Genomic DNA, 72,089 nt, shown 5'->3' with positions numbered 1-72,089 from the left:
CCAAGAAATGGAGTAAAATGATTGGCAATCGAAGCACAGGTTAAAATCATAAACGAGTAACATACCATTTATTCTTGAAATAATTTTCCCCAAAAGGGCAATACACAATTTCAACTCATGAATATATAAGAGCACAAAACACATTGGAAATACTTACAAGGCATAGCATTATTTAAAACAATCACATTTGGGCATGACTTGAGTACATAAGCTTTTAGGAAAATCTATTTTCGAAGTCAATTTGGAATAGTTGAATCAAGGCTCATTTCATAACCTTTCTCACATCACTTCATTTCCTTGGAACCATTGTCTATAAGTATAACTTTCATTATTGGCACAATGGCCACGCTTTACATATCCAACCCACTTTTTTCACTTTTAAGCATCCTTATTGATTATCAACAACAAGGCACTTCAAATCAAGACTTTAGGTACACCTATGAGCAATATGAGTTTTAGACGCATGGAGTATTCTTTCCAAGTTAAGCATAATAGACTTTCATTTGAAACACGACTCAAAGGCATAACATTTTAATACAAATATCATTCTTGAACACATTCCCAAAGGATAACATAATGTGATAGGAACATTCGAAACATATTTTGAATACATAATTATCGACACTTTGCTTACTCGGGACAATCGAATTTATTGGGAACAACTCGGAACATGGAAATAAGGAACTTGAGCCAACCATACTTGAAACTTACTGGAACATCATAGAATTCAATTCTAAGAGAATAGTTTAGCCAACATACCTTGCTTGAGCTTTCTTTAAGTTACTACAATGTCCCAACACTTCTAGCAATAACAATCTATAGGAAGATAGCGAAAATCGGATAATAATTAGAAGGATTCTCATGGTGTAAAACTCTTAGAAATTTGGTCAAACACCTAGTATGCAAAACAGACTATAAAACTCTACAATGATAATCCCTTCCTCCCTCAACCAATTTCAACAACAAAATAACCAAAATAGTTCATTAACCCCACATACTACAACCTATTGCCACATGCGTGGCCTATTTCCAACCCCACAATATACTTGAACTCATAACCTCTTGCATGAAAGCTTAGGAGTAGGACTTGCCCGGATAGATGATAATCTAGTGATTGGCTTCCATGATTCTTGAAGATTGGTGCAAGAATGTGTGATTAGAATGCTAGAATTTCTCCTTCTCTCTCTAAAATACTCTTACCTCTCTCTAAAATCATTAGACATTCGCTTCAAAATGAGTCCCTAAGGTTATTTACCAAAATGGGGTCGGGTTATAAATATAGGAAAATGGACCCTCCGAACTCAGGTCTGCGGTTGCAGAATGGACCGCATAACAGATATACGGCCCACAAAATGGACCGCAAAAATGATGCCAAGAACTGGGCTAGTCTGGACCGGTTTGCGACAAATCTACAGTCCGCAGACCACTTATGCGGCCACAGAGTCATTCTCCAAAATGCTTCATGCCAAATCTACGATGGAAATGCGGACCGCAAAACAACTATGCGATCACATAATGGACCACAAAACAACCTTCAAAATTCAATAAATTCTCTGCTCAACTCCGCGATGATTATGCGGCCCGCATAATAGTTCTGCGGTCACGAAACTGACCGCAGAATCGCCTTCTTCAGCCAAAATTTTCCATCAACTCCTTGGTGCATTCTTCAACCCAAAAAAGTTTGTACCATTCTACAATCCTCAAACACGTAAGCCTACCTTGGCACCACAAAATCTCAAGTTCCTTGACGAAATGTATGGGGCCTTACAGTATGATGGGTCAAAAATTTCTCGAGATGGTTAAAATGGGAGACTTCTTGGAAAAATACAGTTGATGGCCACGTTGCAAACTGCTAGCAAAGGCATAAAATCTGGTTCCATAGGCAGTGGGAAGAAGAAGAATGAGGAAGTAATGCCAATCGTCCCCTACTATCAGTCAAGTCCTTTTCGCCGAACCAACTCTTACCCCACAAACACCCATCCCGCACACATATTCCAAAGTATATAACACTTAACCATACTACAATGCTGAACCCCACTACAACCCGGCCCGAGCTAATGTACATCCAAACCCACAACGACCATATGCCCCAGATCAAACCACCACCCACCAAAATAGACTTGCCTATGCACACAGGCCACGCCCAAACTTTGAAGAAAGAAGTCCCAAAAACTTCACTCCAATCGCTGAACCTTTAGCACAGTCGCTTTAAAGGTTGAGGAGTGTCAGACTAATATATCTAGTAGAAGGAAGAATTCCCGACCAACCCTCCAAATATGCTGACGTAACCAAGCATGGTGCCTACCATTCAGGTATTCCTGGTCATGACACTGAGGATTTCTACAGATTGAAGAATGAGATCGAGCTGCTAATCAAGAATAGGGCTATCCAATGTACCCCAGCTCCACCAAATGTAAACCGTAACCCAATGCCAAGACATAGAAATTAAGGAGCAAGAATGATTGCATTGGACGAGGATTATGACTTGAAGGGGACCATCGTCACTATTCGGAATGCCGAAGCTAAAATAGTGTTGCCTCAAGTGACTTTGTTGATCACTATGCAGCTGAAACCTCCTGTGATGGTTCAGACATACCAACAATGGTCCACCACCACCATCAAAGATGAGGGGAGTCAAGAATACAAAACTTTTCCATGGACTTACCAGTCAAAGGGAAAGAGCAAAATGAGAGACACCGCAACTACTCATAGAATGACTAGATCAGAAAGTTGTTACGCTCCAGAAGAGGTGAACCGAAGTAATCTGAGTAGGGAACATAACCAAATAAGAAACATAAAAGATGCTGAGGCAGCAAAGATTTGGAGGAAAATTCCAATTAAAGAATATTTTGTAGAAGAACAGTTGAGGAAGAACCCTGCTCACATATCAATTATGGAATTATTGATGAGCTCCGATAGTCATAGGGATGCTCCGATGAGTGTGCTAACCGGAGTAAATGTGCCAGTTAATACTACTAGTGAGGCATTAGCGACAACTATTGGGAAGATAGTCGAAGCAAACAAGATTTCTTCACATCACAGTCATGTATGGGGACCAAGTCGTGTCTTGAGTGCTTATCGATGGAGGATCCAGAGTAAACATTTGCCCATTCTCTACTCTGCGAGAAGTGGTTATTCATTTAATTGAAGTGAAAGAAAGCCATATAAGAGTGAGGGCATTCGATGGGTCGCAGAAGGATGTCATCAGAGAAATCTACTTAGCCTTACAAATTGGACCACTTGAGTTCCCGGTATTGTTTCATGTGATGGATATTTCGTCTTCATAAAACATGTTACTGGGAAGGCCCTGGATACATATGGCAGTGGTAGTTCCTTCCACTCTCCATCAGTGTATGAAATTCTAGTAGGATTGCCAAGAGATTGTGATACATGTGGAGTGAAGCCGGTCAGCTTACCTTGAGCATGATGTTCCTTTCATAAAAGTATTATACAGGATTGCCTTTCATGCGGTCAAAATCATGCAAGCAACATAAATGGAGGAGGTCGAGCAAAACCCCATTATGAAATCACCATACAGGTCAAAGATGGCAATGCAAGAGATGCTGAAGTATGGGGACCGACCAGGGACTGGGCTGGGAGCCCGATTAGATGGGATAACAGAGCAAGTTGAATCGAAAGGGCAAAAAGGTACTACCGGTTTGGGGTATCAACCTACAACTAGAAGATACTATAATGGTAACCCTAGGAAGAAGGTTTTTGTACCTGACCGCGTTCCAGGCCCGGGTCAGAGCTCAATACCAAAAAATGATTTCATTGACGGGATGGGAAGATTGTTCATGGCGATCGAGGAATGTTGCGGCGAAGCTGATATCAAGACACCAACCATTCGGGATGCCGAACCAAGAGAGACCTTGCAGAATTGCACCGCCATTCTATCTCTGGTTCGCCGGGAGTCTTGGTAGTGTGGAATTGTAGTAAGTTTGAAAAATGCATGGTCAATTAAGACCTGAACCATGCTTGTGCTTTTTTGAAACAAATTCCTCCTTGAACGCTGAGACGTTCCTTTTAATGAATAAAAGAATTATTTTCCTAAAATCTTTGCAAATCCATCTTTGTCCTTGTTTATACTCAGTTTTCCTTTTGAGTAATCAAATCGATAAAAACCCGCTTTCCGTCATTATGACATTTAACAAAACCCTTGCGCAAAATGATCCAGACTACGAAGGGTACGACGAGAGCATAATGCTTGAGAACCTCCTGCAAGGGATCGAGAAGCTAGAGAGCCAGAAGAAGCCCAACCTCAAAGAAATAGAAGTAATTAACTTGGGAAGTAAGAATATGTGAAAGAAACCTCAATCAGCATCCATGTGAAGGAAAAACAAAAGGGAGAATTGGTAGAGCTCCTATGAAAATACATCAATGTATTCATTTGGTCATATGATGACATGCCCGGACTAAGTACCGACGTCGTCTTGCATCAATTTCCCACTGATCCCGTCAGGCCACTAGTCAAGCAGAAACATAGAAAATTCGAGCCAGATTTGAGTCTACGGGTAAAATAAGAAGTCACAAAGAAGATAGAAGTGGAGGTGGTGAGAGTCACCAATTATCCTAGATAGATGGAAAACATCAAACTAGTACCGAAGAAGGATGGGAAGATAGTATATATGTGCACTATCGAGATCTTAACAAAGCAAGTTCCAAGGACGATTTTTCCTTGCCAAATATCCATATCTTTATCGACAATTGCGTGAAACATGAGTTGCAATCATTCGTGGATTGTTTTGCCGTATACAACCAGATTCTGATGCACGAAAAAGACACAGAGAAAATAGTGTTCACCATGCCATGGGATTTTATTGCTATAGGGTCATGCCATTTGGTCTCAAGAACGCCGGTGCTACCTACATGAGGTTCATGACGACCCTCTTTCAGGATATGATCCACAAGAAAATTGAGGTATGTGTGGATAATGTCATCATCAAGTATCGAAAGAGTGCAGATTATTTGAGTGACTTAAAGAAGGTTTTTTAATGATTGCGCAGATACATTTTGAAGTTGAATGCTGTGAAGTGTGCATTCAGAGTCCCCATAGGAAAACTATTATGTTTCATCATCAGCAGAAAAGGGATAGAGCTGGATCCCTTAAAGATCAAGGCTATTCAAGATTTTCCTCCACCCAAAAGCATGAAGGACGTGATGAGCTTCCTTGGTGGACTAAACTACATCAGTAGGTTCATAGCGTAGTCAATAGTAATTTGTGAGCCGATTTTCAAATTATTAAAGAAAGATGCTGCTGCAAAGTGGACAGAAGAATGTTAGAAAGCTTTTGACAAGCTCAAAGAGTATTTGTTGAATCCACCACTGTTAGTTCCTCCCAAACTCAGGAAATCACTACTACTATTGTCCATCTTGGATAATGCATTCATATGCGTGTTGGGACAACACGATAAGATTGGAAAAGGGAGCAAGCTATCTACAACCTAAGCAAAAAATTTACACCATACAAATCCAGATACACCTTGTTAAAGAGGACCTGCTGTGACCTAACCTAGATTGCTAAGAAATTAAGACACTACCTCTCAGCATATACCACACATCTGATATCTTACTCGACCTGCTCAAGTACATCTTCTAGAAGCCAATGCCTGCAGGAAAGTTGGCCAAATGGAAGTTTCTTCTTAGTGAATTCGATATTGTGTACTTGACGCAGAAATCTATCAAAGGACAAGCATTGGCCAATTATTTCACAGAGAACCCAGTGGACAGGGATGACGAGCCTCTCACCACATATTTCTCATATGAAGAAGTGTTGTTCACAGTGGAGGATATTTCAGAGTCATACCCAGGGTGGAGAATGTTTTTCGATGGCGCAGAAAATTTCAAAGGTTTGGGGATTGGGACAGTCCTAATTTTTTAGTCGGCATAACATTACCCGGCTTCAGCCAAGATAAGATTCCCTTGCACAAATAAAATGGAGGAATATAAAGCATGTAGCCTTGGAATTAGGATTCTGATTTGCATATACACCAAGTTTAGGGCGAATGGACCACCAAGAATGTCAAGATCCTTCCATACTTGCATTGTGTTAGAAGTTCACCAAGATCGAGTTCAAGCATGTTTCTAGAATCCACAATGATTTTGCCGACACTCTTGCAACTTTGTCATCTATGATCCAGTGTCCAGACAAGAATCACATCGACATCATCGAGATAGAGGTTCGAGATCAACATGCATACTGCTTCTATGTAGATGAAGAGCCAGATGGTAATCCTTGGTATAACGATATCAAAAGTTCCTCGAAGAAAGATAATACCCAGAAAATGCCACCAATGGTCAGAAGCGAGCACTAAGAAGACTAGCAAATCACTTTTTCCTTAACGGGGAAGTCCTGTACAGGAGGACCCCAGACTTGGTTTTGTTAAGGTGTGTAGATGCTGCTGAAGCAACAAGATTATTGGAAGAGATACATGCAGGGATATGTGGGCCTCACATGAACAATTTCACTTTAGCCAATAAGATTTTAAGAGCTGGATACTTTTGGATGACCATAGAAAGTGATAGTATCCACTACGTGCAGAAGTGTCACCAATGTTAGATTCCAGGGATTTCATCTGAGTTCCACCTAGTGAGTTGAACATAATTGGTTCTCCTTGGTCGTTTGCCGCTTGAGGCATGGATATGATTGGACCTACATAGAATAGAGAATGGGCAAATGTTTACTCCAGATCCACCATCGACAAGTACCTGAGATACGACGTTTTCTCCATACTTGACATTGATGTGTAGAGCCTTGTTGTGATCCATCCCCTCCACAAGAAGTTCATCCCTCCGAAAGGAAATCTTGTTTGCCTCCTCCATCTTCCCAATAGTTGCTGCTAGCGCCTCACTGGTAGTATTTCCTGGCATGCTCACTCCACTTAGCACCTTTACTAGAGCTTCCCTATGACTGTCTGAACTCATCAATAAGTCCATAATTGATATATGGGTATGGGTCTTCCTCAACTGTTCTTTTATGGAGTATTCTTTAATCGGCATCTTCCTCCAGAATTCTGCTGCCTCCGCATCGGTTATGTTTCTCCTCTGATTATGCTCTCTATTCGAATTTCCTTTATTCACCTCTTTTGGAGTGTAGCATCTTCTTGACCTGGTCATCCCATGAGCGGCTGCGGTATCCGTCATCTTGCCCTTTCCCTTCGACTGTTAAGCCTACAGAACTATTTTATATTCTCGAATCCCCTTATCTCTAACGGCTATGAGGGGTCGTTGTTGGTATTCTGAACCATCACAGGGGGTTTTAGCTACACAGTGATCAATGGAGTTGCCTGAGGGGGTGTCCTTGCAGCTTCAGCATTCCCAATAGTGACGATAGTCACTTTCAAGTCATAATCCTCGTCTAATGTAATCATGTTGGCTCCTTGGTTTCTGTGGTTTGGTAGTGGGTTGGGTTTACATTTGGTTAGGCTGGGGTGCATTGGATAGCTCTACTCTTAATCAGCATTTTGATCTTATTTTTCAACCTATAACAATCCTTGGTGTCATGTCTAGGAACACCTGAATGATAGGCACAGTGCTTGCTTGCGTCAAAATACTTGGTGGGTTGATGGGGGACTCTTCCTTCCACCAAGCATATCAGTTCGGCTCTTCTCAACCTCTCAAATAATTGGTCTAAAGGCTCAACAATTGGGGTGAAGTTTTTGGGGTTCCATTCTTCAAAGTTTGGGTGTGGCCTAGGTTCATATGCATGTATGTTTTGGTGGGTAGTGGTCTGAACAGGACCTTATAATCGTGGTGGGTTTGGATGTGCATTGGCTCAGGGCGGGTTATAATGGGGTTGAGTATGGTAGTATTCTTGGGCATTATATACTGGGGTATAAGTTAGTTGTTGTCGAGGATTAGTGTTTCTAGGGGTAAGGTTTATTTCGACGAGGAGGACCCGATTGATAGTAGGGGACAATCTCCGTCACTTCTTATTTATTCTTCTTCCCACTGCTGATGGAACAGGATTGTATAGCCTTGCTAGCAGCTTGTAGCGCGGCCATTGACTGTATCTTTCCTAATTTAATATCTTCTTCCAGGAAATCCCTTATTTTTACTATCTTAGGGAACTTTTGACCCATCATCCCCATCATCTTCTTAAAGTAGATTCCTTCTTGAGCATAGATTAAATACTTAGTCAGCTTGTTATCGGTCAACGGGGGTTGTGCCCTAGCAGCTTTTGATATCCAACGACGAGCGTATTCTTGAAATGATTCAGAGGGCTTCTTTTGTAGATTCACCTAAGCGAGTCTGCCTGGGGTGATCTCTGTTATAAACCTGAAGCAATTCATGAAATCTTCGGCCATGTCCTGTCATTCCCTCTAGTTCCTGGGGTCCTCTCTGGTGTACCAAGTAAGCGCTTCCTTAGTCAAGCTCCTTACGAATAACATCATCCTTAACTTCTCATTTCTTCTTACCCTGACCAACTTGTCACAATACACCCTCAAGTTAGCGTGGGGATCACCTATTCTATCATAGATGTCAAACTTTGGAGGCTTGTACCCTACGGGCATGTCAACATCAAGGTGTATGCTAAGGTCCTCATAATCCAATCTCTCGATCCCTCGAGAAACTAGGAGGTTCTTCATCTGCTTTCTAAGTACTCATAATTGTCCAAACAGTGACTCGTCTTCCTTGCAATTTGGTTCTATCTCAATTTTGGCATATTGGTCTATCTCATAAGGCACTCTGACCATGGCAGGCGCGATAAAGGTAGGTTTAGAAGCGACGTATACGGGTGGAACATACCTCTCATGTGTGGCGGTGTGTGCCATTGATATATACTATATGTGGTTGTTGGTGAAAGTGACATTGTCACGAGGAGGGTTGTCGACCAAATTGGTTGTGGTTGGTGGATTTGGTGGTGCTTGGACATACCTTGGAATGTAGGGTGTGTGTATAGGAGGGTTTGGTGGATTTGCGGGGGTTACTGGAGGTTTGACTTGAGTGATAGTAAGGTTTATGGTGATAATAGTTGGGGCATTAGTTGTTTGTCGTATTGATGAAGGGAAATGGTCGGGGATTGAGTCTGGTGAGGGGAAGCGGGGTAGTTGTGGAAGCGTTGTCATGGTCAGGTATGCCAACTCCCGAATTTGGTGTACCTATTCTCTTAACGACTCCATCTCCTATTCCATTCGGGCAACATGTTCGTCATTCCGAGTATCGTCCTTTCCCCCCGATCCCCCTAGATTGTCGGCTACTACATATAATATCCCGGCCGATCGTTTTGTATATTGTAGCCCTATTTCCCTATTTATTCCTTCTTCTATGTTCACTTGTGGTTATCTGACTTGTCGTAGTGGTTGGTTTGGTTTCGGGGATATTTCGGTGTAAATTTGGATAATTAGTCCCAAGGTTGAAAGCATAAGTTGGAAGAGTTGACTGGAGTTTGACTTATGTGTAAACGACTCCAGAATGAAGTTTTGAAAGCTTCAATATCTTCGTAAGGTGATTGTGAACTTAGGCTTATGTCCGGATGTTGTTTTGGAGGCACGTAGGATGATTTGATAATATTTGGCGAAAGTTGAAAAATTGAAGGTATGAAAGGTTAAGAGGTTTGATCAAGAGATGAATTTGTCGATATCGGGTTCGGATTTTGGTTTCGGAAATTGGAGTAGGTCGGTTGTGTCATTTATGATTGTGTGCACAATTTGAGATCATTTGGAATTGGTTTTATGTGATTCGGCATTAGTTTTAGAAGTTGGAAATTTATTATTTTATTAGGCTTAAATCGATGTGTGATTCGTAGTTTTGATGTTGTTTCATGTGATTGGAGGCTTCGAGTAGGTTCGTATTTTATTTTAGGACTTGTTGGTATGTTTGTCTGGGGTTCCGAGGGCCTCGGGGGTGTATCATATGGTTGTCGTATCATTTATGGACTTGGCGTGGTTGCTGAAGCTTTTGGCTTTTGGTGCTTTCGCGCCTGCGGTGGCTGTGGCAACAGATGCGGAGCCGCAGGTGCGGCGAGTTGTGTGCAGATGCAATGAGAGGTGGAGGCTGGTGAAGATCGCAGTTGCGGAGGTAGATCGCATCTACAAGTCCGCAGATGAGATAAGGGGTCGCAGAAACGGGGAATGGTTGGCTGAGCTTGCACCGCAGATGCGGAAGGCTTCTGCAGGTACGGACCCGAAGAAGCGGGGATTGGACCGCATAAGCAGTTGGTCGGGAATTAAGTGAAAAGTGCATATGCGTATTTTTGACCGCAGAAGTGGAATCACTTGCAGGATATTAAAAATCAAAGGGTTTCATTATTTTCTCAGTTTTGGAATTGTGGAACTCGGTATAAGGCGATATGTGAAGTATTTCTCATCCCAATTGAAGAGGTAAGTGATGTTTTTTTGATTTTGGCATTAGATATTAATTACTCATTAATTATTACGCCTAAATTTCATGAATCTAAGATAGAATTTGGGGATTTTTGGACTATGTTATTGGAGAGTGAAACTTGAGGAATTGAGGGTTGATTTGTATTTGGAATTGGATGATTTTGGTATGGTTGGACTCGTAATTGAAGGGGTATTCGAAATTTGTGAATTTTGTCAGGTTCCGGGATGCGGTCCTGGGGTTGACTTTTTGTTTTGAGTTAAAGATTTTGGTTTTGTGTTTTGGAATCATCTCCTATGGCTTTATTGATGATATTGCGTTATTTTGGCTTGATTCGAGCCGTCCTGAGATCGATACGCGCGTGAAGGCCTTGTTAGAGGAGTGATTTGGCTTCTTGAGGTAAGTATATTACCTAAACTTGGTTGAGACACTAGTTGCCTGAATTATTTGTGATAGCTACGTGCTAGGGCAAGCATATGTGTGGGGTTTGAGCCCATGTGCAAGCACCGGGGTACTTATCCATGTTAGGGGTTGTGCTTATGCTATGATATGCCTAGAATTGACTGTTAAGTTTTAAGCTATGATATTTATCATATTTGTAACAATGTTGTGAACTATTTGAGCCATGTTTGAGGTTACATAGAGGCTAATTCCCTTAATAAATGTCATAATTTATATTTCTATGATGAAATTGCTGATTTGAGCCATGATATCACACTTTGCACATGCCTACACTTTAGCATGTTATTTATGCCAGTCCAGGAGCATGAGATCTGTTATTCATTCGTCATATACATATATACTTGTATACTTGTATATTTGCTTCTGTGTGATATGATTTGGACTGGATGACTGTGACCATGCCGGGCGGATTGTATTGTTATGCCCATGACCACACCGGGCAGATTGTGTTGTTATGCATGTGACCACGAATTGAGTTATTATGCTAATCCAAATTCAATTGAATCTCCCACTACCTCCCTCGCTTAGCCACCGCTGATGCTGTGATAAATGTTCATGAAGGAAAAATAATTCTCTGGGTTGATAATGTTGAAGCAGTCTTTAATGTGTATAAGACAATTCAGCTGCCAAGTCACTATGAGGATCTGTCTATGATATCTTTAATAAAAAAAATGAAGAAAAAAATGATATGGGTGCATATCTGGATGACTCTCTAGAAAAAGCACTTATGTTATTTGATAGCATTGACTTGGATGATGAGGTGATGGAGATGGTGGATCATCTGGATGCATGTGCTTAAATCAAAGGATTGATTGATTTTGAGCCTCTAGATATACCAACTGGGCCACCCCCAAGCCATCTATCGAAGAAGCTCCCAAATCGGAACTCAAGCCCTTACTGTCTCACCTTCATAATGCTTATTTGGGTGCTGATGAAACTTTACCTATTGTATCTTCTAAGTTATCTATTTTGTAGGAAGAAAAGATACTTCGCGTGCTTAAAGAGCACAAGCGGACGATTGGATGGACCATGACTGACATTCATGGTATTAGCCCAACGTGTTGTATGCATAAAATTCTCATGGAGGATGGGCACAAATCGAGTGTGGAATACCAACATCGATTGAATCCAGTTATGAAGTAAGTGGTAAGAAAGGAAGTCATAAAGTGGCTCGATGGGTGTATTACCTTTCCCATCTTTGACAGTAAGTGGGTAAGTCCAGTCCAGTGTGTACCTAAAAAGGGTGGAATGGGGATGATGGTGATCATAAATGATAATAATGAATTAATTCCAACTAGGACTGTCACATGTTGGAGCATTTGCATAGACTACCTGAAATTGAATAATGCCACTAAAAAGGATCACTTCCCCCTCCCCTTCATTGATCATATGCTAGATAGGTTGGCCGTACAAGATTATTATTGTTTTCTTTATGAATATTCCGGCTATAACTAGATATAAATTGTACCAGAGGACCAAGAAAAGACCACCTTCACTTGTCCTTATGGCACCTATGCTTTTATTTTCCAAAGGTGCATGATGGCAATCTTTACTGATATGGTAGAAACATTTGTTGGAGTATATATGGATGATTTTTTGGTCTTCGGACATCTTTTTTTGAATGCTTAACAAATTTGAGTAGAGTGCTTGCCAGATGTGAAGAGAGAAACTTAGTGTTGAACTGGGAGAAGTGCTATTTTGCGGTACGCGAAGGAATTGTACTCGGGCAGAAGGTGTCCAAAGATGGTTTAGAGGTGGATAAAGGAAAAGTGGATACAATCGAAAAACTGCCACCTCCAATCTCTGTCAAAGGAGTCAGAAGCTTTCTGGGGTATACATGTTTCTATCGTAGATTCATTAACGATTTCTCTAAGATTTCAACTCCCTTGTGCAGGTTGCTTGAGAAAGATATGCCTTTCAAGTTTGATGAACATTGCTTGAAGGCATAAGAGGAGCTGAAAAAGAGATTTGTGACTGCATCATTTATTATCGCCCCAGACTGTGGAGAGCCTTTTGAGTTGATGTGTGAAGCCAGTGACACGACAATTGGGCTGTATTGGGCCAGAGCAAAAATTAAATGTTCCACTCAATTTACTACACTAGCAAAACTCTAAAGCCAACTTAGATAAATTACACAGTTACAGAAAAAGAGTTGCTAGCGGTAGTATGCGCGTTTGACAAATTTAGGACCTACTTGGTGGGAACTAAAGTCATTGTCTACACAGACCATGCAACCATCACATATTTGTTTGAGAAAAAGGATGCTAAGCCTAGACTAATTCGTTGGGTTCTTCTTTTGCAGAAATTTGATGTGGAAATCAATGATCGAAAAGGGATAGAAAATCAGGTAGCGTACCATTTGTCGCGCTTGGAGACTCGCGCACATATTGAGGAAGGGGGCAAAATTCTGGAAAGTTTTCCTGATGGGGAATTACTAGCCATCACAACTGAAATGGCCCCATGGTATGCTGACTATATGAACTTCATTGTAAGTGGGGTGACTTCGTCAGAGTTATCACCAGATGGTAAGAGAAAATTCATGCATAATGTTAGATATTATCTATGGGATGAGCCATTTTTGTTTAAGCAGTGTGCAGATCAGCTGGTGCGTCAATGTATTCCTGAGGAGGAGATGGAAGCAATTTTACATGATTGCCATGCACCACCGTATGGGGGGCACCATGGTGGAGACAAAATGGCTGCAATGGTGTTGTAGTCAGGATTCTATTGGCCTAAGCTATTCAAGGATACACATGCTTTTGTGAAAAATGTGATAGGTGCCAAAGGACAGGTACAGTTTTGAGAAGGAATGAGATGCCATTGAAGGGCATACTTGAGTTTAAAATCTTCGATGTTTGGGGAATAGACTTCATGGGGCCGTTTCCAGCATCAAATGGCCATCGGTACCTCTTGGTTGCAGTTGACTATGTGTCAAAGTGGGTTGAGGCTATGGCTTTGCATAGGAATGATTCTAAGGTAGTGGTGAACTTTGTGAATAAGAATAATTTCACGAGATTTGGAACTCCGCGTGCTTTGATCAGTGATAGAGGTACTCACTTTTGCAACAAACTGTTAGGCAACATCTTGGCTATGTATGGGGTGAGACAGAAGGTCGCAACTACTTATCAACCGCCAACCGGCGGTTAAGTTAAGGTTTCGAATAGGGAAGTGAAGCAAATTTTGGAGAAGACGGTGAGCACAAGTAGGAAGGATTGGGCCAGCAAGCTAGATGACGCTCTATGGGCATATCACACTACACAGAGAACTCCAACTGGTGCTTTGCCGTACAGGTTTGTCTATGGGAAGGCTTGTCACTTGCCCGTTGAGCTTGAGCACAAAGCATATTGGGCAATCAAGAAGCTCAACTTCGATATGGATCTATCTGGGGAAAAATGGATATTGCAACTAAATGAGCACGAAGAGTTTTGACTGCACGCATATGAAAATGTGTAGTTGTATAAAGAGAAAATAAAAAGATGGCATGAAAAAAATATTTTGCATCATGAGTTAGAACCAGGTCAAGCCTTTCTCTTGTTCAATTCAAGGTTGAAGCTCTTTCCTGGGAAGCTCAAGTCTAGATGGTGGGGTCCATTTGAAGTAGTACGGGCTACAAAGCATGGGGCTGTTGAGCTACGTGATCCTGATTATAACGCCCTGACCTTGTTGAGCTACAAAGCAAGCCTGATCGATTCCTTCTACCCGACCTTATCCATAAATAAAGTGAATATGTATTCAATTAACTAGACAATGAGAATATTACATGAACAACACCAAATTCATTACGATTAGTGACTTCATACGAAATTCCCAAAATACCTTACACATTCGTAGTTTCAAAAGTGGAAATATGTGTTACAAGTACAATATTGATAGTTTAACTTACCCAAATCAACATACAACCCACACTATGTCTACAGAGCCTCTAGTTTATAGGAGTGATATGATAGTGCCGGCGACAAGGCCCCGGCTATACCTCAAATCACTATACAGAATGAACAAGAGACACAAGACCCCGATATGAAGTGGGGCTCACCTTGTCAACTAAGAAGAGTGTGTGTTGCTATAACTAATTGATGTCGCCTGTTGTGGAACCACCTATATCCATTAAAGTGCAGCATCTCCTACACAAGGGACGTTAGTACATATGGAATAGTATTAGTACGTAGAGCAAACAAAATAATGTAAAAAAGGTATGGTAATACAAAAAGTGGTAAATGAGATACATCAAGAAGCTATGAAACAAACCAAATGATTGTATGCAAGTGAGCCACACAAGCCATGATATGGGATATAACCAGCATAATATAAATGTACACTATGTACCAACCAATGATAATAAAAATGGAACCTATTATTCATGTTGGCTATGCGTTTCACTAGATCGTCCACAACCCTTTCTTGCTATGCACCTATATGATTAATAGACCGTCCATAGGGTTCATCCATACTATACACCTATGTGTTTCATTGACCGTCCATAGAGTTCATCCATATTGTACACATATGCGTTTCATAGACCGTCCATAGGGCTCATAACACATTATTATGCACATGACAATATGTAAGCTCAAATCTACATGAGTAACATTACATTTAAGGTCGTAAGTTTTAGGGTCATTGGAATACTTCATGTTCATTCTCATCATGTAGAAAGAAAACTTATTACATTAACACATGTATGGTGAATCAATGAGTAGATTTCAATGGCGCATGGACCCAATTCCTTTTCTTTAAGGTTCATCATCATTTAACATAGAAAATCTCTCTTTCATCTCGTTATGTACTCATTTGTTATCATAAGGTCATTAGCTAAGTTCATGATTCTTGGGGAGTTAACATCAAGGTCGTTTGCATTTATTATTTTAGAAGCATACATACTATGATTGAAATAATTGGAATGCCTTAATTTCAACGTCATGATTATTTGTAAACTTGAATCTCTACAACATTTCCATGGGTCATCACCACGCCTTAAAGGTATTTAAAACATTAGGAATCATTGCTACAACCGCACGAGTAATAAGAGCTTAAGAGAGTCAGAATTTATCTAAAAAGGAGGAGCATAGGGATTGTACTTGAAGCATGAGTTAGACTCATAAGCATTTAATAAGTCAATCGTACTTGAAATATTTTCCAGTGATGAATACAAAGAAGACAATTGAATCATGACTTGAGTATGTAGACATTATATATGTCATCCCTTTGAGGCAATTTAACATATTGAGAATAGGATCTTGAACAAACCATGCTTGGGGGTTCATGAGGGATTCATGGAATCTAATTCTACGGAAGAAGTTTAGCCAACATACCTTGCTTGAGCTTTCCTTATATTACTACAACGTCCCATACTCCTAGCAACCTCAATCATGTAAGTAAAAGGTCTTGTGAGTTTCCCTCTTGAATTCCCAAGGTTTGAGCAAGAATTGGAGAGTATAATTTAATAGAGCTTCTCTCTCTCTCTCTCTCTCTAAATTGATACCCTCACTCTAAAACATCAAGTTATATCTTGTAAAATGACCCCCTAAGGCCTTATATCAAAAAAGGATCGGATAAGGAAATTTTCAAAACTAACCCCTCGGAGTCAATTATATGGTGCAATTCCGTGGTAGCAGAATAGATATGTGGCTAGCAGAATGGCCACAAAATGGTATGTCAATTCTGCGATGCAATTTTGCAGTAGCAAAATGGTTATGCGACATCAGAATGGCCACAAAATGGTTTTCCAATTTTGGGCTGGGTCTGGTCAATTCCGCGATGCAATTTTGCGGTAGCGGAATGGTTATGCGGCCAGCAGAATGGCCACTAAATGGTTTTCAAATTTTAGTTGCTTCTTATTCATCCTATGGTGATTCCAGTCAGTGGAACAGATCCGCTATAGCATAATGGACCACAGAATTGTCGTTTTGTGCAAATTCTTCTACCAACTTTATGATGCAATGCATAATCCAAAAATCCGTGTTGTGGCACATTAGCTTACCTTGGAACCATAAAAACTTAAATTCTTGGCGAACTTTTAAGGGGCCTTATATCCTCCCACGCTTAGGATCATTCATCCTCGAATGAGGTTCAAAGTCTACCATCGACATCCATTGTGACTCAACTCTTAATTCACAGTCCCAAGTCTCATATTTGACTAACTCCCCGAATTGTCCAGAAATTTTAATAGAATTTCCCTGTAATTAGGCCTATCCACCTGTAAGAGAATCCCATAAATCAATCCTAACAACATATAGATAACATCATATTGCACCATGGACATGAAAACAACACCAACCATAACATCGTAGGCATTATATTACCAAATTGAGGCATTTGCATGAACTGTACAAGTTCGAATATAACTCATAGAAAGTAAACTCCTAAAATTATTTTAAAACACAACAATTCCGCGATGATGTTGACTTTTTCCATAGTTTAGTGAATGGGTTATGGCGCCTATTAACTCTGCTACACCAACTTTGGACCATCCAATAAGGGATCTACATCTCCTACCATACGAGGCACCACACAGCGTCACAACAACCCAATACATGATAAGCATGGCCTTCATTGGCCCTATACTCATCAAAACACATTTATATAGCCACTCCTTGACCCACTCATGATTCGACATACTAGAGCACATCATTATGGGAACTATACAACTTTTCTTGCCCTTCCTAAACATCTACTTTGAAGAGGCAATACAAAACATGATCTTCAAATTTCTAGCATCACCCTTCAGCCTCATGTAACATTCGTGAAACATCCTGATCACGTTTGTCCACACTTGGATATTGAAAATAAAAAGAAACTTGAGTTTCCTTATATGTGAAAGCTTATGTACATACGCCTATAGAGTGACTAAGGTCATACACCTTCACCCACACCTTTCTCTTATATGTATAACCCTTTAAACATCCTTCCTAATCACTTAAATCACATTATAACCTTGGGTTAACACCTGTGATTCCCCCTCCCATTTCCCATTTCCATCTCACTTCATAATTCCCGTATGAGTTAAAGTTATCGTGCTTGGAGGTCAAAACATGTAAAGAAGTAACATCCCATGGTCAAACATACAAGGCATGAATCTCTATGGTCATACTCATTCAAACACATTATGGAGCAAGGTGGAAAGGGTTGAGGGACTTACTTGCTATTCTTTAGTTGTTGGGGCAGTGCCTTAGCTACTGATCCTTGACTTTGCACCCGAAACATTCATCAGTGTCATGTTGGCACATCCACAAATGACGCCTCCTACACTTAGGACATGTGGGCTTCTATTGTAGCTGATAGTCCCCTCTTGACTGGACCTGCTGATTAGATCCCACGTTGCCTTGGTCTGGCATATTATGGCCCCACTGCTACTGATTGGGCCCTGATTTGGCCCTGATGACAGTGCTTGAACAGTCTAGGCTCGGTGGTTAGGACTCATTGTAAGGTCCAAATGGTCAAATAGAACTGTACCCGCGTAGGTCACCACGTCCACAATATGAGCTTTTATGCAATATTATACATTACACACACAAATGAAGGAAAGTTTTTACCTTGCTAACAAACAATCTTTGCTTCTTAAAAGTATCGAGCCCAAGGGCTATTTCTACCCGAGAACTATCGAGCCCAAGGGCCACCCCTGTCCAAGCCCAAAAGGCTAAGCCCACTCGGGGACTACCGTCCTTGATAGGTTCGGACAGCTCGGGCTATCAAAACCTGGATGCACAAAACCTATTAGGCAGTGCCCAAACCTAAAAGGCTACGGCCATCCTAAAAACGGTTTGGAGACGTTCGAAGCCCGTAATCAAAACATAAGACCTTCAACAAAATTCCAAACCTGTTCAAAGGTTACCCTCAGCAAAGATATAGTCTAAAAACATTTAAACGAGCATCTTAGAGAAAGCTGTCAGTCACTCCGAGCCCCCATAAGTTTCAAGAAAATCTTATATCAAGGACGAGTCTTGTTCGGGCCTCCAAAAAAATATCTTATTACTACGTTTGATTCCGTGCTAAGGCATTTGAAATCTTTGCAATTAGGATGCTAAAAATAATAGACTTCAAAATTGCCAAAAGGGAAAAACTTTATATACATTCCGGAATGTCTTTACAAAGGCTAATGAAAACGGCCTCAAAAAAATTAATGTACAAGATACAAAAACAAAGACGAAAAATCCTAAGGCATCTACGCCTGATCTTCACCAGGACCCGACTCGTCACCAGAGTTGTCGGGGCCTTCTTCATCTTCTGGTTCTCAGGAGCCCTTGAAGCCTTCTTCATTGTCGGGCTCAGCTAGCTTATTGGCCTCGACCTCAAGTCTTTTCGCCTCCTCGAGCTCGGCTAACGGGTTGAAGCCTCGGGGATGGATCTCCTCAAGGGTCTCCATTCAGGATAGCCACCTCACGTACTCAGCAGTAGTCTTCAGGCGAGCCTTGGCTGCTTCAACATCAGCCCTATACTGGGCCACCATCTCTTCAGCATCAGTCAAGGTTGCTTCCGACTTGGACCTTGCCATTTTGAGCTCCTTACCAAGGGCATCCCGTTCGGCAGTGGCCAAACCCAGTTGAGGTTGAAGGTCCTCATTTTATCGAGCCCAAGCATCGGCTTTCTCTTTCGCCACTTAGAGTTGAACCTCCACCGATACCAGCTGTGCCTAGGCAGTCTCCTTGTCCGAAGCCAGCCAATCCATTTTGCTCTTCCAAATATCGGCCATGGCTTGGACCCGCGAGGTTTGGTCGTTAGTTGCCATGGCTAAGTGTTCATTGCTAACTTCGAAAATCTTTAATTTTTCCACCAAGTCACCATGCTCCTTCTAAGCTGTATTTATCTCAGCCTGGAGGTTCTTGATGACCTCTTCGTGTTGCTTGCAGAGAAGCTTAGACATGTCTCTTTTCTCGGTAATCTCCTTGACCTCAACATCGAGTTGGTTAACCTCAGTCCGGTACCGAAGAAAGCTTTCGTAGTGGAGTACCGAGGCCTGCAAAAGGGTAAAAGACAAAAGATATGAGAAATATTTAACACTAAGTCAAAGGTCGAAAGAGCGTAATGATGCCTTGCCTGATTCAGTGCCTGTTGCACCTCGTTGAACAGGCACGACACTTCCACCTCATTCATTTTCGCCAGGTCTACTTCGGTCACTAGGCATCGTAGGTGGCTCGCTATTCCCATATGAGCAGATAGAACCCGGGCATCCTCCAAGACACTGATGATTAATGACCTCTTACGGCATGGGTTTGCGCTCGGGACAGGGAACTAGTTGACTATCTTTGGGCTAGAGTTTAGCCCTCGGACTTCTGAAGACGGATCCTTTCTCGACACTTCCACGTCACCCAGCCCGGAAAAGACTTCCATGACAGATGAGTCCATGCCGTCAAAAAAGGAACGAAGGGGATCATCCATGCCATGAGCCCCTTCGTTATATTTCTACTTCGTCGCTTGGGCTTCTTCGAGCATGGACTCGATGTAAGAGAGCGTCCCCGAGATTTCAATCATGCCTGGTACTTTCTTTCAGTGCAGAACCGGCATCCTAGGAATTTTCACCCTTGGGATCCACATAGGCTTTTTGAGTTTGAGGGGAGTCGGTCTCTCGAGTCTCCCCCTAGGATGCCCCCTAATCCTTAGGATAGGTGGTCGTCCTGTGAGTGACGAAGACAGATGCATCCTCCGGCTCATCCCTAAGCTGAAGGAGGGAGTCGGAGTCAGGCACACGGGAACTGGAGTCCCTCCTGGGGTTGCAGAGCACTCTCTTCTTCAGTTTCTTCTCCTCAGAGCTCGGGGAGCCCGAGGGTTTTCTTTTTCTCTTCGTCTTTCCATCTGTTGCAGCAACAGAGGGATCAACGGGTGGGGAAACATCTTCTTCTCCTTCCAAAGGCCTAAGTTTGGTGGTCTTAGGCAAACCTACATTGATAAAGATAAGGGGTTAGTATAATATAAGATGGATACAAAATGATGACTATTCGGAGAAGGAACTTACCATCAGAACGGGCATCTCATCGGCTCTTTGAGAGTTCGCGCCATGTGTGCTCAAAGTAGGACATCTGAGTAAAGATGCCCTCGATCCACTCCTTTAATCAGGGGATCGCATTTGGAACTCGGGCAACAACTACACAGTCACAAACACGAATGAGAAGATGGAAATAAAGGAAGAAGAAATTTTGATGTTAAAAGAAGGAGTTACACTTACGATACGCATTCAACTTCTCATGGAGTAGTAGGTATTCTAAGGGGATCAAATCCTCGGTCTTCACTCGGACAAAGCGTCCATGCCAGCCCCGGTCTTGGTCCTTATCAATAATAGAGAAGGGGGCTTTGCTGGCCCAGCGTGTAAGCTTGATCAGTCCCCCTCAGAACATCTGGGGACTGTATAATCGGAGCAGGTGGTCGATCGTGAACTGATGAGATTCGGTCTTGTGCACGAAGTAATAGAGGAGGGACACGGTCCTCCACATTGATGGATGGATTTGCCTGAGGCACACTTTGTAACTCTTGCAAAAATCCAGGATGATCGGGTCTATCAGGCCCAGCGTGAAGGGATAAGTGTAAACACTTAAGTACCCCATCACATGGGTAGTAACGATGTCATCGGGTCCGGGGACTACTACATCCTTGCCTTCCCAATCGCAGTCCTTACGAACTATGGGAAGATCGTCCTCGGTCACAGAACACATATATCTCTAGACCCCTTCGCCCCAATCCTGTTTGCGCAAAAGCTTCTCGACCTTGAAGTCGTCAGCAATTGAGCAGCACCCAGGGATAGATGCCGACAAAGAAGGCTCGGGGGCTGGTTTATTAACAGCCGCAATAGGAGAAGCCATTTCGAGGGCCACCACCTCAGGGGCAACCTCTTCAGTACCAGCGGCCGGATGAGAAGACGAAGTGGCAACTTGATGAGGAACGGTTTTCGACGAAACTTATTTTCTTCAATTTGTTTGGCTTCTAAGCCTTCCAACCCTCTTGGTACTTGTTATTCAAGATCTTAAATATTTGTAACCTCAAAGGTAACATAATTAACTCATTGTATGTACCTCATTTTTGAGATTACATCAATTGACTTACGACGTACTCTTACGTACGAAAACATGGGGTGTAACATCATTCTCCCATTTTGAATATTCGTCCTCGAATGTTGACTGATGCGACTATCAATCTCATAACCTATAGCTTTTATGAATACTTTAATATTGTCCTTGCCATCTAGGCAACTATTCTGCGAATACATCCAAATGCCAGGGCATTCCCCCCTTTAGGACACATTCTCATTGTATAGGGGTAAAACCAAGCTCGCTGCATGACTCATCTATAAAGTATGTAGTGAGCGGCTCAAAGTCCTTGTCTACTGGGTTCTCTGCAAGATGGTCTGCTAATGCTTGTCCATTGATAGCCTTTTGTGTTACGTATACAATATCGAATTTGCTGAGAAGAATTTTCCATTTGTCCAACTTTGCAGTAAGCATCGGGTCGAGCCGAGGTACCAGATATGTTATGTATGCCGACATATAGTGCCTCAACATTTGGGCGATACAAGTCACAGCGCAACAGGTCCGCTCTATCAATGTGTGTTTTGCCTCGTACGGTATAAACTTCTTTCTCAAGTAATAGACAGCATCTTTCCTCCATGTCTCATCATGCTGTCCCAACACGCACCCAAATTCATTGTCTAGAACTGAGAGGTATAGTAACAGCGTTTTCCCGGGATCATGAGGAACTAACTGTGGTGGATTTGACAAATACTCCTTGATCTTGTTGAAAGCTTTCTGACATTCTTCTGTCCATTTTATGGCAGCATCCTTTTTCAACAGCTTGAAAATAGGCTCGCAGATTACCGTAGACTAGGCTATGAATCTGATGATATAGTTTAATCTGCCAAGGAAACTCATCACGTCCATCTTGCTCATAGGTGGCGATAGGTCTTGAATGGCTTTGACATTTGATGGATCCAATTCTATCCCTTTCCTACTGACGATGAGACCCAATAACTTTCCGGCATCAACTCCGAATGCACATTTCGCAGGATTCAACTTCAAAATGTACCTCCACAAACGTTCGAAGAACTTCTTCAAGTCATTCAAATGCTCTGAACGCTTTCGAGATTTGATGATGATGTCGTCCACATATACATCAATTTTCTTGTTGATCATATCGTGAAAGAGGGTCGCCATGGCCCTCATATAAGTGGCACCAGCGTTCTTGAGGCTGAGTGGCATGACCCTATAATAGTAAACTCCCCATGGCATATCTTCTCAACGTCTTCCTCATGCTTCAGGATCCAATGGTACCCAACGAAACTAGCCATGAATTACTGCAGCTCATGCTTCGCGCAATTGTCGATAAGGATGTGAATGTTCGGTAGAGGGAAATCATCCTTCGAACTAGCTTTGTTGAGATCTCAATAGTACACACATATCCTGGTCTTCCCATCCTTCTTTGGCACCTGTACGATGTTTTACAACCATGTAGGATAATTGGTGACTCTCGCCACATTTGCCTCTATCTGCTTGGTGACCTCTTCTTCTATCATCAAACTCAAATCTAACTTGAACATTCTGGGTTTTTGTTTAACTGGAGGCCTGGCAGGATCGGTGGGAAATCGATGCGAGACATTTTCGATACTCTACCTAGGCGTGTTATCATATGACCATGTGAACACGTCGATGTATTGTCGGAGGAGCTCTACCAACTCTTCTTTCTGTTCTGCTTCTAAATGGATGCTGATCTGAGTTTCTTTCATGTCTTCTTCGCTTCTCAAGTTGATTACTTCTCTTTCTTCAAGATTAGGCTTTTTCTAGCTCTCTAACTGCTCGATCTCTTATGGGAGGTTATCAGGCATCATGCTCTCATCGTACTCCTCGTAATTTGGATCATTTCGCTCGAAGGTTTTATTACATGTCATAACCGCGGAACGCGTGATTTTATTCATTTCATTATTGAAAAGAAAAACTAAGTATAAATAAAGATGTAAATAGATTTATATTGATTTTAAGAAAAGCAATACTTTTATTTCATCAAAAGAGGAAACTAAGCATTAAAGGAGGCAAATGAAAAAAAAAGCACAGGCATGGTTCATGCCTCAATTGACCGCGCATTTTTCAAAGGTTTTACAATTCCACACTACCAAGACTCCCAGAGATGGACTGGCGGTCCAATGCAATGCCTCTCCTGGTTTGGCATCCCGAATGGTCGGTGTCTTGATATCAGATTCGTTGTGGCATTCCTCGATCATGGCTACGAACAATCTTTCTATTCCATCTATGATGTCGTCCTCTAGTGTTTACCATTGACCTGGACCCGGAACATACTCCAGCACAAAAGCCTTCTTCCCAAAGTTACCAGTGTAAGTCTTTCCAGTTAGAAGTTGATACCCTAAACCAGAGTATCCTTCTTCCCTTTGAATAATCGGCTCTCTTATCCCATCTGATCGGGCTCCCAGCCCGGTCCCTTGTCGGTACTCGTACTTCATTATCTCTCTCATGGACATCTTTGATCTGTATGGTGACTGCATACCCAGAGTCTACTCAATATTCTCTATCTCCATGGTCTTCATGATTTCGAATGCATGAAAGGCAACCCCATCCAACCTCTCTATGAATGAAACTGCATGTTCTAGATAAGTTGACTGACTCCATTCACCGTGAATTATGATCTCTTGGCCGTCCCACTCGAACTTCATATATTGTTGGAGTGTGGACGAAACTGCCCTTGCTATATGTATCCAGGGTCTTCCCAGTAATAGGTTATATGAAGATGAAATACTCATTACTTGAAACAGGATAGGGCTATATAAATCTCTCCAATGATGTCTTTCTGAGACCCATCAAAATCTTCACTCTCACATGGCTTTCCTTCACTCTTCTCAAATGAATACCCAACTCCCTTAGAGTAGTGAGTGAGCAGATATTCACTCCGGATCCTCCGTCACAAAGCACTCAAGACACCGCTTTATCCCCGTACTTGACTGTAATGTGCATGGCTCTATTATGATCCGCACCTTCTACAGGAAGTTCATCTCTTCGGAAGGAAATCATGTTTGCCTCGACCATCATTCCTATTGTTGCTGCCAGTGCCTCGCCGGTGGTGTTGCTCGACACACTTACTCCACTAAACACCTTCATCAAAGCATCTTTATGACTGTCAGAACTCATCAACAGATCCATGATCAATATGTGTACAGGGGTTTTCTTAAACTGTTCCTCCATAGACTATTCCTTAACTGGCATCTTCTTCCAAAATTCTATTGCCTCGGCGTCCGTTATGTTTCTCCTTTGAATATATTCCCTACTTGGATTTCCTTAGTTTATCTCCTCTGGAGCATAACACCTTCCTGAACTGGTCATTCTGTGGGCAGCCGTAGAGTCTATTATTTTTCCCTTTCCTTTCTACTGATACGTCCATGGAACTATCTTGTACTTATGACTCTCTTCATACCTGATGGCAGCGATGGACTGTTGTTGATATGTATGGACCATCACCAGCGGTTTCAACTGTACATTAATTAATGGAGCTCTTCGGGGCCTCACATTCCCAATTATGATGATAGTCCATTTCAGCTCAAAATCTTCATCCAAAGCGATCATATTAACTCTTTGATTCCTATGGTTCGGCAGCAGCTACGATTCACATTTGGCGGAGTTGGGGTACTTTAGGTGGCTCCACCCTTGATCAACGACTCAATCCCATTCTTCATCCTGAAGCAGTCCTCAGTATCATTCCCGGGTACACCTGAATAGTAAAAACACCATTTTGTTGCATCAAAGTATTTGGAAGGGTGGTCGAGAATTCTCACTTCTACTTGATATATCAAATTAGCTCTTTCTCAGCCTTTCGAACAACTGGGCAAAGGGTTCAGCAAACGGGATGTAGTTTCTGGGATTTCTTCCTTCAATATTTGGGCACGATCGGGGTACATAGGTGGGTCAATTTTGATGGGTGGTGGTTTGGACGAGGGCATATAGTCGTGGTAGGTTTGGATTTATGTGGGCGCAGGGTGGGTTGTATTAAGGGTGGGAGTTATAGTATGATTGTGTGTTGTATACTGGAGCGTAGGTAGGTTGGTGTGAAGGATGGGTGTCCATAGGGTAAGAGTTGTTTCTGTGGGGTGGACTAGACTGGTAGTAGGGAATGATTGATGATACTTCTTCCTTCTTCTTCTTTCCACTTCTTATCGAACTGGACTAAATTGCTTTAATGGTAGCCTGTAAATTGCTTTAATGGCAGCCTCCGACCTCCAACAAGGGGCATACTCTTGAAATGACTCTGATAGTTTCTTCTACAAATTCACTAGGGAAAACCTATCTGGATTGATCTCGGTATTAATCCAGAAATGGTTCGTGAAGTCTTATACTATGTCTTGCCATTCTCTCCAGTTTATGGGGTCCTGGCGGGTGTACCAAGTGAGTGCCTCTCCTATCAGGCTCCTGATAAATAACTTTATCCTCAACTTTTCATTCCTTCCTATTCCGAAAAACATGTCGCAGTAAGCCCTCGGATGTGCATGATGATCACTCGTTCCATCAAAGATGTCGAATTTGGAAGCTTATATCCTACAGGCATGTCCACATCAGGGTTTATACACAAATCTTCATAATCTAGGCTCTTGCTCCCTCGAGCAACCTGAAGATTCTTCATTTGCTTTCTCAAAGCTCGCAACTGTTCTGATACTGATTCTTCCTCTTTGTACTTTGCTTCCCTCTCCATCTCAGCAAACTGATCGATCTCATATGGCACTCTGAACGTGATGGGTGCTATGAAGGTAGGTTCTAAAGTGGCAGATACATGTGGAACATACCGCTTATGTATAGTAGTGTGTGCCATGAGTATGCACTGGGTTTGATTGTTAGCAAAGGTGACGTTGTCACGGGGAGGGGTATGAACTGAGTTAGCTACAACTGGTGGGTTTTGAGGTGTTTGAACATAATTTGGGATATAAGGGATATGTATAGGAGGATTTGGTGGATTTTCGGGGGTTACTTGTGGTATAACCTAGGTTGTGGGGTTTGTAGTGACTTTGGTTCGGGTATTGTTTGCTTGAAAGGTGGTTGAAGGAAAGTGATCAGGGATTGAGTCTAGTGAAGGAAAGCAGGGTGGTTGTGGCAACGTCGTCACGGCCAAATGCACCACTTCCCGAATATGTTGTACCTCTTCTTTTACCAAAGCATTTTCAGCAGGGTCATCAATTGCAGACATTTTTCCTTTTGATCACAGGTTGTATGCTGGTTCAGCCAGTTTTTCGAGTCAACACAAACCAATCTCCGTTTTCGGGGGAATAATAATAAAGTAATGCGAAAAAGAAAAGAAAAGAAGAGCAAAGTTAATTTCAGAATTTGCACAAATATAAGCACATAGAGATATTAGTTCATGTATTCAAATAAGTATGTTTTCCTACTATGCGAGGGACCTCTCTTTGCCGGAGGCAGGCCTATGTCGTGAATATTTGATGAACAATCAGATTTTGACACGTTTAGATTCGAAACAAACTTTTGGTTTTTCATTAATAGTATTTGGATTACAACAGGCGAGAGCAATGATTACATCATTGTTTTCCAACATCCACAAGATTACATGGGCTCACATACTTTCCCTTAGGGTAATAAAAGGGTACAAGATAAAAGGTGCAAGATAGGAGGGGGTAAATCAACCAGCCACTAGTAGCCATCCCCAGAATCATCTCCCATGTCCTCTTCTTCTGGTTCCTCTTCACGGTCTTCCTCAAACTCTTTTTCTTCTTCATCGTTGTTCTATTCAGGCTCTTTTCAGGATCCCCTTCTAGTTCTATTTCTGATTCAATTTGTATATACTCGACCAGTCAATCATCATCCTCCGGAGGTGGCAACATATGGTCAACCGACCCTGGGACCACTTGTCGGTGCATAACGATAGTAACATGATAATGAGGCAAAATCTCGTGATATATTTGTAAGGCTACTGCTACATCTTCTAGCCAGGCTGCTCATTCCTTTCTTGGTCGGGCCAGCTCATCCTTTTCATTGATCCACACAAAGTATTCTAGGGTACCCCATGAATTTTGACCCATCAGCATCATGATTAAGTCACTCCACTCGTCTTGAAGTTTCCTCACCCTTGGGATCGGGATTCGCCCATTGTACTCATATTCATACAGAGCCGTTCTCAACAAGAGGGGTACATCCTAGATCAGTCCAGACTGCCTGAGAACTCGTAGAGGTGCATTCGACTGAATGCCTTAGAGTCCTATCAGCTCTATGAAATACTTCCCTGGGGTTCTCAGAATTGCCCTACCTCTCAACCAAGAAAGCTTCCAGTTTACCCACTCAAATTTATCAACATGTCTCTCCATTCTTCATGCTTGTGCGGTGAGACCCAGCCTCATTCTCTCTTTGTGACTTCTAATCATATTTCTAACACCCATAAAATAGTCGACAGTGGCCTCTCTTTGAAAGAAGTGTTCTGTGGCCCATATTTGGAGTAACACGTTGCAACCTTTGAAGAAATCGTACCCTTAGAAAGATGCAGACAGTGCTCTGAGTGTTTTTGCCAATATCATAGGCACCAAGTTGACTTGGAGATTGCCCCAAAATGTTGCCAAGACCACGAGTAGGAAGTTGATGTTGATTCTCCCTCTCCTCTATGGGAAAACCAGTAATCCTAATAATGCCAAAGAGAATGTTAAAGGACAGAGACATTTCCATGTCGCTTTATCACATTTGAACTCATCCATATGCCACTCGTAACTCTCTCGGCGTCCAGATCTGTCAAACAATTGGTCCAAGCTCACCCATCCGTCTTCAATGATCCTTACATTTTGGCTACCTGTTTTACCCAAAGCGTCGAGGAACCTGTGACAAGGCATGTGATGGTAGGATATAATCTCGTATTTTAGTCGCTTATTGCACTCTAATTTACTGCACTTTAATTGAGTTTGAGCTTTAATTCTACACTAATTATGTATTTTATGCTTTTTAGGAGGATTTCGAGCTATGTAGACATTATGGAATGAATTTGAGCTATTTGGAGCTCTGAGGTCTGAGTAGAAGCCCAAGGGATTAAGCCGGAATCGCGTTTGGGGGTCGATCACCACGTCTGGATGTCAAAATCGAAGCAAAAAGTCAGACTCTAAGAAAAGTGTGCAACTGCGGCGCGTGGCGCGCCATGCTTGTACAAATCTTGTCGTCTGTCAGAAATCAACTCTCTGAAAATCCCCACTAATGCCCCGTATGGCGTGTCTCCCCATGCGATGCACCTGTGCAATTTTTACATAGTATTTTCCTATTTTGCGAAGGAGAAGGTATTTTTATCTTGGCCCGACCCTACTTGTATAAATACATGGAAAATGTTATTTTTGCGACTTTTGACACATCTAAGACTGAAGGAGGCGAGAGAGAAGGTGGAGAAGGAAAAGCACAAGGAATTCATCATTCAATCCTCACTCAAGACACAAGTTTGGATTGTTTTATGTTTTTCTATACTTTAACTATATTTGTTATGAATTACTCCATATCTATGGAGTAGTTCTCTTTAGGGATTGATGGATTTGGTGTATTGATATCTATTTATGGATATTAACTCTAGTTTTTATGTATTGAATCATTTTAGGTATTTTAATTGTTGCATCTATATTCACATGTTCATGTAATCGAGAGAGCCATAACTTGTGATATCTTTGAATTATCTTTTTGGTTGAATTCATTAATTCTTCTTGGTAATTGAAAGAGGCTAGTTGAATTGTTGATTAGACCTAGTTAGGAGGATAATCAAGAGAGGTTCTCCTAAAGACCAATCCATTACGAAATCGTACATATCTTCACCGAGCTTAAATTGGTTCATATTGTGAGGTTGAGACTTAATCCAGAGAGGAGTTTCTACTAAACGTTTGAACTAATAATTGAGTGAATTCAAGAGACTCACTTGAATATTAGAAGTGACTTAACTAGAGTAAAATCCCAGACATTTATCTTGCACTTATCCAATCGATTCCTATTTTCTCCCATTGATATCTTCCTTGCTTACTTGTGTTCGATTGTCATTAGTCAATTAGCTCTAGTTCTTATTAGTAATTTTAGCTTTAATCACATAATTCTAAACTGTTGATTATCTTGGATAGCAATCTAGCTACAAACTACGATAATATTGTTTAACTCCAATCCCTGTGGATACGATATTATATTATACTATATTCCACTAACGAGCATATTTAAGTGTGTGTTTTGCGCTTCTCAGCATGGTAACTAGCAGTATGGCTTTCTCCCAGCAAACGTCAGCTCTATAAAGCTAGTGACCTCTTCCAGTGTTTGAACTAATTCACAGTCGATGAACATGAAAACCACTTTGGCTAGATCCTAGAAATCCATCAGTAGTCTGGTAAGATCCTTGTTGGCTCGGATCTTCAGTAAAGCAGTCAATGCTCCTAAGTACGTCTTGATCTCATCTCTATGGTCTCGGCAAATGTTCCTCCACCATTGTTTCGTCTTATGCGATGCTCTCATGACCATATTAACTTTGGGGATGTTGTGGTTGATTTCCATTCTGGAGAGGTGAAAAAAGGGTTTGGTAAGTGTTTGCTCTGGATCTTTAGCGTCTCATCAGGATTGGTTCATCGTTCCACAAAAGTCATGTTGTTGGGTGCATAACCCGTTGACATTAGGGTGGCTTTCCTAATTGTGTGTCGACCAACGAATGGAAAGTGATTTTCCTTGTATGGATCCTATTTGAATGGGAATCCAGTAGAGTCGCCATGTTGTTGCACCCTTTTTTGCATGAGTCAAAACAAGATTCAACTAGTAGATTCCTTGTTGTTGATGAAAGAGAGTCGCCACTAAATATTTAAAGGTATACTAGGGTACCTATCTAGTTAATAGATCATTATCCTATTAGTCTACTAATTGGTGAGATTTGGGTAAGGGTTCTTGTTCTTCTACGGGGAAGGTGTTAGGCACCCCCTAGAATCTACCTAAGGTAGCTCCAAAGGACTTAGACTAGGTTTAGAGAATTAAATATCTATATTCTACATTAGTTAGTGGTTAAAAGTGTGTAGCTTACTCTATGTCATGTATAAAACTTATCATTTTGGAAGAAAGATAGTATATGCACTTTGAAAAGAGAGTATAGGTTTCATCTGTAAAAGCCCTTTAATATGTCTACATAATTGAAAGAATTTTGGAAGTGTATTTATAGTGTTTATGTTTGTAAATTTTGTAAATATGGTTGGGTTTAAAATACTTTACCTTTGAAATAAAATGGCCATTTGTGTAACTTTAGTAAAGTAAGGTCTATTAAAGAAGTAGACTTTAGGTATACCTTGAAGATTGATTTCGAATCTTATATCAAGTTTAGAAGAAAGATCTTTTGAAATATTCGTTGATTGCAACTGTGTTTCATTTTGGTTTGTATAAAACTGCCCTTGAAATCATTTTCTCGATTTTGGCTTTTAAAGAAAGAGAGTTGTCAACTTTGAATTTGTTTTAAAACCTCGAAAAGAAACTTCATAAAAAGGTTAGCATGAGTGAAGATGAAATTGTACAATAAAAATAATTAACTTAAGTACATTGAAATTATTTAACTAATGTAGGAACACTAATTCTTTTAATTAGCTATGGTTTTTAGCTTGCCTAGGTTCCTAAAAAGATCAAATAAAGAAGGACAGTTGTACGACCCTATCGGTTGTTTTGTGTAATTGCACCCCGTTATCCCTTTTTATGCTTCACACATGAGTGTTTACGATTTTATGACTTGCGGGGTCGGTTAGTTTCGTTCCGGGAAGCTTTCGAGTTGATGTGGACCCTCGATTCTTCACTTAGAAGTTTAAATTAGAAAATATTGACCAAACTTTGACATTTGTGAAAACGACTCTAAAACAGTATTTTTATGGCTCTAATAGTTTCGTATCGTGATTTCGGTCTTGGGCATATGTCCGAAATTTAATTTGGAAGTTCGTAGGTTGATTTGTGTTGATTTACAGAAAGTTGGCAATTTGAAGTTGAAAAGTTTGACCGTAGGTTGACATTTAGCCATCGAGCTTGGTATTTGATTTTGGGACTTGGAATAGGTCTGTTATGATATTTAGAACTTGTCTGCATAATTTGGTGTTGTTTGGAGTTGATTTGATATGATTCGAACGTTTAGTTGTAATTCTAGAAGATCTTGAAATTTTCTTTGAAATTCATGCGTTTTAGAGTTCAATTAGTAGTTTTAGATGTCATTTTTGTGTTTTGATCACGCAAGACAGTTTGTATGATGTTTTTAGACATGTGTAAATGTTTGGTTTGGAGACCCGAGGGCTCAAATGAGTTTCAGACATGTTCCGGAGTGGTTTGGACTGAAAATGAAAAAATATGGTGTTTGGTGCTCTGGTGTCGCAAATGCGAACACCAGGGTCACATTTGCGAAGTGATAGAAGAGGGGAAGTTGTCGCAAATGCGACTTCCCCTTCACATTTGTGAAGGCAGTAGAAATTGGACAGTGTTCGCAATTGCGAACAATTGTTCGCTTTTGCGACGAAGGCCAGTTCGCAATTGTGAAGACTCTCACAATTGCGAGATTTCATGAGACTGACAGGGTTCACAAATGAGAGCCTTGGTATGCAATTATGAGGGTTTGCAAATGTGAGCCTTGATACGCAATTGTGAGGGCTCACAAATGCAAACCCTGCGATACAAATGCAACATCTGCAGTTGGTTAAAGGGTTGGAAGACTGGATTTTTGAACTCATTCTCTCATTTTGAACCTTAGACTCGGTAGGAGGCGATTTGGAGAGGGGATGTTTACCTACAAACCTTGGGTAAGTGATTCTAATCCATTTCTAATCATATTCCATCAACATATCTTAGATTTTAACATCAAAATCATGTGAATCAAAGTTAAAATTTGTGAAACTTTATCAAGTTTTTGAAAAATAAGAATTTGCGTTTTGAGAGTCCATTTGGACTTGAATTTTGAAACTAATCACATATATGAACTCGTGGGGTAATGGGAAGACGAAATCTACCATTGGACCCGGGTTATGACCGGGGCGAACCTCGGGTTGACTTTTGTTGACTTTTTTGGGAAAAATGTAAAGATCTTAGCTTTATCTATTGGAATTGAATTTCCTAGCATTGTTTGATGATATTAAGTTGATTTTGAATAGATTTGAGCCGTGTGGAGGCGGAGTTTAAGTGAAAAGCTATTTTCGAGTGTTGAATTGGCCTAGTTGATGTCAGTGTCTTGCCTAACTTCGTGTGAAAAAACTACCCCTTAGGATTGGTATTGTTTGATTAAATTGTGTTAAGTGAAATCCGTGTACGCAAGGTGATGAGTGGGTACACGGGTTGTACATGGTATCTGACCAGTTTAGGCTACATAGACTATTTCCATGCTTTCATTGAATGCCATACCGTGTTCTAATTCTCTTAGTCAATATATTCATACTTGTGTTAGTCTATCCTTACATGCCCTAAATGATTTCGTTAACACTTGTTCTACCTCCTAATTGATAATTCGCTCTCATGCTTTAGTTGAACTTGTTGCCTCTTTTATTGTCACATGATATATCTTCATTGTTGATTAACATTATTTGAAGTCATTATATATGTTATCTCTTTCATTGCTGATGATATTAATTGAATTCATTATACATGTTATCTCTTTCATTGTTGATTATCATTATTTGAAGTTATTGTTCATGTTACCTCTTTTATTGTCGATTACCATTAATTAAAGTTATTGTTCATGTTATCTCTTTCATTGTAGACTCCCATTATTTGAAGTCATTGCTACACGTTATCTCTTCCATTGTGAGTTATTCTTATTTAACATCATGGTTATGCATTGTCTCTCATTGTTGAGTTATTGGTGTTGAAGTGGTGAAAGTCGTTATCACGTTGAGGCGAAATTGTTATTGTTGAAACATTGTCCTTTTTAGCATTTTACATTCATTGTTGTTGTTTATATTCTCGTACCCGTTGTGGTGGAGCCGTGGGATATTGTTGTGGAAGAATTAATATTGTATATTGTTGGCAAATTGTGATATATGGGCACATGTTGTGTGAGTTGTTATTGTAATGTGATATTGACGCACATGCGGCGGTATAAGGCTTGGGGTTGATATGCATATGGCAGTATAAGGTGGTACTTATGTGCGTGTTGCTTGTAGGGGAACTACGTGAAGCCACACGGCGTCATAAGGTCGGCTAAAGTGCATGTAGCTATTTTGGGAAAACTATTTTTTAAAACCTATTTCAAATGTAAGGCGGTATAAGGAAAGATTGTGATTGAAATTGAAAAATGTGAATACAAAGCAGTACCTCAGTTGTGATTCTTGATTATACGAGGCTGTACCTCGGTTGTGATTTCATTATACACGAGGCGATACCTCGTTGTGATTCTTGCTGTTTATTTCATGTTTCAAAGAGTTTTGGTGGGAACATTTCTTGTTGTTTCATTATTTATTGTTCTAGCAGTTGTTGTCCGTATATGAGCATTTTAGTTCTCTTTAGTTGTGTCTTTTATGCTATTTCCATGTTTAATTTCCTTTATTACTCTATGTTACTATCTTGTTTCGTATTAGTTATTTCTTCGCTTTCAGTTTTATATTTGTATTACATTTTCATACTGCTTATCTATATCCTGGTAGGTGTCTTGACCTGGCCTTGTCACTACTCTACTGAGGTTAGGCTTGATACTTACTGGGTACCATCGTGGTGTACTCATACTACGCTTCTGCACTTTTTTGTGCAGATCCAAGTACGTCTGCCCGTGCCAGATACTAGAGTTGATTGAATTGCTGCTTGGGAGACTTCAAGGTATACCTGCTCCACGTCTGCAGGCCTCAGAGTCACCTTCCCTTTTATTCTATTTACTGTTGTGGTTCTTTTAGAAAGGGATGTAGTCGTTATCCTAGTTTACTCTATAGAGCTTATGACTCAGTTCCACCGGTTTTGGGGATCGTATTGCTGATATTATGTTTGTATTGGAAGGTTATATCAGTTATTCAACTTTGTTTTAGCATTTTGATAGTTGTTTATGCCAAGTTATTATTATTTGTTAGGTTTACCTAGTCGTAGAGAATAGGTGCCGACACGGCATCCTATAGAGGGAAATTAGGGTCGTCACAAGTTGGTATCAGAGCTCCAGGTTTAGTGGAGTCTTGCGAATCGATACGGAGATATCTGTACTTATCTTCGAGAGGCTACAGAACTGTTAGGAAAAACTTCACTTATTTAATTCCTTATCGTGCGAATTGGTTGACTTCGAAAACTAAATCTTTGACTTTCTATTCTCTCAAGGATGGTGAGGACACACATGACTGGATCCGACGATCAGGCACCCGCGGCCCCTGCTAGAGCCACGAGAGATCGGGGCCGGGGTAGAGGAGGGGCACGTGGTGCAGCCAGAGCACCTGCCCGAGCCGCGACATATGAGCCATCAGTAGCTCCAGTTGGTCGACAGGCACCCGAGGAGCCTGTTGCCACCCCTGGACTTCAGGAGATCCTCGCACAGTTCTTGAGCATGTTCGGTATCTTAGCTCAGGCAGGGTTGAGCCTACTTGTACCAACCACCTACCAGGTTGGGGGAGAAGCACAAACTCCCGCAGCCCGTACCCAAAAGCGGCGGGTCCAAGTTGATCAGGTCCCAAAGGTTATACCGGTACAACTTGTTGCTTCAGTTCAGCCCGTGGTTAGGGCAACAACATCTGAGGAGGAGTAGCTTAGGCTCGAGAGGTGCAAGAATTACCACCCTCCTACTTTTAATGGTTTAGCTTCAGAGGATGCACATGGTTTTCTTGAGAAGTGCCACCGTATTCACCGCACTATGGGTATCGTGGAGACGAGCGGGGTAGCTTTCACTACTTTCCAGTTGTCCGGAGCGGCGTACTAGTGGTGGCGAGTATACGAGGAGGGTAGTCAGCCGAGGCAGCTTCACTTACATGGACTTGGTTTTCAGAGTTATTCTTGAAAGAGTTTGTCCCTCAGACCCTTAAGGATGCATGGCACGTGAAGTTTGAGCAGTTGCGCCAGGGCACTATGACAGTGTCGGAGTATGCTGTCCGGTTTAGTGATTTTTCCAGACATGTACCTGCCTTGGTTTCTACAGTCAGAGAGTGAGTCTATCAATTTATCGAGGGGCTCAACTATGGTATTAGATTCAGCATGGCAAGAGAGTTAGAGATATCTACTTCATATCAGTAGGTGGTTGACATTGCAAAGAGATTGGAGTGTATGTGGGACTGTGAGAGAGATGATCAGGAAGCCAAGAAGCCCCGTGGTACAGGAGGATTTAGTGGTGATCGCACTGTAGCTACAGCCCGTCATGGTAGAGGCTATGTGAGCCGTCCAGTTCATTCACCACTTCCAGCTTCTAGTGGTGCTCCGATTGTTCCGAGGTATAAGGTTGCACACTTTTCTCAGCCACTTTCTAGTGCACCTCCTGTACGGGTGTGCCTTCAGCGGTTAGTCCAGCCAACCAGGCCCGAGTTAGTCCCAGCGTCTACGCCCACCGAGAGCTTGCTTTGAGTATGGTAATACCCGCCACAGAATACCCAGGCTCATGAGGGGTGCACCTCCACAGGCTACCCAGGCTTCACAGATTCTGTCAGGTCTATAGACTTTCCAGGCTATAGTTGCTGCCCCAGTTGTCTCTCCACCCGCACAGCCAGCTAGAGGTGGGGGAGGGACGGGTAGAGGTCGCCCAAGAGGGGGAGGCCATGCCAGATTTTATGCTTTTCCGGGTAGGACAGAGGCAATTGCTTCAGACTCAGTAATTACAGGTATGGTTCTGGTTTGCAATAGAGATGTATCAATCTTATTTGATCCAGCATCCACTTATTCATATGTGTCATCTTACTTTGCTCCGTATTTGGACATATCTCCTTATTCTTTGAGTTCTCCTATTTAATTTGTCCACGCCTGTGGGAGATTCTAGTGTTGTGGACCATGTGTATCGGTCGTGTTTTGTTGTTATTCGTGGTTTTGAGACCAGAGTTGATCTACTGTTACTTAGTATGGTAGACTTTGATGTTATCTTGGGTATGGACTGGTTGTAGCCCTATTATGCTATTCTAGATTGTCACGCCAAGACTGTGACATTGGCTATGCGAGGTTTACCACAGTTGGAGTGGAGGGGTGCATTATATTATGTTCCTAGCAGGGTTGTATCATTTTTAAAGGCTCAGCTGATGATTGAGAATGGGTGTAATGCTTATCTAGCCTTCGTGAGAGATATTAGTGCTGATACGCCTACCGTTGAGTCAGTTCTGGTAGTGAGAGACTTTCCATCTAGCCTTTGTGAGAGATATTGGTGTTTACTTATTGCCAGGCACTCAGCCCATTTCTACTCCACCATATCGTATGGCCCCAGCGGAGCTGAAGGAGTTAAAGGAGCAGTTGCAAGAGTTTTTTTATAAGTGTTTCATTCAGCCTAGTGTATCGTCGTGGGGTGCTCCAATCTTGTTTGTGAAGAAGAAGGATGGTTCTTGTCACGCCCCGACCTCGGGGAGCGCGACAGGTGCTCAATCGAGATATCCCGGTCGAGCAAGCCTGCACAATTGCGTCTTCCCAACTTACCCAAGAATAAAGAGAAGATACATTTCATTAATTAGACAATAAGAAGGTCACGCAAACAACACCATTTTATTACCATGGTTACTCCATTCATAAGTCTCAAAATACATTACACACTCAGAGTTTGAAGTGTAACATGTGATACAAATACAACATTTTAAATTTGACTTTCCCAACACCAATATACAACCCACACCATGTCTACGGAGCCTCTAACAGAAACCAAAGAGTGTTATGACAGTGCTGGCGACAAGGCCCCAGCTATACCTCAAAATGCTATCTACAAAGGACAAAAGATACATGAACCCAAAATGAATTGGGGCTCACCAAGTCAGCTGAGGAGAGGGTCTACTGCTATCACTGCTCAATGCCGCCCGTTGTAAAACCACCTGCATCCATTAAAGATGCAGCGCACCCGGAAAGAGGGACGTTAGTACATATGGAATAGTACTAGTATGAAAACTAAACACACCCTCATTAGAACGAGTAACAGTACAATGATAAAGAAACATAAAATCAATGAGGGCCTCATCAATATTAAAGTACCAAGTTAGGAGAAAGAATAAATTTCAAACATGTTTCAATATTTTAAGTTGGGAGATCTTTAGTACTGATACACCACCATGCTTTTGGCACGGTGTCTGATCTCAGTGCGATCGGCTAAGCTGTCTCACCCCGAGACGTCCACTCATAATACTACCATGTGCACGACATGGCATCCGAACTCAGCCAGATCGGCTAAGCCGTCTCACTACAATGCTGCGTGGGTCGACGTCACCTCCCATTCTGCTAGCAATCATCATTCATCCTATTTAAGGGGAATTATCTCAACACATCAATCTCATCCCATATTCGGGGAAAACTCTCACCATCTCACATGGGGATTCTACCCCTCACTCACTCCTACACCGACACGTGTAGTTTTGGGGTTAGGTCATTTCAACCTACCCTTCCTTGGTGACTAAATGATACTCCCAAGGCATTTATTATTTAAAGAATTTACAGCTCATTTCAATGTCTTTTACACTTCTCTTCATTTCATTGGCACTAGTGGCCTATATTGTAATATCACTCTCGGCACGTTGGCCGTATTTCATATCTCATGCTCACTTCTTTTGCTTTCAAACACCATCAAGGATTATCAACAACAAGGCATGTCTATTCAAGACTTTAAATACACATGTGAGCAAATAAGGGTCTTAGGCACAATGAGATTTCTTACACAATTCGACATGATAGCTTTCAATAGAATCACGTCTTGAAGTCATAGCATGTTAACACATAGCCCATACCTAGATCACATTCTCGAAGGATTACACAATAAGATAAAAGCATTCGGAATAGTGAAATTTATAATGATCAACTAGGGGTTTACAAGAACATTGTGGGATTAAATTCTAAGAGAGACGTTTAGCCAACATACCTCGCCTTGAGCTTCATTAAATTACTACAATGATTTGGAAATCCTAGACACTTTGATATATTTGGAAATATAACAAAATTTAACACAAATTAGGAAGGAGTTCATGGTTCCAGCTCATTTGAGCATTTTATCAAACACTAGGTGGGCATTATGATTTCGAGGTCCTCCTATGGTGGATTCCTTCATCGCACTACCCAAAGTCTACCCAATTGCGCTCAACAATCTTCTCACAAACCTTGATACTACATGCATGCATAATGAACAGCTCCCACACCCGTGAATTGCTTTTCTCATTACCTATTTTCAATTACATCCCGAAATTAAAGGCTAGGGAGTAGAATCTTACCACTAAGATGAAGACCTAATGAGTTTTCCTTGTTAATTCTCCAAGTATTGAGCAAGAATTGATGAACAATTAGTTTAGGAACCCCCTCTCACTCTAGAGCACTTCGTCACTCCCAAAATATCATATTTTTACTTTACAAATGGCCCTTAACGACTATATATTGAAATAGGGTCGGGTTATAAAAACCAGAAAATGGACCCTCAAACACAGCTCTGCAGTCACAAAGTGGACCGCAGAATGGATATGCAGTCCACAAAATGGGCCGCAGAAGTGATGTCAAGAACTGGGCTGTTCGGGTCAGGTCTGCGGTAGGTCTGCGATTCGTAGATCAGTTCTACAGTCGCATAATGCATCGTAGAACTCCCATCCGAAAATCTTCATGCTGAATCTGCGATGGATTGTACGGCCCGCGAAAGCATTATGCGGTTGCATATTGGACCGCAAAACGACCTTCAAAAATTGGCCATTTTTATGTTGCACTCTGCGGTCGATCTGCGGCTCGCAGAGTGATTTTGTTGTCGCATAGTGGACCGCAGAAATGCCCTGCTCTTCCAATATTTTTCTTCAACTCCCCATTACACTGATCAACCCAAAAAGTCCGTACCACAACGAGCAAGCTCACCGCGAAGAATCTCTAGAATCATAAACACATAAGTCCACCTTGACATCACGAAACCCCGGGTTCTAGGTGAACTTTTATGGGGCCTTACAGTTATATGCGCATATGTATTGATTATTGGCAGTTGAACAAGGTTATAGTGAAGAACATGTATCCATTTCCACGCATTGATGATTTATTTAATCAGCTACAGGGTACCAGAGTGTTCTCAAGGATTGATTTGCGGTCGGGTTATCATCAGCTGAAGATTCGGGATTTGGATATTCTGAAGACTGCCTTTAGGACTTGGTATGGTCACTACGAGTTCCTTGTGATGTCATTTGGGCTAACCAACGCCCTAGCAATATTTATGCACATGATGAACAGTGTATTCTAGCCCTATCTTGATTCATTCATCATTGTGTTTATTGATGACATCTTGATGTACTCCTGCAGTCGGGAAGATCATGAGCAGCACTTGAGGATCGTGCTCTAGACCTTGAGAGAGAAGAAGTTGTATGCAAAATTCTCAAACCGTGAATTCTGGCTTGATTCGGTGGCATTTTTGGGTCATGTGGTGTTGAGTAAGGGGATCAAGGTATATCAGAAAAAAAAATTGAGGTGGTGCAGAATTGGCCCAGACCGTCTTCAACTACTGAGATCCGGAGTTTCCTTGGTTTGGCTGGGTATTATCGTCGTTTCATAGAGGGTTTTTCATCTATAACTGCACCTATGATCAGATTGACCTAGAAGAGTGCTCCTTTCAGATGGTCCGAGGAGTGTGAGGTGAGCTTTCAAAAGCTCAAGACTGTTTTGACTACAACCCCAGTGTTGGCATTACCTACGGGTTCGGGGTCTTATATTATGTATTGTGATGTGTCATATGTTGGCCTTGGTGCGGTGTTGATGCAAGACGGTAGGGTGATTACCTATGCCTCTCAACAACTAAAGACCCGTGAAAAGAATTATCCAGTCCACGACTTGGAGTTGGCAACCATTGTTCATGCACTAAAGATATGGCCGCATTATTTGTACGGTGTCCATTGTGAGGTCTTTACCGACCACCGGAGTCTACAACATTTGTTCAAACAGAAAGATCTTAACTTGGGGTAGCGGAGGTGGTTAGAACTACTTAAGGACTATGATATCACCATTCTATATCATCCCAGGAAGGCCAATGTGGTGGTCGATGCCTTGCAGCGAAAGGCGGAGAGTTTGGGTAGTTTAGCATATCTGCCGACAACGGAGAGGCCATTAGCATTGGAGGTTCAGGCTTTAGCCAACCAGTTTGTTAGATTGGATGTTTCGGAGCCCAATATAGTTCTTGCCTGTGTGGTTTCTCGGTCTTCTCTATATGACCATATCAGAGAGCGTTAGTATAACGACCCCTATTTCCTTGTCCTTAAGGATACGGTTCAGCACGCATCGGGACAAACCCAAAAACAAAAGGCACACTCCCAAGTGATACAATTACAAACCCAAAGGATAGTGGTGGTAGCCCAACCTGTCATTGTATGGACATTACAACTCGAAGTGGGAAACTACTTCAAAGTGAGAGTGAACGGGTAGTCGAAGTGGAAGATGTTTAACAAGAAGATGAGACACAAGTTGAGGTGCCTAATATTGTTGAAGTTGAGAGAATTCTGAAGAAGGTGAAGGGTCAAGATGTGATCCATGAAAAGGTTGAGCAGAACCACTATGCGGACCGCAGAATGGCCGCAAAGTGGAGCAGTCTTTTGGGCCATTTTTAATGTCATTTTTGCGGCCAATTATGCGACCACATAACCATTTCGGGGGCTACACTCTTGTCGCACATCCCGCTTTGGTATTTTTCGGAGGGAGGTTTTGCGGTGCACTATGCGACCGCAGAACCATTCTGCGGTGCATTATGCAACCACAGAACAGGTCTGCGGGGCCGCATAGTGACCGCAGACTTGGTCAGTTCCTTTCCAGTTTTGGCACCAAAATTCGCGGTCATTTCGCGGACTGCATAATCATTATGTGGTCGCATATGCGACCGCAGAACCTTTTTCGGAGCATCATTTTTGGGTTTTCTAAACCCAACCCTATTCCGTTAAAACACCTACCTTGGACCATTTTGAACTTATTTTCTGATATTTTTAGAGTGAGAGAGAGGGTCCTAGAGGGAGAAAGTGATCTTCATCAAATTTCTCTTCAATTCTCACTTAAATCCTTGAAGATTATCAAGAGAGGCACCTAGGTCTTCTTCCTAAGAGGTAAGATTCTATCACCCCAAACTCTTAATTTCAAAATGTAACTAGAATGGGCCATTAGCAAGGTAATTCATGGGGATGGGAGTGATTACCTTGCATGCATGTGTTCCTAAGGTATGTGGGGAGGTTGTGAGTTAAAGATAGAAAAGAATGGGGTGTGGCTTGGTGGAGTCTTTCATAAAAAGGGCCATGAAACCTTAATACTTACATAGTGTTTGATAGAATGCTCAAGTGAGCTAGAATTATGATCGTTTTCCTAATTTTGGGTTCAATTTTGCTATATTGCTAAAATAGATTGAAGTTTCTAATATTCTGAAACAATTTAGAGTTTTAAGAGGCTCAATTGATGAATGTTGGATAAACGCCCTCTTCTTAGAATTGAAACCCACGGTATTCATGCAATCGACGTAAGTCCCAAATTAAACATCCTAGAAATTGTTATCCCGAATGTGCTTGCTTTGCAAATATATGTGTAATATGTATTCACATGCTTTCATCATGTTATTTCATCATCTGAGGAAATGTTCAAGACTTAGAATATGTGCTACTATGCCTAGACTTCAAGTCAAATTCGATTAAAGACTGTTATGCCAAATTGTGTGAAAAGCCTCTATGTGCCTTGAATTCTAAATTGCTCACATGTGAAATCAAGAGTCTTGAATGAAAACCGTGTTGTTATTAATGATAATAATAATATTGGATTATGAAAAAGAACTCGAATAATGAGATAAGGCCAAGTGCCAAGAACAACTTTATAATTAAAGCCATTTGTGCCAATGTGCTGAAAAGATGGGAGAGAAATATGAAGTAAGATGATCGATTGAAATGGTTGATGTCTCAAATGAGATGGCTTAGCCGATCGAGCTGAGATCGGACTCCGTGTAATAACACGATGGTATTGTTAACATGGTTGATGTCTCAAATGAGATGGCTTAGCCGATCGGGCCGAGATCGGACTCCGTGTAATAACACGGTGGTATTGTGAATGAAATAGTGAATATGGTTGATGTCTTAAATGAGATGGCTTAGCCGATCGGGCCGAGATCGGACTCCGTGTAAGAACACAGTGGTATTGTGGACTGTGGTATATTGGTGGCAATTGACTTGAAAATCTAAGTGATATTTCACTTGACGTTTTAGTGTTACTTACAGTTCATATTGCTTCTTGACTGTTTCCCTTGTGTTACTATTCATTTTATTGAAATGGTGTTTAGTTTTCATACTAGTACTATTCGACAGTACTAATGTCCCTTTTGTCGGGGGCGCTGCATCTTTAAATGAATGCAGGTGGTTCCATAGCAGACAATGTTGATCACAGATAGGTGTTGCATCTTCTTCTCAGCGGACTCGATGAGCCCCATTTCATTCCGGGGTCATGTAATATATCTTTTGTTTATATTTTTGTACTTTTTGAGGTATAGTCGGGGCCTTGTTGCCGTCACCTTCTTTACACTCTTTTGTATCTTTAGAGGCTCTGTGGACGCTATGTGGGTTGTATATGGGTGCTAGAAAGGTCAAACGGATTATATTGTATTTTGGATTTTTGTTCCACTAAGTCACAAAATGTATGTATTTTGAAACTTAACAGGGAAGTAGCAAAATGAAATGGTTTAGTAATGTCTATATATATGGTCCTTCTACTGTTTAGCTAATAAAAACATGACTTCTCTCATCATAAGCGAGTTGGGTAGAAAGTGTTTAACAGGCTTGCTTGATCGGGCCCGCTCAGTTGAGCGCCGGTCACGCTCCCCGAGGTTAGGGCGTGACAACATCTTAAAGCAATTATCAGTGAACATTTCATTTGTGGAAGCATTCCAAGAAATTCCCAGTTTTGCTAAATACTTGAAGGATTTGATCATGAAAAATAAGACCATCAATAATGAAATGGTTAGTGTCACCAACCGAATTGGCTCCATCATTTCAACAACCGCCATGCAAAAGAAAGAGGATCTGGGGGCTTTCACCATTCCATGCACTATTGGATTGCGTGACTTTGCACGAGCTCTTTCTGATAATGGGGCTAGCAACAACTTAATGCCTCTTTCTATCTACAAGCAAGCGGGATTGGGAATGCCTAGGCCTACGAGTATGAGGTTTCAAATGGCCGATCGCTTAGTGAAGCGACCGGCGGGGATAATGGATGATGTGCTTGTGAAAGTGGGGAAGTTTTTCCTCCCTATCGGCTTTATTATTCTTGATTGTGCAGCTGATAAAGAGATCCATATCATCTTAGGGAGACCATTCCTTGCAACCGGGAGAGCCCTCATGGATTCGAAAAGAAATGAGATAAAATTCCGGGTTAATAACGAAGAAGTTACCTTTCAAGCAAGTAAGGGTATGAAATTGCCAAATACATACAAGAGTATCTCAGTACTTGATGTTGTTGATATGGTAGAAGATGCCGTTGAGGTAAAGATGGAAAAGGAATTCCTTGATAAGGCATTGGCAGCGATGTTGATGAATTTTGGTGGTGAGGACATAGAAGGATATATGAAGACAGTGAATGCATTGGAAGGGTTTGGTTCCTACACTTATGCACCAAAGAAGCTTTCCCTTGACTTGGAGAATAGAGCCACTCCTCTCACCAAGCCTTCAATCATTGAGCCGCCACAACTTGAACTCAAGCCACTACCATCACACATAATGTATAAATTCCTTGGCTCTAACGAAACTCTACCCGTAATTGTTTCTTCTTTGTTAAATGATGTGCAGGTTGAGAAATTATTGGAGACATTGAGGTAGCATAGACAAGCCATTGGTTGGACGATAGAGGATATCCGAGGGATTCCCATCAGTAATTGTGAGCACAAAATCAAACTTGAGGAAGATACCAATCCAAGTGTGGAGCATCAAAGGAGGTTTATTCCTTTCCATGCAAGAAGTGGTGAAGAAAGAAATTATAAAATGGTTGGATGTCGGGGTTGTCTACCCCATTGCCGATAGTCCTTGGGGTGAGTCTGGTGCAATATGTACCAAAGAAGGGTGGCATGACCATGATTCAAAATGATAAAGATGAACTCATTCCAACGAGGACGGTGATCGGGTGGAGAGTTTGCATGGACTACCGGAAGCTTAATAGTGCTACTTGCAAAGACCATTTCCCTATGACTTTAATTGATCAAATGCTTGATCGGCTAGAGGGAAGGTCATTTTATTGCTTCTTGGATGGTTACTCCAGCTACAACCAAATCAACATAGCCTTAGAGGGCCAAGATAAGACGTCATTCACATGTCCGTATAGGACCTTTGCATTTAGACGGATGCCATTTGGGCTATGCAATTCCCCGGTTACCTTTCAACGATGCATGATATTGATTTTCTCGGACATGGTGGAGGATTTCTTGGAAGTATTCATGGATGACTTCTCTGTAGTTGGGGATTCCTTCGAATATTGCCTTGATAATCTTAGGTAAGTACTCAAAAAATGCGAGGAGACCAACCTTTTGCTCAATTGGAAAAAATGTCACTTCATGGTGGATGAAGATATTGTTCTTGGCCACAAAAATCTCCAAGAAAGGCGTTGAGGTTGATCGAGCAAAAATTAAAGTTATTTCCAAGTTTCCTCCTCCCACTTCGGTCAAAACTATTTGAAGCTTTTTGGGGGATATCAGTTTCTATCGGCAATTTATCAAAGACTTCTCAAAGATTGCGAGTCCCATGTGAAAGCTTCTTGAAAATGAGGCTAAATTTGTGTTCTATGAGAAGTGCCTCAAAGCTTTTGAGGAATTGAAAGAAAATCTCACCACGGCACCTATTATTGTTACACCTAATTGGTCTCTTCCATTTGAGCGTATGTATGATGCAAGTGGTGTGGCTATTGGGGCGGTGCTTGGTCAATGACACAAAAGGATTTTACACCCTGTCTAATATGCAAGCAAGTCATTCAATGACACACAAATGAACTGCACTGTGACGGAGCAAGAATTGCTTGCTATTGTCTATGCTTTTGAGAAATTCCAGGCCTATTTGATGGGATCCAAGGTGATAGTCTTTACCGATCATGTTGCTATCTCCTACCTTACGACAAAGAAGGATACCAAAGATCGGAAAGGAACGGAAAATCAAGTCGCATATCACTTATCTAGGCTTGAAGAGGCACGGAGACCAAAGGGAGAACTTGAAATCAATGATGCCTTCCTAGATGAACAACTTTTGGCAATATCTAGCACTTCAACTCCTTACTATGCCAATATAGCTAACTTCGTGGTTAGTGGTCTTATCCCTGAGGAATTGGAAGCTTATCAAAAGAAAAAGTTCTTGAGGGATTGTAGGCAATACTATTGGAAGGAACCATTTTTATTCCGGATATGTGCCGACAACATCATTCGGTGTTGTCTTCTGGAAGATGAGGTGACACCGATTATTAAAGCATGTCATGACTCTCCAGTTGGGGGTCATTTCAGTGGAAACTATACGGTGGCAAAAGTGCTTGAATGTGGCTACTATTGGCCATCGATATACCAAGATGCAAATCTAATGGTCAAGGCATGTGATCAATGTAAAAGACAAGGGTCAATTTCTAGAAGGCATGAGATTACTATGAATTTTGTGATGGAGGTAGATATCTTTGATGTGTAGGGGATCGATTTCATGGGTCCCTATGTGAACTCATACGGCATGATATATATCTTGGTAGCAGTGGACTATGTCTCAAAATGGGTGAAAGCAGTTGCCTTTCCAAATATTGAGGCAAAGAGTGTAACCACCTTCTTGAAGAAGAACATATTTACTCGGTTTGGAACCCCAAGGGTCATCCTTAGTAATGGTGGTTCTCACTTTTGCAACAAAGCCTTTGTGGGGTTGCTCAACAAATATGGAATTAAGCACAAGGTGGCCACCCCTTATCATCTTCAATCAAGTGGTCAAGTTGAAGTCTCCAACCAAGAAATCAAAAACATTCTAGCAAAAATTAGTAATGCAAACAGGACCGATGAGTCAAGAATGCTAGATGACGCGTTGTGGGCTTATCGAACAGCATTCAAAACACCCATTGGAACATTGCCTTACCTATTGGTTTTTGGTAAGGCTTGTCACTTGCCAGTGAAGATAGGACACAAATCCATGTGGGCATTTAAAAAGTTAAACCTTGACTGAGCCAAAGCTGCTAAACTAAGAATGACACAACTCAATGAGATGGAGAAGTTTTGTTTCCACACCTATGAGAATGCAACCATGTATAAAGAAAGGATGAAGTCTTTTCAAGATAAGAAGATCTTGAAGCGAAAATTCAAATCCGGCGACTTGGTGTTACTCTTCAACTCAAGGTTGAAGTTGTTTTAGGGGAAACTAAAGTCCAAATGGTCTGGCCCATTCAAATTTTTTAGTGTCTCGCCTTATGGCGCAATTGAATTAGTGTCTGAGGATGCGACTCGAACCTTCAAAATAAATGGCCAAAGGGGGAAGTACTACCTTGGGCTATTGAAGGAAGGAAGCTGGTGGAACAATTCAAATTGAAAAATGGTCCCGTACCAACCTCCACAACTGATTGACAAAATGGGGTAACATCGTTGTGCCGCGACGTTAAATCAAGCGCTTCTTCGAAGGCAACCCATGTGTTGGAAATATTTATTGTTATATTTTTGTTTTGTAGATTTATTTGTTTTTGTTTTTTTTGAAATTTTTGACGGGTATTTTATAGTGCAGGGTAATCACAATGCAGCTAAGTGGGATGAAGAAGCACAAGGAAAATTATGGAGCTTCGGTTGATTTTCTGCGGCCAAAAATGCGACCGCATAATGATTTTACGGACCGCATATTGGTCGCAGAAATAGTCAGACGTTTCCGAACAAGTCACTCAAAAATACGGTGGAATGTCAACTTCGTGGGCCGCATAACGGTTCTACGACCACGAATATGATCGCGCATTGGTCAAGCACGTATCAGGTAAAAGTGCATTGTGAAATGCTTCTGCAATCACAGAAGTTGTTTCGAGATAGCAAAAGGCATCGCAGATTTGTTAAGTATTAAAACTTCACCTCCATCCTCCTTTCCCACTCCCGACATACCTTGCTACTCTAAAGTTTGAACAAAACACAAAAATAAAGAGAGAGAAGCAAGAGCTTGAACCGCTTTACCCAGGAATTTCGCTCCGAAGTGCATAATAACTGCATCTTCTTATCTCATCAATGATCTGGAAAGAATTTCTATCCCCGATGCTCTTTTGTTTTAGTTGATTCGTACGAATCTCCTTCCCCTCTATCCATGATCCCCATTTGCTCTACTTTATCTCTATGATTAACTGAAATGGATTAGGTGATTGTTCGAGGGGAGAAAATGCTATATCTATATCATGGGGGTAGGTCTAGGGTTCTTAGTTGTTGTGATTCTTGATAATGCACAGTGGGTATTCGTGGATTGAAATGGAAACTGATAAATTGATTGTTGTGGTGTGTTGACTCTATGAAATTCTGTAGTGTCCATGTAGTATAGGGTAGAATAAAAGTCCCACGATTGTCTGTGCATCATGTCTCAATGAAGAAGATGACTTCTATGACGCTGCATAACTGATTTGCGGTCCATAGAATCATTGCATATCTGAGACAAGTTGTATTCTTGTGGGATGTTGACTTTACGGTGGATTTTGCTGTCGCGGAATTGATTTGTGGACTGCGAATTCATCGCAGATGTCAACAGGTGCAAGATAATTTTGAAGTTGAATTTTTGTTCATTGTGTGATTGCAGATTAGTTCTGCGACAACTTATGCGGTCCGCATAATTTGTTGACCATAGCATTATTCATTTTGCGGTGCATTTTGTGGTCCGCAGATCTATTCTGTGATCGCATATGATATCCGCAGAATGTGTTTTCCCCTTCGTTTCTTTGCCATTTTCTTTGAATGTTTTTGCCGTATGCTCACTTCACTTCTTGACAGGAATGGCACCCAAGAAAACCCAAGCATCTATACACCCACCACAAATGTAAAGAGATGATCTGGAGCTATTATTCCGACATAACAGAAGTTCGGAGTTGATTCGGATGGAAAATTCTCAATTCGGAAGCTTTAAGTTGGAAGAATCGACTAAGGATTGACTTTTGAGTAAACGACATCAGAATCGGGATTTGAAGGTTCCAATAGGTTCGTATGATTATTTCGGACTTGGGATTTTATTCGGGTTGAGTATCGGGTGGTCCGGGAGCATTTCGGCACTTATTATCGAAAGTAGACCTTTTTGAAAGTTTTAGAATTTCATAAGTTTGCTTTGAAGTAGATTTTGATGTTATCGATATCTGTTTGGGGTTTCGAGCCTTGGAATAGTTTTGTATCGTGATTTGTGACTTACACCCAAAGTTTGGCATCATTACGGAATGTCTTGATATGATTCGGACGCATTCATCGAAGTTTGGAAGTTTGAAAGTTTAAAGAAGGATTTTGATTGTCGATTCATAGTTTTGGTGTTGTTTGGTGTGATTTGAGGCCTCGAGCAAGTTTGTTTCATCTTTTGGGACTGGTTGGTGTGATTGGACGGGGTCCCGGGGGCCTCGGGTGTGTTTCGAGGTCGTTTCGGACCAAGTTTGGCTTAGTTGCTGTTGCTAGTGTCTGTTGTCTGGTTTTTCTCTTCGGGAACGCGAAGGGATTCACACGTTCACGAAGAAGGATTTGTTGGCTGCTATTTTGGTGCTTCACATTCGCGATTGGGGCCTGGGAGATTTTTAGCCTTCGCGTTCGTGAAGGGTGCACCGCGTTCGCGAAGGTTCGCTTGGTAAAGCATCACGTTCGCGAGATTTGACTCGCGTTCGCGAAGGTCAGTTTTTGGAGCTGGAGCTAGAGCTGTTATTGCTTCGCGAACACGAGGGACTTGCCGCGTTCGCGAAGAAGGTCGGACTAGGCAGTGTGGTTTTAAAAACGGGGATTTGGCTTATTTCCACTTCACTTCTTCCATGGGAGCCGACTTTGGAGCCATTTTGGAACACCATTTTCATCGTCAATCATGAGGCAATTGATTTCTACAAGTTGTGAGTTAAATATATAAATTTAGGCTTGTAAATTCATGGAAATTTGTGGAAATTATGAGATCTTAAGAGAAAATCTATAAATTGGTATTTTTGGAATTTTACCACGAAATTGGACATGGAATTTGGAATAAATTATATATTTGAGTTCGTGGTATTATGGGTAAAGTTTATCTTCAAAAATTTCAAAATCCGGGCATGTGGGCCCGAGGATTGACTATATTGACTTTTCGAGCGGAGTTGGGAATTGTTATGAATTGATTTATTATGAGTATTAGAGTATATTGTTATTGGTTTGCACATTGTTTGACTAGTTTTGGAGCGACGAGCATCGGTTTGAGGTGTTAGAGTGGCGTTGGAGACTGTTATAAAACTTCAGAGCAAGGTAAGTCTCCTATCTAACTTTGTGAGGGGGAAACTACCCCATAGGTGATGTAATTTTTATGTGCTACTTGTTGTGGGTGCTATGCACGCATGAGGTGGCGAGAGTCCGTACGTGGCTAAAGCATGTTTATGTCCGGGTAGACTTAGGACTTCACCATGTCTTATATGAATTATTTGAACTCATTCTGTTGGCTTAACTGTAATGACCCGGCCGATTGTTTTGAGTATTACAGCCCCGTTCCCTCATTTACTGCTCAATTTATGCTTTTCAATTGTTGTATGACTTGTCGGGGTAATTGGTTCGGGTCCGGAAGGATTTAGGAATGAATTGAGACACTTAGTCTCATAATTTAAAACTTAAGTTGGAAAAGTTGACCGGATATTGGCTTATGTGTAAACGACCTCGGATTTAAATTCTGATGATTCCAATAGCTATGTATGATAATGTTTGACTTAGGAGTATGTCTGAAAAATTATTTGGAGGTCCGTAGTGGAATTAGGCTTGAAATGGCGAAAGTTGAATTTTTGGGGAGTTTGACCGAGGGGTTGACTTTTTGATATCGGGGTCGGAATCTGATTCTAGAAATTGGAATAGGTCCGTAATGTGAAATGTGACTTGTGTGCAAAATTTGAGGTCAATCAGACGTGATTTGATAGGTTTCGGTATCGGTTGTGGAAGTTGAAGTTTCAAAGTTCATTGATTTTGAATTTAGGTGTGATTCGTCGTTTCAACAATATAATTTAACAACTCTTAAATGTAATAAAAATACTCCAATAAATACCACATTCGATAAGAAATTATTAGGCAACAAAGCATACAATATTTTTAAATTATTTAGGAAACAAGTAATGACAAGCAGCAATTAATTGTGGAAATCATGGATAAAATAGGCAATTTAATATCTAATATACTAAATGTCAAGTAGCAATTAAGTCACATAAGTCAAATAAGCATGTAGTAATTATAGCATGAATTCAAGACTTAATATTTCTCGAGGAATATGAGAGAAACAATTAATATGATATAATACTCATAAAGAAAATAATTTATGATTTCCACATAAATATGCAAACAATCAATTTGACGACGTATAGGCACTCGTCACCTTGCCTATACATCATTACACATAAAATTCACGTAACAAATAATTCAAGGATTATATTCCCTTAAGTTAATGTTAACCACGACACTTACCTTGTTCCGCAGTTTCAAATGATCACTCGACCACAGCTTTTCCTTTCAAATTATTCTCCAAACCAATCAAACCTAGCAAATTATTTACCAATAATTCAATTTGAGCTTTAGAAATTATTCACAATTTGAAAGAGACTTAATTTAAGTTATTTTCGAAAAAGACAACCAAAAGTAAATAAGGGACCCACTTTTCGGAACCCGACGAAAAATCACGAAATCCGAACACCCGTTCCGATACAAGTTCAACCATACAAAGATTATCGAATTCCGACATCGGATTACCGTTCGAATCCTAAAATTATAGTTTATGAAGTTTCTATAATTTTTCTCAAATTTCCATCTCAAAATGCTAATTGAATGATGAAAACAATGATATATTCGTGTATATTAACCAAATCCGAGTTAGAATCACTTACCCCGATGAATTTCTTGAAAAACTCACGAAAAATCACCACAAACCGAGCTCTCTAGGTCCAAAAATGAAAAATAAGATGAAACCCTCATTTATATGGTACAACATCTGATCTCCCAATGTGCTGACCGCACATTTTTTTGTGCGGTCCGCACATCCCACGTTCTGCGGCCGCAATCCAAATTGTGCGGCCGTACTTCAACGGCTCTGCACTACCAGGATTCAGTAAATTAACCATAAATTTCTCTACAAATGTCCAAATGATTACGGTATAACTTTCTGGAAACTAGACTCAAAGGGCTACAACTTTCGTTTTTGAATCATCTCCAAATTCCTTGTAAATTAAAAGATATAAGCTTCCGAAGTCGGACCATCGAACCTGCAGAATCTCCTTTCTGCGGCCGCGAGAGGAATTCTGCGGACCGCACAATTTCAATTGCGCTCCGCACATGTTCAACCTCCGCACTTTGGGAGTTTGCGGCCGCACATCCACACTCCAAAATGTTCCCTCCGCACTTCAACTGTTCCAGAACATCATCAGAGTGCCCGAAATGCCCAAACTGGTTCAAAACTTACCCCGAAACTCACCCAAGCCACTCGGGACCCCATTCAAATATACCAACCAGTCACGTAACATAACACGGACCTACTCAAGGTCTTAAATCATGTCAAACAATGTCAAAACTACAATTCGCACCTCGATTCAGACTTAGGGGTTTATGAAATTTTCAATTCTATAACTCACGCCGAAACATGTCAATTCAATCCGAAATAATCTCAAATTTTGCAGGTAAGTCCCAAATGACATAAAGGAGCTATTCCAACTCTTGGAATCTCAATCCGAGTCCGATATCGATAAAGTTAAATTCACGGTCAAACTTTAAAAATCTTTAGCCTTTAGATTTCTAGTTTCCGTTAAATGGCGATAATTTGAGTTAGGGACCTTCGAATTCTATTCTGAGTATACGCTCAGTCCTAAATCATGATACGGACCTAACAGAACTGTCAAAACACTGATCTAGGTCTGTTTGCTTAAAACGTTGACCGAAGTCAATTCGGTTGAGTTTTAAAGCTCTATTTCACATTTTAATCAATTTTTCACATAAAAACTTTTCGAAAAATTTACGAACTGTGCACCTAAGTCGAGGAATATTGAAAGGTGCTATTTGAGGTTTTAGAATACAGAAATAATTATTAAATTTAAAGATGACCTATCGGGTCATCACAATAGTACATTGTTATTTTTTTGATTTTCTGGTATGCTTTTGTATTATATAATAGTTTTTATAGTTATAGTCAGTTGTGGGAACTGGGAACGACCCCATATAATTGTATACCCTATTGGTATAGCTATATAATATATTGGTATCACATGTTTGTTGGAACCTCAATTGCGGGAACGACCCAATACAACTATATACCATGTTGGTATAGCTATATACTATATTGGTATCATACCTTTCTGGCTGTATTAAGTTCATTTAATTGGTAAGTTATTATAATTTTCTTTAATAATAGTAGTATAGTACAATATCTTAAAATACTTTATTATATTAATATGTGGTCTATTTTTTAATTTTTCTCTTTATGCATGTGTGTTATGTAATATTAGAATAGTCATATATAGTTGGGAGGAATTAACTAGTAGAATTGTATACCCTGTTGGTATAATTATATGCCATATTGGTATCATATGCTAGTTGTAATATTTTTGGTTATTTTAGCTGCATTTTTAAGTGAATTCTATTTCTGAAATTATCTATATGATCATGTTTTGTATTGTTGAGATTCCCTTGTGCCTATGGACATAGAGTATGTGTAAGTAATAGCTTTTATAGTTATAGACAGTTGTTGGAACGATCCCGTACAACTATATACCCTGTTAGTATAGCTATACACTATATTGATATATTGGTATCATATGCTTTTGGATCCTTTTTTGGTTGTATTGGCTGTATTGGCTGCATTTAATTGGTACACTATTTGATTTTCCTTTAATAATAGTAGTATCGTACAATATCTTGAAAATACTTTATAGCTGCATACCTTTTTGATTTTTCTCTTTATGCATGTGTGTTATGTAATAGTACTATAGTTATTTATAGTTGCCGGAAATTATCCAGTAGAACTGTATACCCTGTTGGTATAGTTATATTCCATGTTGGTATCATATGGTAGCTATAACATTTTTTTGGTTGTTTTAGTTGTATTTTTAAGTGAATTCTATTTTTGGAATTATTTATATGAACATGTTTTGTAGTGTTAGGATTTCCTTGTGCCTATGGACATAGATTATAAACCAAAGGTAGATTGGGATACCAACTGCCATGTTATTCATCTGTTGAAAGAGAATTTAACAACGACGCAACTTCGGATGTTTAAGAAAACATGCTTTGAATATTTTTTGGATCTGCCACCAGTTATTATGCAGATTCGGGTTATGCACCATTTACTTATTAGAGAAGTACATCATGAGGTGAAAAATGAGATGTGGTTTGTAGTGAGTGATTCTAGGTTGCGCTTTGATTTGGGTGAATTTGCACTCGTTACTGGGCTGAAATGTAAGGGTGATACAAGTATAGAGAGCATACCAGCGAAAAGGTTGATTTCAAAATATTTTGGGACTGCATCTGTGACACTGGCCCAACTAGTAGACTGTTTTATGAAGACGAAATGGGAGACAGATGATGATGCGTTGAAGATAGTAGTTCTTTATTTTGTGAACAACTTCTTACTTTCTATGCTCAAAATAAAGGCTATTTCACGGTCTTACATTGACTTGTTTGAGTGCGGTAATTTTAATAATTATCCTTGGGGTATAGATGTTTATAAAGCTATAATCGACTCATGTTCCAACATGTTTCAAGAAAAGCCTTCTTTTTATAGACTCGGTGGCTTCTCGTTGGCTTTACAGATTTGGTTGCATGAATGCTGCCCAAGTTTGGATGGTCGCTTTATTGATCATATTAGAAACAACCTTCCACGAATTTTGAATTGGGTAGTCAAAGATCAACTACGGAATAAGCAAGTTGCTTTGCAAATATTTAGCTTGCAATGCGAGCAGGTAATTTTCTCATATTTTAATTGCATCTTTTAATGTTTTGGTACAATAGTTTAGTCACAGGTAGTTGTAGCAATATCCTAGAGTAATGATATACTCTGTTGGTATATATGTATACCATATTGGTATCATACCATAGGGATCGTTTCTGCTACTTATACTTTTAATTTTTTCATACTTTTATTGCATCTTTTAATATTTTGGTACAATAGTTTAGTTACAGGTAGTTGTACCAATATCCCAAAGCAATGATATACTTTGTTGGTATACATGTATACCATATTGGTATCAGTTGGTATACATGTATATCATATTTGTATCATATGATAATAGGGATCTTTTCTGCTATTTATACTTTTATTGCTACTTATACTTTTAGTTTTCTCATACTTTTATTGCATCTATTAATGTTTTGATACTGTAGTTTAGTCACAGGTAGTTGTAACAATATCCCAAAGCAATGATATACTCTATTGGTATACATGTATATCATATTTGTATCATATGGTAATATGGATCTTTTCTGCTAATTATACTTTTATTATATCTTTCCATGTTTTATTATCATTTCTATTTCTACTAGTGTCATTAATAATTGCAGCTAAAGAACATCACCCCAATTGATGCTGAGAAACAACTATTTGATGTTCGTGGTCTAAACTTTGAAATTGAAGTTGATTGCACTGACAGTCAGCCTGATAGCTTTCGGGTTTTTGGTACTCAATTGCCAAAGACACAAAGTATGCATCAAAGTACTGGAGGTGATTCCGAACCAACCAATGATGAGGTAATGAAGGAGTTACAAGGTTTGAAGCTTTTTGTAGAGACCAAGTTTGAGGAGGTGCTTGCAGCTATTGGTAAGCAGTCAATGAAACCATAGGGAAATTCAACGGTATTGTTCTTTTATATAATATAATGCTATAGTATATTGTTGAAAGATGCAATATATGATTATAACATACTATTACATTCTTTACTTTTAGTGCACATAGTATTTTTGTAATACACATAATAATAAAATTATTATTTTCTCATTTTCAGCATAAGCAAAAGGATAATGCTCCTTACTTTGGTGAGATGCATAAAGATTATGACCAGTTTGAAAGGGGCGACAGTGGGAATGATCCTGTATTTATTGGAGATAGCACGCCCAAAGCGTCTTCTAGTATGTAAATCACAGATTTGGTTTTTTTTTCTTTAATATAATATAATGTTATAGTATATTGTTGAAAGATGCAATATATGATTATAACATACTATTCCATTCTTTACTTTTAGTACACATAGTAAACGACCACCGTAGTAGTGTCAAACAGTCCGAAAATGTTACGACGAACGAACAGCCCACCACCCTGCATTTATGTGGTATTTCTCCATACCCTTCCTCCTCCAAAACTCCATAAAACAGTAGTAAAACATGCAATCCAACAGTAACAAAAACAGTCCACAAAACAGTCCGCTACAAGTGAATAACTCGAACTCATGGCTTTCTATCACCGTCCCGTGAGTTCTTACACTTATAGAACGACTTTCCATACATCTCGAGAAGAAAAAATGGATAAAAGAGATCAGTAAACTTACCTTGTTTGTTGAATAACTTAGATCCTATCTTGGTTCTTCAAACTCTAGGTTTTACCTCCAACTAGAACTTGAAAAGGAGAGAAATTCAATTAGGGTTTGTGTGTAATATTTGGGAGGATGTTTGCAGGGGTTTAGGTCTGGTTATTATGCCCTCTTATTAGTGTATTATATGAACAAAATAGGCCTTTAAAATATCTCTTTGGACGACCCAAACTGGCCCATTTTTGGACTCTCATTTAAGCAAGTAGGTGACACACCTACTTGTCACCTAGCATCTTGCGCAGTCTCGTAAAAATGCATATATCCCTCTACTCTGATGTTGTATTGACAAACGGTTTAATGTGTTAGAAACTAGACTCGTAGATATTCAATTTGATGGGTGGAAACCCCCATAACTCTAAGTATATTGGGAGAAAATTGTAGTTATATGTGACCCAAATGTCAGTAAAACTTATGAACATAACTTGTGATGACTTTCATCGACTTTTGTTTCACAACTCACTTGACTTCAAAACATAACACAAGACTATCATACGACTAACATATCTCATAAAATAACCTCCTTATCATATTAAGAACCCTAGTATAACCCCAAAAGTACATGTTATAACATTCCCAACTTGTCAACTTTCGACGAAACATTATTTTCTTCAATCCCTTTAGCTTCTGAACCTTCCAACCCTCTTTGTACTTGTTGTTCATGATCTTCAATATTTGTAACCTCTGAGGTAACATGAATAACTTACTTTATATACTTTCAAAGATGATCTCATTTTTGGTCATACATTAGTTTGCTTACGACGCACTTTTACGTACGAAAATATAGGGTGTAACATCATTCCCCCTTAGGAATATTCGTCCTCGAATGTTTACTCTTAGAGACTTTGGAAAATTTTTGCCAGAGTATCCTCTATACACTAGACTAAAACCAACCTGCACACAACCAGAAAACATACTATACATGCCACACATGGCCAATGTCTATAAATAGCAACAGTTGGCCTCACACGGCCGTCAATCATAAATACTGAAAGTCAAAAATAAGAGCTTACCTGATGACCTACTGGCCTGAATAGAGCTGTGCTGATGTATCCCATCTCGAGCCATATCTTCAGTTTGAAATAGGTGGGGGTATTTAGACTTCATTTCTTCCTCCGCTTCCCACGTCATCTCTTCCACATTCTTGCTTCTTTATAAAACCTTCACAGAGGCTACCTCCTTATTTCGTAGTTTGCAGATTTGTCGGTCTACGATGGCAACTGGAACTTCCTCGTATGATATGTTATCCGTAATCTGTACATCATCAGTGGGCACCACTCGAGTAGGATCTCCAATGCACTTCCGTAGCATAGATACGTGAAAAACCGGATGGACAGACTCCAATTCCGAGAGAAATTCTAACTCATAAGCTACTTGGCCCACTCTCCGAATAATCCTATAAGGCCCAATATACCGTGGGCTAAGCTTGCCTTTCTTTACAAACCTCGTCACGCCCTTCATAGGCGACACCTTTAAGAATACCCAGTCATCAACCCCAAACTCTAAGTCTCGTTGATGCACGTCAGAATATGACTTATGATGACTCTGGGCTGTCAACAATCACTCCTGGATAAGCTTTACCTTCTCTACGGCCTGCTGAATCAAGTCTGGCCCATGTAACCTAGATTCTCTAACATCAAACCACCCAATAGGAGATCTGCACTTACGCCCATACAAAGCCTCATACGGAGCCATCTGGATACTAGAGTGGTAACTGCTATTATATGAAAACTCGATAAGAGGTAGATGTTCATCCCAACTTTTTTTAAAATCCAGCACACATGCTCATAACATATCCTTGAGCATCTGAATTGTGCGCTCAGCTTGTCCATCAGTCTGTGGATGAAAAGCTGTGCTATGATTCACCTGAGTCCCTAGACCTCTCAGAAATGACCTCCAGAAATGTGTTGTAAACTAGGCCCCACGGTCAAATATAATAGATACTGGTACTCCGTGTAGCCGCACTATCTCCTTAATATATAACTTTGCATAATATTCGGTTGTATATATAGATCTGACTGGTAGGAAATGGGATGATTTCGTGAGCCTATCGACTATCACCCATATAGGACATTGGGCGACAAACTTAGCAATGTTCTTCTTCATATCGTTCCACCAGTACACATCATTATTGTCATGATACATCTTCGTCGACCCAGGATGAATGGAGTACCACGAATAATGTGCCTCTAACATAATCCTGTCTCGTAGCCCTGCTACATCTGGAACACATAGAAGACCTCTATATTTAAGAATCGTATCTCCTTTGAGCTCTAACAACATCTTCTTCTGCTGCGGAACTTGCTCTCTCAACTCGACCAACTCTGGGTCCTCGTACTGCCTTTCCTTGACTTCAGCTATGAGAGATGATTTTGCTATGTTTTGGAGTACAACTCCACCATCATTAGAATCTACTAACCGAACCCCCAAACAAGCCAATTGATGAATCTCTCTAGCTAATTGTCTTTTCTCAACCTCTACATGTGCTAAGCTACCCATAGATCGGCGACTTAAGGCATCTGCTACAACATTAACTTTTCCTGGATGGTAGAGAATGTTAACATTGTAATATTTCAATAACTCTAGCCATCACCTCTGTCTCAAATTCAACTCTTTTTGCTTGAAGATATATTGCAGGCTTTTATGATCTGTAAACACATCAACATGAACATCAAATAAATAATGCCGCCATATCCGAAGTGCATGGACAAGCACAGCTAGCTCGAGGTCATGGATTGGATAATTCCTCTCATGATTCCTCAACTGCCTTGAAGCATATGCAATTACCTTCCCATTTTGCATCAGGACACATCCTAACCCGACACATGAGGCATCACAATACACGGCATAACCCTTTGGACCCTCTGGAAGTGTTAGAACTGGCGCTGAGGTCAACCTATTCATAAGCTCTTGGAAACTCCGCTCGGAAGCCTCTGTCCACTGAAACTTAGCTTCTTTCTAAGTCAGCTTCGTCAATGGTGCCGAAAGGGAAGAAAAACCCTCTACGAACCTCCGGTAGTATCCTACTAAGCCTAGAAAGCTACGAATCTCTGTGGGAGTTGTAGGTTTGGGCCAGGATTTCACGGCCTCAATCTTCTGAGTGTCTACCTTTATACCTTCATCGGATACAATATGCCCCATGAATGCTACAGACTTCAACCAGAACTCACATTTATAAAACTTAGCATGCAACTTACGATCACGGAGGGTTTGGAGTATAGCTCGTAGGTGCTCCGAATGCTCCTCCTCTGAACGTGAATAAACTAAAATATCATCAATAAATAATATCACGAATAGATCTAAAAATGGACGGCAAACGCTATTCATCAAGTCCATAAATATGGCGGGTGCATTTGTCAACACGAAGGACATGACAAGGAAATCAAAGTGGCCATATCAGGTCCTGAAGGCTGTCTTTGGAATATCTTTCTCCCGAACTCTGACCTGGTGGTACCTCAAATCTATCTTTGAAAAGCATCTAGCCCTCTGCAATTGATCAAACAAGTCATCGATCCTTGGAAGTGGATACTTATTCTTAATGGTCACCTTGTTCAGCTGCCTATAATCGATACACATCCTCAGCGACCCGTCTTTCTTTCACACAAACAGTACTGGTGTACCCCAAGGTGAGGTACTGCGTCTGATGAAACCTTTCTCCAGCAAATCTCTTAACTGCTCCTTCAACTCCATCAATTCAGTAGGTGCCATTCTATATGGAGGGATGGATATTAGTTGAGTTCCCGGAAGCAAATCGATGCTAAAATCAATCTCTCACTCTGGAGGAATACCTGGAAGCTCATCTGGAAACACATATGCGTACTCTTTGACTACTGTAATAGACTGAAGTGTAGGTAGCTCAGCATATGTATCTCTAACTCACACAATATGATAAATACACCCTTTTGCGACCATTTTCCTCACCTTCAGATAGGAAATAAAGATACCTCTGGGTGTCATTGTATTACCTACCCATTAAAGGACTGGCTCACCTGGAAAATAAAATCTGGCTGCCTTTGCTCGGCTATCAACTGTGGCATAGCAAGCTGCTAACCAGTCCATGCCCATGATAAATCAAAATCCATCATCTCTAGCTCAACTAGGTCGGCTGAGGTCCGACGACTACAAACTGTCACTGTACAACCTCGGTTAACCCGTCTAGGAATAATCGGTTCTCCGACCAGTATAGATACTACAAAAGGATCACTTATTATTACAGGCACTATACCAAACTTCCCCACGACAAATGGGGTAATATACGATAAAGTAGATGCCGGATCTATCAAGGCATACGCATTGTGAGAGAAAATGGTCAATATACCGATCACAACATCTGGTGAAGACTCTTGGTCCTGTCGACTAGCTAAAGCATAGATACGATTCTGATTACCACCTGAACTGGAACCTCTACCTCTGCCTCGACCTCTACCAGCCGAAGACTGAGACTCGCGCCCTGAAGGATGCGCGGACATATATGATCCTGTTGCTGAACTCGCTGGTTGTGCCATACCCCCAGAATCTCTATTTGGGAAATCTCGCATCATATGCCCCGGACACCCACATGTATAACAAGCATCATAACTTGCTCTGCATTGTCCCAAGTGTCCTCTACCGTAGATGTCACACCACGGCGAAAATGACCATGTGTGCCCTGAACCTCGATGTCGCTGCAAACCTAATGCTCGTGAGCTCTCACTTGGTTCTGACTGAGTATAGCGGTCATACTTGTAACCCTATAACTGAGGTGGCGGAGGCCTAGGTGGTCGTCCGCAGTAATGGGGCCTATAACTACCCTAAGACTACTCTTGAGACCTAGCAAATCTCATCCTCTTATGATGCCCTTGCTCAGTCCTCTCTATACCCTGCTACCGATACCTACCCCTTTCTATATTCTGGGTGAATGCCTGAATCCGGGAGATATCCATACTATCCTGCAATGCAGCGGTGGCACTTGCCTCGGTCAACTCTGGGGCTAATCCTGCTATAAACTTGTGGATCCTGTCCCGTATAGTAGCAACTATGGATGGTGCATATCTAGCCAGTGAGTCAAAACGGAGACTATACTCTCGGACACTCATATTGCCCTGCTTGAGGGCTAGAAGCTGATCAACTCGAGCCTGCCAGATATTTCGCGGTAAGTACTGGTCAAGGAAGGCATCTGAAAAAGTCTCCCAAACAGCTGGAGGTAAATCACGTCCCCTGGACCTCTCCCATCCCTCGTACCAAAGGATGGCTATATCTCAGAGTCGAAACGCTGCTAGCTCAATTATCTCTTTCTCCGTGGCATGCAAAACCCGAAAGATCCTATAAAGCTGATCTATGAAATCCTGCAGGTCCTCCCTCTTATCTGTCCCTATGAACTCTAGGGGGCTCAAAGTAATAAACTCTTGGACCCTTGAACTCCCAGACCCCTCAAAAGATCCTGCACTAGCTAATGCCCTAGCGTGTTGCTGGGTAGCTACCAACTGTGTCAACAAATGCACCGCACTCCTTAAGTCCTGATCTGATGGAAGTGGAGGGGGAACTGGATGTGTGGTATCCCTAGGAATCTTCTCATCTGGTGGAGGAGCCTGTAACGGCTGAGTCGGGGTCTCGCCCTGGGCCTCAGACTAGGCCCCATCTACTGGGAGTACCCTACTAGTCACCTCACTCACTGCTGTGTCTCTCCTCTGACCAGCCGTAGTCTTCCTAGTTATCGTCATCTGTGTATGCAAACACAAACACGTAAGTTTAACTCAAATTTTCTATAACTCAGTTCTACAGCACGATTTAGATTTGAAAGAAGGGTAACCAACTCCTAAATTCCCTGTAGTTCCCTGCTTATATAATGTGGTGTTCAACACATCTATAAATAAGACCCTACTAGACATGGCTTGTAGACTCCCTAGGACTGAACTGCTCTGATACCAAGTTTGTCACGCCCCAAACCTAGGGGCGAGACCGGCACCCGGTGCCTTACTTAACCTAGCGTACCAACTTGCGACTGAGGGACTCTGAACATACAATGTCATACTTTGGCCATGGGGCCACATTGCAAGACAATTTGTGAAGCAAAATATAAAATAGAACGGAAACTAGTTTTGACTAAACATCAATAAAAAACTGGGACGACAAGGCCGTCATAACTACTACAGCTGACAAACCAACAAAATATACATACAAAGCCTACAAGCCCAACATGCTGCACTAACTGACAGGATATGTCTACAAGCCTCTACTGATGGATGTACTATGATCAAAATAGGGCCTCGACCTACCCATAACATATATACATAGATACACAATATGTACACAAAACCCTAGATCCAGCAACTTCAAAGGACGTGGAGCTTACCGATCAAGCTGAACTCGGGAAACACCTACTGAGGAGGTCTACCCGTCTGTCTATCTGAACCTGCACGCATGAAATGCAGCATCCCCAGAAAAGGGACATCAGTATGAAATAATGTACCGAGTATGTAAGACAAAAAAATAACTTAAAGCTAAAAATGAACTGATAATATAATAACTGAAAGTAAATGGGAGTCAAAGATGATCTGGAGATATACTTACCTGCTAATACTGACTCAACTCTCTCAATATAGTAAGTAAAATAAATGTCCGGCCCTATAAGGCTCGATACGTGTAACTGCTCAGCCATAGTAGGCTCGCTCATAGGCAGTCGGCCATACTAGGCTAGGTATCTCGTCCATTCTGGTCTCTCTCATAGGCGCTCGGCCACAGTAGGCTCAGTAAATAAACTACCATATGATCATAGGTTACCCAATAGGGGCCTGCCCATCAATTATTACTCTTTTGGCTGGAAGAAGACAATACTTAACCGAATATAAAGTCCTAAAAAGGGAGAATACTGTAACTTATGAAACTAGGATAATGTACATAAGTTCAGAAATACAAACTACTCTTTATGCCTCGTTATCAAACTCATGTAGTTACGGGATCATACCAAAATAAAGAAAGGTTTAGCCTTAACATACCTTATCACAATCTTTCCAATTACCAAGTTTAACTCGGATCTTCGCACCTTAATCTACAACAACGATAATAATACTATTATTAAGTTACGAAAGGTACAACTATCGCACAACGAACGACAAGCTTATTTTGTATTAAAACGGGCAGCATCTCCCTTATAATTCTTACTTCCTCCAAATTCTAAATAACACCAACAAAATAATAACACAACAATATCAACATATATACATTATTTTCCAACCTTATATACACCACAAAATACTTCAAAATAGCCCAACACACCCCAATCTCTTCATACACAAAACGACCACTGTAGTAGTGTCAAACATCTCAAAAATGTTACGACGAATGACCAGACCACCACCCTGAATTTATGTGGTGTTTCTACACACCCTTCCTCCTCCAAAACTCTATAAAACAGTAGTAAAATATGCAATCCAACAGCAACACAAAACAGTCCACAAAACAGTATGCTACAAGTGAATACCTCGAACTCACGACTTCCTATCACCGTCCCGTGAGTTCTTACACTTATAGAACGACTTTCCATATATATATCCAGCAAAAAAAATGGATAAACGATATCAGTAAACTTACCTTGTTTGTTGAATAGCTCAGCTCCTATCTTGGTTCTTCAAACTCTAGGTTTTACCTCCAACTAGAACTTGGAAAGGAGAGAAATTTAATTAGGGTTTGTATGTAATGTTTGGGAGGATGTTTGTAGGGGTTTAGATCTGGTTATTGTGACCACTTATCAGTGTATTATATGAAATAAATAGGCCTTTAAAAGGTCTCTTTGGACGACCCGAACTGGCCCATTTTCGGACTCTCATTTAAGCAAGTAGGTGACACACCTACTTGTCACCTAGCAGCTTGCGCAGTCTCGCAAAAATGCATATATCTCTCTACTCCAATGTCGTATTTACAAATGGTTTAATGAGTTATAAAATAGGCTCATAGATCTTCAATTTTATGTGTTGAACACCCCATAACTCTAAGTATAGTGGGAGAAAATCGCAGTTACGTTTGACCCAAAATTCAATAAAACTTATGAACGTAACTTGTGATGACTTTCATTGACTTTTGTTTCACAACTCGCTTGAATTCAAAAAATAACACACGACTATCATACGACTAACATAACTCATAACATAACCTCGTTATCATATTAAGCACCCTAGTCTCACCCCAAAAGTATATGTTATAACATTTCCAACTTGTCGACTTTCGACAAAACATTATTTTCTTCAATCCCTTTAGCTTCTGAACCTTCCAACCCTCGTTGTACTTGTTGTTCATGATCTTCAATATTTGTAACCTCTGAGGTAACATTATTAACTTACTTTATATACATTCAAAGATGATCTCATTTTGGTCCTACATTAGTTTGCTTACGACGCACGTTTACGTATGAAAATATAGGGTGTAACAGTCGTAACGCGACGTTAAATCAGGCGCTTGTTGGGAGTCAACACAATTTTCATTGCTTTCATAGCTTAGCTTTTTAATTTTTTTAGTTAGAGTAGACTAGAGTTTGCATTTTCTTTGTAGACATAGAATTTATAGGTAGAATGGTGTGAGGTATGTAAATTGGATATATAAAGGGCTCGAGGGATCGGGATATTATTAATAAAATAAAATAAATAAATAAAACATCGAAACAGCGCCCAGGCCAGCGCCCTACGCTGCCTGGGGTGCCATTTACAGCATGTCAAAATCCCCCAGCGCCAGGCCTAGCATGGGGCGCTGGGCTGGGGGGTGCAGGTGAGTTCAAATTTTTTTATATTTTATTTTTGTTTTTGGTTATTAAATTAATGCCCATACCCATAGAACCCGACCCATATACCAGTCTATACTAACATTATAACCCACCTTATAACCCATACCCACCCCCAACATAAATTATAACATAACTCAAATAAACACCCCCCCCCCCCAAACACCTGTTACTCTATCTCTCTCTCTCACGCTCTCTTCTCTTCTCCCGACCATTCTCCCTCCTCTCTCTCAAATTTGTCAAGTTTCTCTCTTGCTCTCATCCTAAATCCTACATGTATGTTTTCTTCTTCTTCTTCTTCTTCTTCTTCCTCTTCTTCTTCTTCTTCTTCTTCTTCTTCTTCTTCTTCTTTCTCTTTTAATTGGTAGATTATAATAAACAACCTCCTCCCAAAAGCCATAATCCCCACATTATTCTCCTAAGTTGCTTCTTAAGACTTGTTCTATGGTGGGTGGCCCGAATGTGGGACGAAATTGGTTTGTGGTTGTATTGTATACGGAGTAGTAAACTAAAATTCCCTCTACTTCGTGGAAATTTGGGAGGGCCACCATGTTCCACCATTGTTAAACTAAGTTGCACACACTTCAAGCCCACAAGGTATTTGTTAAAATATTTGAATGAGTATTTTGTGCACCGGTGAAGTCTGAGTAACCGAGTATAGTTGTATGTGATATCGGGCTACGTGTGGGGTGTTTGGGAATAATTCTACCTGCTTAGGATCTTGGTTTCAATGTACACATGCCGCCCACACAATGTATCCTATACTATGTATATTGTAGCACTTTGTAGGATTGGCTAATTTAGTGTAGTAGTTGTAAAAATTAAGTACCATATGACACTTGCTTGCATTGAGGTTAATTCACTTCACAATGATCAATCACTTATTTGTGTGGCATAGTTAATGCCTTTTAGCTATTGTGCGGCATGGGGAAGTCTTGAGTACCCATTGCCTTGTGGTGCAATACTTGTGCATTTTAAACCACGATTGTGAGTATAATATATTGAGCCTTCAGTTTTAAGTGTGGGGTCATTTTTGACTCGCACGATAACCTTAGGCGGATTTTTTGATTCGTTCTCACGTTCATGCTTATTTGTGTTGTAGCTTGCGATGGCTCATGATGGTGTAAACAAGACCAAGGGAGTAGGAAAGTCCTCAACCACTACTCTCGCGCCTAAAAAGCGCAAGCAAGGAGAATGATCCTCTAGGCAAGCTAAAGGGAATCAAGTTGCTGAAGGATCATAACAGGCACCATTGCAACTGAGGCCTTGTTTGAAACTAGTCAGTGCTGCTGCTATCGCATGGCATAGGGACTCCGTGCTATATGGGCGGTATGTCTCCGAAATGGGCATTAATGTGAAAGCTTTAGAAAAGAACATCCCGGATGTGCTTGGCCGGTTGCGAGCACTGAACATGGAAAAATTCCTAGAATGCCCCGGCTATGTAAATTTGAGCATGGTGCGAGAACTGTATGCAAATTGGAATGCGGACTTGTTCAGGTCACATGTCCGTGGAAAAGACGTACCACTAAATAGGCGAGCCTTATGTGAATTTTTGGGGCTTGAGAACTCTGACCCGCGGAGGCTACACAAATTTGTCAAAAGCCCAAGCTACACGGCGATACGTCACACTCTTTGTGGCATCGATTCAAATGCCAAGTGGACCAGAAAAAAGTGTGATATCCATCTTGAGATGGTTCGCTCTAATTTCAACAAGACCGCCAAAGTGTGGAGAATTTCGTGCAGGCCCAACTCATGCCAGTTGAACACAATAGCGAATGCACTCGAGCTCGAGTGTGTGTGATATTCTTTTTGATGACTGGGAGACCCATTAATGTGGGTGAGATCATGCTGGGGGAGATGGCCCGTACACGATTTGGGCAGCAGATTAAGAGGTTTTTCTTTCGCAATTTGCTCACGCAGTATATGCTCTCCCGGGAGGTGCTGAATACCCCGGGTATGATGAGGTGGTAGAGGCTCCTAAAGGGCTGTTGGACATCACATCTTTGTTGGAGACTACGTCTAAACTCACTCAAGCACCACAAAATGAAAGATATGAGAACTTCAACATGTATCTCTATATAACTCCTTAAATGTAATTATGAGCAGGATGGGTGTATCATGGGTGTATCAGACGAGGAGCGTATGCATTTCCGCAATAATTTGTCTAGTTCTTCTAAAGAAATATTGGGGATTGTGCCTGGCAGCCCCGTTTACTCATCGGAGGATGAGAACACTCACAAAGGCTCCGACAAGGAGGATGAGATTGGTGATGATGTCACGGGGCCTATGGCTTTGGTGCCTCTGGGACCTGATGATGATGCACCCGAAGCTGCGGATGGCGGGCATGCTAAGGAGGAAGACTCCAACTATCAGGGAGTTTTCTTTTCACCCTACTCTGTTTTATATTTTTACATGCATCGGGGATTATGCATATGCTAAAGTGTGGGGTGGGAGAACTACTGCTTGTGATGTATTTTGTATAAATTGTATCAAATTGTTTTTCTTTATTAGTTTTTACTTAGTCTAGTTTTTAGTCTAGTTTGTTTTAGAAAAAAGAAAAAAAATAGAAAAATGCAAAAAGAAAAACAAAAAATTAGAAAAAGCTCGGACTTTTCCCGATGATGGATATATTGGACAATTTTCTTGAGGGATAAATCCGATTAAGAACACCAAAAAGATTTTTTTAGGATAGTTAGGTAGTATCCCTTGGTTTTTCTTTGGGCGACAGTTCTTTTCCAAGGGTATAGCTCGAACCGGGTACTTTATTATTTTTTTAGGAGTAGGTTAGGAAGAAACTAAGTTGCTCTGAGATACCTAGTGACATGTCTGGTGCTGGCATATTAGGCTATGACATGCGATCTATCTTCCCGTACATTTGGTTTGAATTGTGATGCCTGAGTAAAATAAATAGCCTATTTTGTGACGCCTTTTCTCAGTTGTTTGACTTGTATGCTATATAGTGCATTATTGCTTAAAATTTTCAATTATATATGCTTGCTTGACTTGAGAGTTGAACATAACCGTCCTGATTGAGTCATGTGCAATGTGTGTGTGAGGTATTGTGGTCTTCTGTGCTATCCTGTGTAGTCTAGAACTTGCCCCGTGTGTTAATCGAAGCGAAATTGTTAAGTTGTGCTAATCTAGGGGATGACGTAGGCATTTTTTGCTTTATCATAGATGTGCTTGTCACTTGAAGATAAAATTTGTTGTTGCTAGCCCCTTTGAGCATATAGACTTTTTCTTTGGCATCCACATTACAAGTTGTATCCCTATTTTGTTCTTAATTTGAGATTGTTGAACCTTAACCTCCTTGGGCACTTAGGCGCTAAAACAAGTATGGTGAGAGATTGGAGAGTAGCTTTCAAGTGGAACCATGGAGGGGCCCTTTGGTGCACTAAAGTTGAAAAAAGAAAGGTCACTAGCCGATGAACTTTAATGTATGGAGTGTGTGTAAAAAAGAAAAAAGAAAAAACTGCAAGAAAAAAAATGATAGTCAAATAATGTAGAAAAACACACACCTCCTAATCTTACTAATTTGTGCTAGTGGGAGTATAGAAGTGCTTAATAGAAAAAAGGGCTATGTTGTATATGGTTTGTGGCGAGTGAATTGGTTGAGAAGAATATATGCTCGATTCATGAGTGTGGTGTATTATGGTGCTTAGGAGGGTGAGTCATTATTCCTAAATGTATCCTACCCGTCCCTTAGCCTACATTACAACTTTAAAGTCCTAATTGATCATAGACTTGGCTAGCTTAGATTAGTAGAGATGTATATTATGGGCAAGCTTATAGTACGACCACCAAATGCACATGAAATTCTTTATGAGAGTGAGCGAATTTTGTTCAATTGTGTGATGTCCTTAAATTATGTTCAAAGGCATACTTGAATGTGTGGACTATTCTATATTTACTCTTTTGTTTGTTGGTGAGGGCACGTGATGTCATGAAGGATTGGTAATGTTGAAAACTTCTCTTGTTGGGTGAGTGCGCGAATTGAGGGTGCTTAGTGGTAAGAGATTCGGCTCTTGAGGTAGGGTGGTTACAGATAGGTTGTTTGGATTGACTGAATTGAAAGGATAGACTTGGGCATGTTTAAAACGGGAAGAATATGAATTTTGTTTGTTCATGCTTGATTGCCGGTATCGTTCATAGTCAAGGGTAGAGTGTATGGTTAAAAATTGAAGTGCTCCTCTCTAGTTGAGATGTGTACGTTGTTGGGGTGGAGTTGATAGTCCCATTGCTCGAGGAAGAGCAAGAGTCTAAGTGTGGGGTATTGATATTTAGCTTAAAGTATATATATTTATATGTATATCGCCTCATGTTTTACTCGTGTTTCTTGGATTTCGAATGTAAAATGTATTGATTTATGTTAATTTGTGGTGTTTTTATGTGTAGGAATCATCTGGAGATAATAGGGGGCAAAAGGTGCGAGATTAGAACCAAAATGGAGAAAAAATGGGAAATGCTGAATTCCAGCGTCACAGGCAGCACCCCACGCCACCTATGGCGCCGTTTATAGAATGTTTAGCAGGCCAGCACCAACGCCCCACGCTGCCTTGGACGATGGTGACGGGAATTTCTCCAACTTTGCCCGGGACAAGGTTATTTCGGCCCTAGACCTACCCAACTCGTATAAAAGCAAAACTAAGCCTATTTTGAGAGGGGAGACGCCACTTTGAAGGAAAAATAGACACGATAACGATTCGGGAGCGAGGATATCTCATTTTTCTTCATCTTTTGTTAGTATTTTCAATTATCCAATACTTATGAAATTGTTTGATATTATCATGAGTGGTTAAAACCCATAGTTCTGGGGTTGTGATTTAGCCATGAATATTGTTGTTTAACGTTGACTTAACCTTAATTACAATTCACCAATATATGGTTGTTTCTTCAATTCTGTGATTAATTGCTTAATTGTCTGGCCAGCAGTTAGGTTCTATTTACTATCTGTGCTATGCTTGGGAAAGCCATGTTTAGATTAGAGAAGAATTGAAGAGAGCACGATCTTAACTCTGGGGGGGAGGGAGGAGGGATTTGTGGTTAGGATAGGAATATACCTAGTCACCGTGCTTAATTAAATAACGTATTCTTAATGCATTCTTAATAGATTGATTCCATAGGAATATAAGCATTAATCTATTTTGAATAGGTGAGTAGTACTTCGGGAGAAGGCTATGAGAGCAATTGTTCGATTTATTAGCAACCATGAGTGAATTGTATGAAAGGGAGAGTTAACTAGAACACAATAGGATTGGTGAATCGATTATAACCCTGGAATATTTGTCTCTACTGAATACACAACAACCATTTTGCTGCTTGATAAATTAGTTACTAGTTATAATTATTATTTAGTATAATCACACTTTTGAACTCGGATTGACTCGACTGAATAACAATCTTGGTGAATTTAGTGGGTGGTTAATACAAGTCTCTATGGGTTCAACACTCGACTTATCATTTTATTACTTGTACGACCACATATACTTGCATGTGTATTTGGGAGCAACAGATACTAGACTAGCACTACAGAGTTCGTGTGCTTGGTAACTGTTGACATTCAAGTTTTTCCACTTGATGCGGAAGATTTATGAGAGTATTACTCATGAGGTGATTATGTATGCGTGACGTGGAAGTCATTTAAGTGGGAAAGTTAGAGATCGAGTACGGAGATTTTTGTATTGTTGAGGTTTAGAGATTGGATTTTCATAGTGGTGGACTATCCTTTGATTGCTGACTGTGAAAGAGTGTTAAGGGTTACACAACTGATTGTATGTCTCATGGATATGGTCACTATGGACTTTTGGAAGGCTATCTACCTATTTCGGAATATTTTGAATCAATTGGGGGAAATATTGGTAGGCCTAATGTGAATGGGTATCCTACACTAGATTGATTTGCTTATTCAGTGTAGCATTTGTTGTGGGTGTGTTATTGGGTGGAATTCATCTTATTCACGCCCTAATATATTTCATGTGTTACTCTCTTATGTACGATGGGTTGTGATACTACTTGACAATTCACATGCATGTTGTGCCACTGTTTAAGCCTTGTGGCGTTATGAGTGAGATGGCTCTTCAGATGTCAATTTGCTTATTACACCTTAGTTGCGCATGGCTTTTTACCATAGTTTATTATGCTATCTATGTGGTTATTTTTGTGCACTTTATGTGCTTGTTGTTGATACACATGTGTCAGTTGAGTATGAGCATTATGTCTTAATAGGTATTCCTATATGGATTGATATGGTTGGATCGGGTTGCGCGCTTCAACGGGTTATGTTGGATACGATTTCCCGTGCTTTTTCACGTGTTTTGTTTCCCCTTTATGGGATGAGTTCATAGCATTATGCTTTTATTGTTATATCTATTAAACTTGTTGGATAGCTTTCCTATTTGGTTCTCTTTCTATTATTGGTCATATTCAACTTGTTGCTTGTTTGGTGTACGGATTGTGTCGTATGAGGCTTTAGGCACATTTGATGTGGCATGTCAGTCGAGCAGCTTGTACTCGGTGAGACGAGGTTATTGGTCCTCAAATTAATGTAATTGGATTTGGATAAGGTATGTTTGGAAGAAGAATGCCATTAGTATGCTCAGAATTTGGCAGTGGTTCTTTTTCGAGTGAGAGAACTCCATGACTTACTGTTTTGATGGGTGGTTATGAGTTTCTACATATTTCTTTCATCGTTGCAGTGTTTCAAAGGTCTGGAACAAGGTTTGATTTAATATGGGGCATATTACCGGTACCGGGTTTGATAACAAATAGTTATTGCAGCAGAAGATATTGTTATGGGTATATGAGTTATGGGGTACACCGTGTGGTTACAACATGGGAGTCTGTTTATGACTTCA

The 72,089-nt window shown here is 40.7% G+C and overlaps 1 protein-coding gene and 3 long non-coding RNA genes across 5 annotated transcripts in view; 2 read left to right on the top strand and 2 right to left on the bottom strand.

Moving 5' to 3' along the window:
- Nucleotides 1-37,312: 37,312 nt before the first annotated feature.
- Nucleotides 37,313-48,412, bottom strand: LOC138896649 (uncharacterized). The gene is made up of 2 exons (XR_011410031.1): nt 47,938-48,412; nt 37,313-37,651 (listed from the first exon to the last, which is right to left on the bottom strand). It is a non-coding gene; the product is annotated as an uncharacterized lncRNA (long non-coding RNA).
- A 224-nt stretch (nt 48,413-48,636) lies between these two features.
- On the top strand, nt 48,637-56,026 carry LOC117276961 (uncharacterized). The gene is made up of 4 exons (XR_011410030.1): nt 48,637-50,199; nt 54,720-54,869; nt 55,468-55,723; nt 55,908-56,026. It is a non-coding gene; the product is annotated as an uncharacterized lncRNA (long non-coding RNA).
- Nucleotides 56,027-60,532: 4,506 nt separating this feature from the next.
- Nucleotides 60,533-61,024, bottom strand: LOC138897472 (uncharacterized). Its single transcript, XM_070183443.1, has one exon. The coding sequence runs from the start codon at nt 61,022-61,024 to the stop codon at nt 60,533-60,535; it is 492 nt and encodes a 163-aa protein (XP_070039544.1).
- An 8,079-nt stretch (nt 61,025-69,103) lies between these two features.
- Nucleotides 69,104-72,089, top strand: part of LOC104097129 (uncharacterized) — a 6,017-nt gene continuing 3,031 nt past the window's right edge. The window contains exons 1-2 of one of the 2 annotated variants that reach the window (XR_011410029.1): nt 69,104-69,505; nt 69,631-70,132. This is a non-coding gene — a long non-coding RNA (uncharacterized lncRNA). Of the gene's footprint in view, nt 69,506-69,630; nt 70,133-72,089 lie in introns of those variants that run through there. The other variant, XR_686474.4, reaches the window with a different exon arrangement.

The sequence above is a fragment of the Nicotiana tomentosiformis genome, chromosome 8, assembly GCF_000390325.3.
Source record: "Nicotiana tomentosiformis chromosome 8, ASM39032v3, whole genome shotgun sequence".
Classification (NCBI taxonomy): domain Eukaryota; kingdom Viridiplantae; phylum Streptophyta; class Magnoliopsida; order Solanales; family Solanaceae; genus Nicotiana; species Nicotiana tomentosiformis.
The sequence above is the reverse complement of the archived record's forward strand: the minus strand, read 5'-3'. Positions and strand labels throughout refer to the sequence as shown.

Coding starts and splice junctions, on each gene's coding strand:
- LOC138897472 (XM_070183443.1), bottom strand. CDS start 61,024: ATGCGAGATTTCCCAAATAGAGATTCTGGGGGTATGGCACAACCAGCG.